Source organism: Myotis daubentonii, chromosome 1 (genome assembly GCF_963259705.1).
Source record: "Myotis daubentonii chromosome 1, mMyoDau2.1, whole genome shotgun sequence".
NCBI lineage: Eukaryota > Metazoa > Chordata > Mammalia > Chiroptera > Vespertilionidae > Myotis > Myotis daubentonii.
This window is the reverse complement of record NC_081840.1, coordinates 152,192,288-152,256,715: the sequence shown is the minus strand read 5'-3', so window position 1 is coordinate 152,256,715 and position 64,428 is coordinate 152,192,288. Positions and strand designations below refer to the sequence as shown.

The window sequence follows — 64,428 nt, the reverse complement described above, 5'->3', positions numbered from 1 at the left end:
TCACTTAAAAAAAAACCCAAAAAACTAAAATGAGGTAACACCTCACACCTGTCAGAATGGTTATTATAAGCAAGACAAGTAGTAAGTGTTGGAGAGATTGTGGAGAAAGAGGAACTCTCATTTACTGCTGGTGGGAATGTAGACTGATACAGCCACTCTGTAAAACAGTATGGAGCTTCCTCAAAAAATTAAGAATAGAGTTACCATATTATCCAGCAACCCTTCTTCTGGGTATCTGGCCAAAAAACTTGAAAACATTGATTCATAAAGATATATGTACCCCTCTGTTCACTGCAGCATTATTCATGGTGGCTAAACATGGAAACAATGAAGTGTCCTTCAATACATGATTGGATAAAGAAGAGGTACATATATACAACTAGAAGCTCAGTGCTCAGGTAGGGTCCCTAGGCCTGGCTGGCAATCAGGGCCGATCAGGTTCTCCGCTTCCATGCCTCCTCCTTTCCTCACTCCCTCAGCAACCCGCCACCAACGACCCGCCATCACCAGTGGTCACCTGCCATGATCTGTGCCACCCCCCTGGTGGTCAGTGCACGTCATAGCAAGTGACTGAACTTCCATTCTCCTGGTCAAAATCCTGAGGGGACACTGCTTATTAGACTTTTCTACACTAATAAAAGAGAAACATGGTAATTGGTGTACGACCGCTACCCTTTTCATCGGCTAATCAGCGAGATATGCAAATTAACTGTCAGCCAAGATGGCGGCCGGCAGCCAGGCAGCTTGAAACTAACCTGAGGCTTGGTTGCCTCAGTGACGGAGGAAACCAATGTTCCCTGCCTGCTCCCTGCCTGCAGCTGCAGGCCTCTGAGCCTGCAGTTTTAAACATTTTAACAAATACCGACTGACTTCAGCCAGCAGATTCGCAACATTGTATGCAAAGGCCAGAAACTACTTTCAGGAGCGGAGGCCTAAGAGCTGGAGCCAAGCCTCAAGCTAAAGCTGGCCCAGAATAAAAATAAAAAAAAGGAAAAAAGGAGCGTTTGGTAGTTCAGTCACCCCCAGCCTGAAAACAGCCCTCAGCCCCTCACCCAGACTTGCCAGGCACCTCAGTGGGGACCTCCACCCTGAAGGGTGTGTGACCAGCTGCAAACAGCCATCATCCCCTCATCCAGGCTGGCCAGGCACCCCAGTGGGGACCCCCACCCTGATACAGAACACCCTTCAGGGCAAATGAGCTGGCCCCCACCTGTGCACCAGGCCTCTATTCTATATAGTAAAAGGGTAATATGCCTCCCAGCACCAGGATCAGCGGAGCCGCGAGGCCTCCCGGCACCAGGATCAGCATGACAGGGGGTAGCGCCCAAACACCCTGATCGGCCCTGCTGTGTGTGTGACTGGGGGCGGCCCCCGCCCCCGGGCCCTGCTGTGTGTGTGACGGGGTAGAGCCATAACCTCCCCATTGGCCCTGCCCTGAGTGTGACAGTGGCGGCGCCCCAATCCCCTGATTGGCCCTGCTCTGTGGGTGATAGAGGGCGGCGCCCCAACCCACTGATCCGCCCTGCTCTGTGTGACAGGGGACGGTGCTCCAACTCCCCTATCGGACCTACTCTGTGAGTGACAGGGGGGAGCTCCTCAACCCCCTGATGGGCCCTGCTCTGTGTGTGACAGGGGGCAGTGCCCAACCCCCGGATTGGCCCTGCTCTGTGCGTGACAGGGGGTCGCGCCGCAACCTCCCCATCGACCCTGCCTTGAGTGTGACAGGGGGTGGTGCCCCAAACCCCCAATCAGCCCTTGCTCTGAGCCCGACCAGGGGCTGCACCTAGGGATTGGGCCTGCCCTCTGCCACCCGGGAGCAGGCCTAAGCCAGCAGGTCATTATCTCCCGAGGGGTCCCAGACTGCGAGAGGGCACAGGCCAGGCTGAGAGACCCCCCCTTCCCCCCGAGTGCACATATTTTTGTGCACCGGGCCTCTAATATATATATAAGATGGAATACTACTCAACCAAAGGATGAAATACTGCCATTGGAACAACATGGATGGATCTTGAGAATATCATGCTAAATTAAGTCAGTCAAGAACCTTATTTCACTCATGTGGAATATAAAACTGAAAGCAACAAATGAACAAGCAAACAAAACCCAAAATTCATACAGACAACAGTACGGTGATTATCTGAGGAAAAGGGGAGTGGAAGATAGTAAAGGGAGTCAAATACATGATAATGGAATGTTTGACTTTGGGTGGTAAAACACACAATGAAATATACAGGTGATGTATTATAGAATTGTATACTTGAAACTTACATAATTTTATTAACTATTGTCACCCAGTAAGTTTAAATAAGAAGGTAGCTTTTAAATTCTTTGTTTAGTAAGGGATCGTTTCTGTTTTGGCCATACTTTCCTCTTTATTTGTATACCTTCTTGTTTTTGTTGTTGTTGTTGAAAACTGGGGGCCCTGGCCAGGTAGCTCAGTTAGTTAGAGCTTTGTCCCGACACACCAAGGTTGTGGGTTTGATCCTCAGTCAGGGCACATACAAGCAACCAATGAATGATAAATAGTGGAACAGCAAATTGATGTCTCTCTCCCTTCCTCTCTCTAAAATCAATAAATAATAATTTAAAACAAAACAAAACCTGGGTATTTGACTCATATAATGTGCTAATTCTATAAATCAGATTATCTCCCTTTACCTGGGTGGCTGAATTTTTTGTTTTTGTTTTTTGTTGTAGGATATCTGTGCCAGCCTGAGGTAAAAAATTAAGATTGTGCCCTAGCTGGGTGGCTTAGGTGATTGGAGCATCACCCATACATTAAAAGGTTGTGGACTTGATTCCTGGTCAGGGCACATGCCTGAGTGGCAGGCTTGATCTGTCCGGGAGCATGTGGGAGGCAACCTATGGATTTTTCTCCCTCACATCAATGTTTTTCTCCCCCTCTAAAGTCAATAAACACAAAACAAACAAAAAATAAAATCAATAAACATGTCCTCGGGTGAAGATAAAAAAATAAATCAAAAAAACTTATCTTCTCACAACTATGTGTCTTTCCTTGGGCATGGGTGCTTTCTAAATGCCCCTGAACACGAAGTTGGTCTTTAAAATCTTAATTCTGCCAAGACCGGTTTGGCTCAGTGGATAGAGCGTCGGCCTGCGGACTGAGGGGTCCTGGGTTCGATTCCGGTCAAGGGCATGTACCTGGGTTGCGGGCACATCCCCAGTAGGAGATGTGCAGGAGGCAGCTGGTCGATGTTTCTCTCTCATCAATGTTTCTAGCTCTCTGTCCCTCTCCCTTCCTCTCTGTAAAAAATCAATAAAATATATATTTTTTTAAAAAAAATCTGAATTCTTTTTTTTTTTTTTTAATATATTTTATTGATTTTTTCACAGAGAGGAAGGGAGATAGATAGAAAGTTAGAAACATCGATGAGAGAGAAACATCGATCAGCTGCCTCCTGCACATCTCCCAATGGGGATGTGCCCGCAACCCAGGTACATGCCCTTGACCGGAATCGAACCTGGGACCTTTCAGTCCGCAGGCCGACGCTCTATCCATTGAGCCAAACCAGTTTCGGCATAAATCTGAATTCTTAAATCTCTGGTCCTCTGAAAAAAAAAGGGGGTGGGGGGGGGAGGAATAAAAGGCACTGAGCCTTTAAATTTCCTGAATCCAATTCAGCTTATGGGAACTGCAAGAATGAATGTCAACCTCTGCTATCAGAGCAGCAATCAGCAGTCAAAACATACAGGGCTGGGACTGGGTGGTATGAAAATACTAACCCGTAAAGGCTAAAACTGACCAAAATTAACTGACCTACTGGCCAAGACTTGCCCTAAAAGAGGTTAGGCATCAGAGAGACTCCAGAGTTCTAAGTTAGTTACATCGGACAAGTTCTGCTGGTGCCACTATAATTTAGAACAAAGGAATTCCTGGTGCTTCCTACTCGACCATCTTCCCTATCACTGGAGGATGAGTCTCTATCTCTTATTTTAAAAAAGATATTTAAAGTATATTTTTATTGATTTCAAAGAGAACAGGGAGAGGGAGAGATAGAAACAATAATGAGAACCATTGACTAGCCACTTCCTGCACACCCCCTACTGGGGATCGAGCCTACAACCCTGGCATGTGCCCTTGACCAGAATCAAACCTGGGACCCTTCAGTCCACAGGCAGACACTCTATACTAAGCAAAACTGAAAACAGATCCCTCCCCAGGAGGTGCTTTTGTGGTAGTATTGGGGTGTTTATGTTTTAATTAAAATGTGATTTTCAGTCAAGAACTACTGTAACAGGACATGCCTACATTTATTTGCACTTTACTCCACAAAAAAATATTTTGCTTAAAAAAAAAACAACCATGAACAAAATAATCAAAACTAAAAGAAGTTTATTTTGGATAAAATAATGAAGACAGACTACAATGGTACATTGTACAAAAAGACTAGAAAATAATTTAGTGCTGGCATCTGATAAACCCTCAACCTGTATCTGCTAAGCAGGACTGGCAGCCTTCTGCCCACTGCCACAAGTGGAGAGGTTTCCTTAGCAAGGAAGGACTATTTATATGCAGGGAACCAAACCAAAGTTCCATCTTGCTGAAGAGAATAAGACTTTTCTTCATCAAAAACAATAGTCACACCAATAAATCTTCCCAGTTCTGCAAATCTGATGCAATCAAAAGTCCATTAAAAGCAGAAACCAGTCTACTCAAAGTATTCGCAATATTAGGCAGTGATAAAAATTTCTCACACCTGTACTGTTAAGGGTTAACCATAATTTTGAGGAAAACAGGTGCTTTAGTTATTTCATTGTTATTTCCAGTTTACAGATCATGACTCCAATTCTGTGAGACCATACCGTATCAAACCAGAAACAAACAACAGTCCCGCCAAACTGCTCCGCTGAGAAGGACACTATCTCCTGTCCTTTTTACCAGCTTTCCTCTTCCCAGAGAGTAAGTGCTTGGGCTTCATATCAAACACATGCCTGTCTGCCTCCCCTTTCTTCCCCAAGCGATTCATCTTCTTCTGAGCATTCTTCATCATAGTCTTGGCTTTCTTCACCATCTAAAGAGGAGAAAACATAAAACACATGAGGTGCTTACTGAAGACCAAACACCCATGTGCATTTTCATGACCCGTTAATAGTCTGTCTTTACAATGTAGGTGTGCTCAGTACTGGAAAACCCAGGTAAGCCTCACTCAATGCTATTTTGAACCCACCGCAGTACCTGCAGGAACTCAACCAACACTTGCATGTGAAGGCAGGAGGAAAATTACAGCCAGACAAGTTTTGTGCCTACAAGGAGCAAATATATTTAGCGTGGAAGATTAGAGTGTATCTAGTCTAACTCCCTCTTGGACAAAGAAACTCAGATTAGGACCCATGAAATTGTACTATTCACACTTGACAAACAAGTGGCAAGACTGATATTAAAATCAGATTTCTAGATGGAGATGGCATGGTGGAATGGAAACCTCAGGTTTCCATGAAGTTGACTGCTTGCCCATTTATACAGACTTTCTACTTTACCTGAGTTTTCAAAATGCCGAAACTAACAATTCTGGGGTGTATTTAATAAAATCAAGTTTCATCAAGAGACAATGTACATCCAAAGTGTATTTCCCAAAAGACTGACCAAAAAGCTCGGTTGGTTCCCAGCATGACTCACTGTGGGTGAGGCCCCAGGCCTCTAGGGGCTCAGCAGGGGCCATTTCCTAGAACACCCTTAAACGGCTGGGGCATAGGCTCAGACCACCTGGTGCCCCATGACATCATACTTCTGTTCACGAGAGAATGGTGTTCTGTGGGCAACCCATTTTTTTAAAAAAATATATATTTTTATTGATTTTAGAGAGGAAAGGAGAAGGAGAGAGAGAAACGTCAATGATGAGAGAGAATCATTGATAGGCTGCCTCCTGCATGCCCCCCACTGGGGATCAAGCCTGCAACCCGGGCATGTGCCCTTTTCTGCTCCAAAGGACAGCTGAGGGACAGGGAGGGTTTACCCTGAACGTTCAGGTAGCCAAAAGCAGAGGCCATCGTGTTATTAATTGCACATGACAGAGACTAACCTTGACATCCCGAAGACCAGACACATCACGTGGAGTTCGAGAGCAACTGCGACTCCGGGCAAGAGATGTGGGCGGGACAGAGTCTTCCCGCTTCCTTTTCCTAGTGACACTCCGAGACCTTCTGGCTTGGGCTGCATAATGAGCCTGAAAAGCACAAAGAACACACTTCAGGATCCTAGCCTGGCTTTCAGGCTTAGTGACAAACATGAAATCACTCCAAGGGGAGAGGGCACTCAGGAGCTTTTACCAAAGCCATTACCAAATAAGCTAAAAAGAGGTCTTTAAAATACACAAAGTTAATTTCACATTAATTATTTGTCAAATATTCTTTTTCATTTAACACTGGATGGTTACAAAGCTAATTTTACTCCATTAAAAAAATTAGAGTTGCCCACCCAGCAATGTTTTCCCTTAACCCTACCAGACCGCTGTACCGATTTTTCGGTAATTTCCGAATCTGCTGCGATACCGCTGTACCTAATTTTTGGTACTTTGCCTAGACCTATTTTCTACAATGTCTCCAAGTTCCATCTTATTCTAACCACTTGTTTGCATGTAACTAACATTTTTCTGTATCATGTTGGTTTTTTCTCTTTAATGCTCAGGAGCCCAGGTATAGGGGACAGTTAGGTTCAGGGCCTCAGGTCTGGTAGGGTTAACCTAGATCCGTGGTGGGTAAACCGCGGCTCGGGAGCCACATGTGGTTCTTTGGCCCCTTCAGTGTGGCTCTTCCACAAAATACTACATGCGGGCGTGTACATACAGTGCGATTGAAACTTTGTGGCCCATGCGCAGAAGCCAGTATTTTGTGGAAGACCTGGTATTTTGTGGAAGAGCCACACTGAAGGGGCCAAAGAGCCACATGTGGCTCACGAGCCACGGTTTGCCGAGCCGCAGTTTGCCGACCACTGACCTAGATCATTAGCTCAACATCACAATTTGAATCTTAGATATAAGAGTTTTAACTTCTTTATTCCTCCATTTTGGGTTAAGCCTGTCAACACTGTGATGAACATCAGAAAGCTCGGCCTTGGGGTTCAGCAAAGCCATGCAGATGGCCACCGACAGGTTGTTTTTTAGCCCCCCACTTATCTGGATCGAAGGATAACTCAGCTCCCTCTAAAGGCAGGCAAGCAGTAAGTCCAACACTTAATAAGCCCCCAAAAGTCAGAAGCTACATCTGCATATTAGACTACAGCTCCATGTGAGCAGGGTGTTCTCACTTATTGCTGATGAAAATCCAAATCAGTCGAACCCTTTTGGAAAGGAACTTCAACAAACACTACCCTTTGATTTCATTATTCCACTTCTGGGAATGTGTTTTGAGAAAATAATCTCGAATACGGAAAAGTTCTTTTATACAAAGATGTATATATGCCGGGATAACTCACTAAGGAATAAACATTGGAATTCTAACAGGTACCTGAAATGCCCTCTAGTTGTTAAGATTTCAGAACACAGCTTTGGATGATTTGCAGCCTAAGTTTCCCTCTCATTGATAGACTCAATAGTACCTCATGGTTATTTGATAACTGAAGCTCATCAAAGCACCAGGTAAAGACTTTAGAAAACAAAATTAAAGTTCCAGTAAAAAAACTGTGTAGGACCGACAACCTTGTTTTGTTCTAACATTTCCAATTTATATATATATTTTTCACTGACACAAATCTTTTTATTGTGCATTTTTTACACACCAGCTTACATTCTTTAAGGCAACAGCAAATGCATTTTTAAACTGCAAGCAATCAAAAAGACTTAAAAATGAAAAGTCTATTACTCTAAAAGAAAGTGCCTGTTGCACAATGAAATATAGATGCAGCATGTGGGTATAAACAGATTTCAAAGAAAGAAACAGAGAGATTAAAGCTCTCTGCATAAACACTGAATAAAAAGACATGCACCACATGGTAGCCTAGTTCATTTTTGTGCACTGTAATCACAAGTAATTGTTTTCTTTCTAGTTTTAGGAACTTTCCAAATTTTTTTAATGAATACACAAATATAAGAAAACATTAATAAAAGAAAAAAAGTTAAATAAAAAGCCTCTAGGGTGGCTGCGCACACCTGACATTAACTAAACTGGACACCAGAATGACATCCAGGGAAACCTCCCACCCACAAGGATGAGTTCTAATTGAGGAGGATGGCATGGGCAAGTCTTCTTCCTAAATTCTTCTCAAATGGGAACAGCAAGAACTGACTGTTGCAACACCATCCTGTACCAACAGGATGAGCCAAATGCCCAACCTGTTCCCCAAAAGGGAATAGACAATATAGTGTGACTAACACTATCTGTCCTCAACCAACCACTTCCAACCAAACTGCCAGGCTAGTGAAGCTTCTCAACAGAAAATCTGCAGGTTCTAATTTCTTTTCAAAGTAGTAAGAAATTTTATTGTCAAAACAAGAGATACAAGCTTAACAGAAGAAACAAGTAAGTTAATTGTTCTCATCCTTTCAGACTCCAGGGCCTCTCTGTAAAAGGCTCAGCCCAGCTCCCTATGTAGACACGACCCCTCCAAAGCAAGAACAGCAGAGATCTGAGACAGTATTCAGGACAAGGATCAGACATGTCCATGGTGAGGAGATCTAATTTCTTTTCTTTTTTAAAAATATATTTTATTGATTTTTTACAGAGAAGAAGGGAGAGGGCTAGAGAGTTAGAAACATCGATGAGAGAGAACATCGATTAGCTGTCTTTTGCACACCCCCTACTGGGGATGTGCCGACAACCAAGGTACATGCCCTTGACTAGAATTGAGCCCGGGACCCTTCAGTCCCCAGGCCGACGCTCTATCCACTGAGCCAAACTGATCAGGGCCTAATTTCTTTTCTAGTGAACTCTGTGACCCTATAGGTTTCTGAGTCCCTGGTTTTAGAGTACAAAGCTGTAACCAACTATGAAGTATCTGAGACCATCTCGGCACACTCACGTTGTCATTATCATCCATGTCAACACCAAGACTGCGCATCTCATTCTCCAAGACTTTCCGCTGAACCTGAAAAGAGGGGAAAGTATATTTCTTTTAAGCAAAACCAGTTTGATGAAATGTTAAAAAAAAAAAAATTCAGGAGAAAACGTGGCTTTTGTAACGATCTGTGATACACCTCTTTTACAAATTATGTATCTTTTACTTGGGCTCATGCTGATGTTTGTAGACAGCTCATTAAATCCCATGAAAACTAACATTTCCTGGGCACTTGCCATGTGTAGAACAGTGTACACTTTATCCCTGGATTCTGCACAATTCTGCAGGGGATTCCTGTGTGCATATGAGGTCATTAAGGCAGGTCATGTGACACACCCCCAGCTAGTGTCCCTGCAGCACCACTGGTAGATACAGTGATGTCTGCGTCTGCCAAGAACCACTCACTTGCTATAACATGAAAACAGTGTCAAGCACAGGAATACCCATGAGGTGTGTGCACTGTTGTCATTTCCTTCCTGTCCCACTAAACTTTAACTGCCCTGCACATCTTCTTCTTTCTTTGGGGAGCTGCCTCCACCTTTTCGATCATGCCCTGCAGTTTGGGGGTGACCAGAGGATCTAACCTCACCTGCCACCCTGACGAGAACAGTAGAGAAAGATGCCTACAGAGATAGAGCTGAGAGTTGGAAAGAACCCCAACCTTACTGATCCACTCGAGCTTGAACTAATAGGTCACAGGAGCCAGTAAATCGCCCTGAGATTTATGTTAGATTGGGTTAGGTTTCTGTAAATTGCAAAAGAGTCCTGACTAAATTATGATCTTATGAACTTTGAAAATCACCAAGAAAGGCATAATAATCAGAAATAAAAAATCAAGATTCAACTAACCTTGAAAGTCAATACATACCAACAACAAAAAAAAAGCATGTTATTACTACACACAGGTGAGAATGTTTTATCTAGCAATGAATATACGAGAATCCAGTATGGAAAGAAATGGGTCACACCTCCTTGAGGGGACACAAAACTTGCCTTCTTAGCAGTTCGTGGCATTCTGGGTCCCTGTGTGTCCTTCTCTTTGGATTGCAGAATTTTCAACTTTCTTTTTTCTCTGATTTCTTTTGCCAGCTGTCGGATTTCCACCATTTCTTCATCTTCACTTTCTGATTCACTGTCATACTCTCCAGCAGCTGTTCTTAGCTCTTCTTCTTTTTCTAATTCTTCCAATTTCTTTAAAAAGGGTCATAAACACAATCAACATTGAAAAAATTAAGTGTAGGAACCTTTCCATGGGAACTAGGTTTCCTCTAAGCCATTCAGTGTGCAATGGATGCCAGGGTTGTCTCATGTGGGCCTCATACACATGTCAGAGCTGACCTACTAGCAAAGATTACGGGGGGAAAATGAAGACTACACAAATGCTGAGCTGACAACATATTAATTGCTCGGTGCCAGATCTTCTTCTCCTTTAAAAACAATGAGTGTACACAGCAAGGTTAAAAATGTGCAGACAGACAGCACCTCCCTCAATCCCCTCTCTCTCAGCAGGCACATGGAAGAACCTCCGTTCTTGAAGAACTTAAATCATTAGTCTGCACTGATCTTTTACTATTGTATCCATTTATCCATCTTAATGCCATCTCCAAACACAACCTCACAGGCTGTACTGTTAAAATTTTTAAATGCATGTAAGTATATCATAACCAAATAAGTAAACTCACAGGAATCCAGCAGTCAAATGTGCCTACATCACTATTTATGGACAGTGTGGGGGCAGAGACTAGAATGGCATGGCCAGACTATTCACAGGCCACCCAGAATCCACACTGAGGACACTGTGCAATGAGAGATGAAGGCAAGAGGCACAATGGAAGAGTTTAGAGGAGAGCAACATGGCTTCTCGTGTGTGTAAGTGTGGACAACATAATGTGAAGGGAAGAGCTGAGAAAACAGACTAGTTAAAGCCAAGGCAGCAAGGATGAACATCAGACAACAGACAACAGGACTATTTAGAAACGGAAAAAACAGAAAGTGTGAAGGGGGCTTATGTTAGGGTTCAATCCCTTGATATCTGAAGACTGAAAGTATAAATTAAGGGCACCATTATTTAAGGGAACTGAGGAGAAGAAAGTGGGGAAATGTAGATGGCAAATATTGATAAAGCTTTATTTTTCAAAAAGCCTGACAAAAGAAGGCTAGCAACTAAAGGAGGACGCAGGACTTTTGCTTTTTAAAGATGACAGAAATTTGCAGGCACTCATGTGCTAAGAAAAAGCAAACAGGGAGGGGAATGAAACAGGAGGCAGATACTGGTGATGGAGCAAACTCTGGAGAAGACACGGAACCAGGTCTGAGAACCAGGGGTGCTGCACCCAAAAGCACCCGCCAACGAGAAGCACCTGGGCACTCACACCCACGGCGGCTCTTCATTCTTCACAAAGACAGGCTACCTGCTATGAGGGGCCGAGGGAAGTAGAGCAGGAGCCGAGAAGCGAAAGGCCTCAGCGGGAAGAGGATGACTGGCCCTGCAAATGGGCAGAGCGCGGGAGTCTCCAGGACCCGGTAGGAGCAAGCTGTGGGTGACTGGGGACACGGAGGCTCGTGGGTGCAGAAGGAATGATGGCAGCAGAGGCAGGTGAGCCCACAGTTGTGCTTGAGTCATAGACCATTACACCATGAGACCAGCTAAAAGTTGTGTTTGTATCTTCTTGTAGTTGTATTAAAAAGGAATAAAAACCATGTAATTTAACAAGTGACACAAACCTGCATGATGTCAGGATCAATGTAATCAGCTACATTATGGCCTTCCCAGATCTCAGGTATCTTATCATACTTTTCAGATGAATTCATTATGTCCCAATACTCTAAAGTAAAAAATAAATAAATAAATTACATTTACAGTAGTTTTTAATATCTTCAGCTACCATGTGCCCAAAGTAAGCTATAACTTACGCAAGCCATTCCCCTATCTAAAGATAACAGTGTCTGTATTAGACACTATGTAAGCAAAGCCACCTGCTCATTAAAGATTCACCCCCAAACATTTCCCAAGGTCTATCAGTACCTCAGGATGAAATGACCATAAAGGAAAACAAAAATAAAACAAGTATGATATACTCAAAGGAAAAAGGCATGAATAACAGATAACTGACAATATCAACATGGCTCCACATTTACTTGCTATGAAAGTTACAAAAATAATCTCTCATCCTTAAATGACAGAAAACTACCAGAAAGGAAGAAATCTCAGAGCCCTGCCAGCATGCAACCTTTCATTTTTAAGAAATTAACGAAATGTTGGAAGATTTGTGCTCATTAAAGCTCTTTCACACTTTCCTGAAACACTTCACATGAAACTGGCATTTTAAAATAACTAGTACATGCAGGCCCTTACTTTGAAGATCCAAAATATAATCATCTCCCAGTTCCAGTTCAATATCTCGTTCCTGCAATTTTAAAAAACACACAATTATGATCAGTTCTATTTGACCCTTCAGGTCCAGAATAGCTGAGCCCCTCCTCCTCGTTCCTGTGAAATAACCTCCTCTCCAGCCTAAGGACTAATCCTTTCCACACCTGGCACTCAGCTCCTACATCCAGTAGGACAGCTGTTGTGCCACATACACGAGGGTGGGAACCTGTGCAGGGTTTCACAGCCATGTTCTCACAGAGTGTCATGGTGCTATTGGCCTGTTCATGCTCTAAGTCTCCATCCCTCATTGGAAAGCCTTTCTGCCCACCCTCACAAGTAAACCCAGTAAGGTCGACAGTGACCTACCCTCTTCCTTTGAGCCTCCCCAATCTCCATTCTCTTCCGGCGTGCCACCACTCCTTCTGGGATGAAAGGAGGTCTCTCCTAAAAAGATATTATGGGAAATATTTATGTCAACACCTTGCTGAATGGGAAAGAAACACACAAATGAAATGAAAATCTAAGAGTAAATTCTCCATCTGCAAAAATATATAAAACTACACCCAGGCCAATTAAAAACCAACAGATGAATCATGGGGAGAGGGGAGGGTGCAGGGCCGGTTTGGGCATGTTAGCCAGGAGGACTGAGAGCCGATTCTAAAGTTTATTTAGAAAAAATAAACATTGCCAAAACCGGTTTGGCTCAGTGGATAGAGCGTCGGCCTGCGGACTGAAAGGTCCCAGGTTCGGTTCCGGTCAAGGGCATGTACCTTGGTTGCGGGCATATCCCCAGTAGGAGATGTGCAGGAGGCAGCTGATCGATGTTTCTCTCTCATCGATGTTTCTGACTATCTATCTCTCTCCCTTCCTCTCTGTAAAAAATCAATAAAATATATTTTAAAAAAAAGGAAAAAAAAAAATAAAAAATAAACATTAAGGTTACCAAGAACAATTATAAACAAAGGAAGCAACATGAGAAATAAAGCACATCATGAACAAAAGGAATTTAGATATAAACATGAGATAAATGACTAGCCAGCTGAAAAGTAGAGCTGGATAACTACCTCCACCTGCTTCCTAACAAAATAAATTCAAAACTAAGTGAAGACTTTTATTCAAACCAGGTAAAATTAAAAATAAATTAAACCATCAAAGTATAAGAACTATTTTTGGAATGGGTGGTGGGCATTGATATGCAAGACACCAAACCAAGCAACCACAGAGAAAATATTAATATACGCTAATAGCATAAATATGTGTACTTTCTCTGAGATTAAAAAGGAAATCCTCCAGCCTACAGGTGTGGCTCAGTCACTGAGCATTAAACCATGAACCAGGTCAGGGTTCAGTTCCTGGCCAGGGCATATGCTTGGGGTTGTGGGCTCAATTCCCAGTAGGGGGCATGCAGGAGGCAGTCAGTCAATTATTTTTTCATCATTGATGTTTCTTTCTCTCCCTCTCCCTTCCTCTCTGAAATCAATAAAAATATATATATTTTTAAAAATCCTCCAATGACAAAAAAAAAAAAACCCAAAAATGTTTTATAGTACAAAACCCTTTTAAAGTATATAACTGTCTAACCACGAAGCTATACACCTGAAACTAATACCACATAATACTAAATGTTAACTGTAATTTAAAAAATTAAAAAATATATACCAGTCTAATTACCTTAATATAAAAATTACAAATCAATGAGTAAAATATAAATGACCTAAAGAACAAGCAGCCCATCAAAAATGCTGCTCACCTGCACTAATCATTAAAGAAATATATCATAATGGAACCATCTCTTAAAAACTGTATACAAGATTATATATATTTCAGGTGTACACCATCATAATTTGATACTTGTATACATGACATAGTCACATCACTGTTCACCCAGTTGGCAGCTATCTTTAACCAGTTGTAATCCACTAGACAAGTGGTCGGCAAACCACGGCTCACGAGCCACGTGCAGCTCTTTGGCCCCTTGAGTGTGGCTCTTCCACAAAATACCACGTCCAATTGAAACTTCGTGGCCCATGCGCAAAAGTCAGGTTTTGGCCTGGGCGAGTCTATTTTGAAGAAGTGGCGTTAGAAGAAGTGGGGGGTGTCGGTCGGTAGGTGGGGCGACGGGAGACGCAGCACGGGGTAGGCGTGCGATTCATGCACGAGTTGAGTGAGCCAGTCAGTCAGCAGTCTCACTGTGCAGTGGTTAGTGCTAGTCGCGTCCGCAAATCACGTGTGGGTGACAAAAGATAGACAAAACAAGTATACAAGACGAGTGTGGATGGGAGAGTTGGAAGGGGTTGACCTCAGCGAACGTACCTCAATCAGACTGAGGACGTTTTTAGCAAAGGCCAGCTTAGGAGTACCCGATTTAAGTTAATAACAATGTACCTACCTATATAGCTTAAGTTTAAAAAATTTGGCTCTCAAAAGAAATTTCAATCGTTGTACTGTTGATATTTGGTTCTGTTGACTAATGAGTTTGCCAACCACTGCACTAGACTAACAGATGTCAACACCAAAGGTGCAAGGAACCATCAGCACAATATATACACATAAGGCATTTTGTAGGACAATATTTTCAATGCCACACCTTAAAATCTCTACAGATAGATTTGAAAATTAAAAAACAACAACACTGCGTGTAAAGATGTGCACTTGAGCGCTGCCTACTAGCAATTAAATGAAAACTTAAAGAACACAAAATTTGTGTTTAAAATTTTTTTTTAAAAAATATGCTTTTATACCAAAAATATTTCTGGAAAGATAAACAAGACAGAGTTAACATTAATAGGCCTGGTGGAATGAGAAGCAGGTTTTAATTTGGCACCTCACACTCACTTTTTGCCTTTTTAAAAATATGTGGCAGGATTTAGCCTGAGTGAGAACTCAAGCCCGCTCATGACATCCATTTATGCACGTATGTGCAACTGCATCTGTGGCCCCTGGACGAAGCACGTGGCATATCCGCTGTGTCAGTAACACCATAATTCCATCTCTAAGTGTCTCTGGAAGAGCAACCTTACCTTATCATCTCTTTTGTTTGGCATAGCCAAATGCAATCTGTTCAGCACCTCATTGACTTTATTTCCTTTCATTTTGGTTTCAACTCGATGAGCCAAGAGCCTGTCACAAGCCTAAGAAAGTGTGAAAACAAGGCACGAAAGTCACAAAGCATCCTGCAGCAGCCTCCAGGGAGGAACCAGCAACCAGAGGCTATGTATGTTTTGACACCATAATCACACCATGTCACTTCCAAGGTGTTCTGCTCGGTAGTGACATCTAGTGGCTAAGTCCCCAGAACCACATCAAGGTCCAGTACCTCCCCTGGGGTAGACCCTACACTCCAGGATGGAGGCTGCCTCTTTCTCCCTTTCCAGCCCAGGCCCAATCTGAGGCAGAACCCGGAGGCAGCACCACCACACAGCTGGCCCAAGTAACCCCACAGCCCTTTCTGGGCCCTTCTTCCACTACCAGTGACTCCGCGCTAACCAGACAGCTCCCTAACTTGATCCACATCCCACCTCAGGACTCTAACTAGAGCAACTGAGCCTGAATAAAATCAACAGTATTAGAGTTGCCCTTTTTATTTCAGGTAAAAATAACAAAATAAGAATGTTAGAATCATGTGAAATCTAACAAGAAGTGCTTCCTGAAGCTGGTCCCACTTTTACTATTTTTTCCTTCTACTTCTGAACAGGTTCCATGGAAGTACTTTTCCATCCAGCTCCCATGGAAATATTGGCAGGTTGAGAGAAACAGCAGCAGTGGACAAAGTTAAAACTCCCCGAGCCGGGAGTGAAAGCATCGCCCAAAGCCCCCCTTTCAGTGGGGTGGGTGGGACCAGGGCTTCAGCCAGGCGCCTGCACTCATGCCTCCTGCCTAAGCCACAAGCACTCACCTGGAAAGAAAACTCCTTCCTCACGACTGACTTTTCTCAAACAAGCGAGACAGTAAAGTGCTCGGCCCCTGCCTACGAGGAAGCACTGACCTCTGTTTTCACTTTGATAACCCCTTCCTCCGTCAGGGTGCTGGTCTCTATCACAGGAAATCCTTCAGCCTGCAAATCTGTAAATATTTTCTGGGAATATAAAGGAAAAATGAGAGACATGTTATTTCCAAGTCCCCATGAACAAATCTTACTGTTCCTCAAGTGGGTGTTATAAATGCTGCTTAGCACAACATCTGTGGTTTGTTCTAACTCTTTTGAAGGACATCTCCCCCAAAACAGTTATTTATTTTTCCCTCTGTTATTCTGTAATTAAGAACATACAAATTACTAGGAGGATCAAACCAGACTACAGCAAGCACACCAGAGGCTTTCTAGAATATTCTGTGAGATCTTACCTTCCAAAAACAAACTTGGCAAGATCAAGATACAGATTTTTTTAGAATGTTTTCAAAGCTTTTAAAAAGAAATCCTCACCAGAGAATATGTTGATTATTCTAGAGAGCGAGGAAGAGAGAGATAAGATATAAACAGCCCTAGCCGGTGTGGCTCAGTGGATAGAGCATTGGTCTACGTACTGAAGGGTCCCAGGTTCGACTGCGGTCAAGGGCACATGCTTGGGTTATGGGCTCAGTCCCCGGCGGGCAGAAGGCAGCCAATCAATGATTCCCTCTCATCATTGATGTTTCTATCTCTCTCTTCCTCTCTGAAATATATATATATATATATGATAAAGATAAACATCGACTAGTTGTCTCCCATACACACCTAGATATATATATGCCCTGACTGGGTATCTAACCTGCAACCTTTTTTGGTGTACGATGCTCCAACCAAACGAGCCACCCAACTGAGGCTCAAGGCTTTTTTTATTTTTATTTTTAAATATATTTTATTGATTTTTTTTTTACAGAGAGGAAGGGAGAGGGATAGAGAGTTAGAAACATCGATCAGCTGTCTCCTGCACACCCCCTACTGGGGATGTGCCTGCAACCAAGGTACATGCCCTTGACCGGAATTGAACCTGGGACCTTTCAGTCCGCAGGCCGACGCTCCATCCACTGAGCCAAACCAGTTAGGGCTCAAAGCTATTTTTAGTAAAAATATTTAACCTCCACAGCCTAAGAGAATTCCTTAGAAAACAACAATGTTTATGCATCTAGCTCCTTATAAACCACTAAGACTCTTAAGTGAAAGGACCTCATTTGTGTGCCCTTTCCCCATACACAACTTCATTCAGACAGTCGACCAATCCAGCAATAGTTAGCTTCGTGTGAATAAGACCTGCTTCCCTACTGCAAAGAGCAGTGTCCTGAGGAATACCAGGGTCAGAGAGCCAGCCTCACTACTGACTAGCGTGTGACCCGAGTAAGACACTCTGCCTCTGCCTAAGTATGTGGAGACAGCGTCCATCACACAGTGACCTACCCTGCTGCTGCTGAGTCAGAGCACCGATGAATACAGGCTACAAGAGAGTGTTATCCAGACAGTTACCATCGCAATAGTGCCCGCTGTCACCTACTTCTCGATTTCACTAAATCTTCCCAACCATATCACTCGTATAAAACCAATGGTGTCACTGTTGGTGACCTCACTCGTCAGGGCTGCTAGGTTGTGAGGCTTAACTCAAGCATGTGTAACATCAGAGCCTGAGCATCCCAACCTTCTCCACCCTCCAGTGCTTTTAGACAGAAAAACTGAGATTATACAACAGGTATGTGGGCCTTTTTAAAAAATAAGTGGATTATCTGGTGGCGTGTTTATATATTCAGCAATTTAAAGACTATATCACAGTTCCACAAGGAAACCAGCATGGCTATTTGAAAAACTCTAATTCTCACCAAGCATGAAATGTCCACATGACACCAGGGGCACTGGGAAGAGAGCAGCATGCCCCTTCCTCGAGACCCACTCAATGGAGCACGCTCCAGGGCATGTGGCCAGGTACAGTCATCATTCTACTGCAGTAGCTCCCAAACCTCAAGTGCGCACCCATCACCAGGGGGCTGTTCAAGCCCACGCCTGCTAGGTGCCCCCCACCCATTTCTGACTTCAGAGGCCTTGCATTCAGAACATATTACCACTGGAAAGTGACGTTGGCTAATGGTCACGGGCACAACCTGAGAACCATTGTATTAGTGCAAAGCTTCTCACAGCGCCTGTCCTGAAAGATGCTACTGAAGAGGGCTGCAGGGTTCAGTTTGACAAACCAAGGCTCACATGCTGTCTCTTGGAAAACTTCAGCAGACACTACAGATTCCGGTCCTACAGTGTCAGATGCTCATTTTCCTTCATTCACTCAGTTTCCAAACTCACTTCATCACAGACTCCATGCAGCAGACACATAGGCAACTCTATGAAACCCCCGCTACCTAGAAACTCACTCTGCGAAGTGCTGCTCCTGTGCACCTGCTGCCGAGGCCTGAGCTACAGTCCCTTTAAGGCGCTGGTGTACAACAGTCCCTTCCTATGTAAGCAAATCTGCCAGAGGTTAAATGTACCGATCGGTTGCACACATGGATGCTTCCACAGCCTCTAACAGAGCAGGAAATTTCAGGTTTAGTTACCACTAAGAGGTTTTTATAATGTCATGTTGACCGAACTACCAAGGATACTATCTCAACTGTAAAACCAAAAGCCAGACCAGCATTGCTATAATTCTTTCTAAACTCTGGCAATCTGAGATGAGATTTAGAATTGTTAAGAAATATTGAGAACATAAAGTTGTCTTACCTGGTCCTCTTCTGGAAGCTCAGCTATTCTCTTCACATCACATTTGTTTGCTACAACTATAAGAGGCTACAATGAGAAGAGAAATAACAAGATGATCACCACCTTCATACTGCAGGTCATCAATGTGGTACTGGTCATACCACCTTGTTTATTTGCTCTTTATTTAAAAACATAACCAGATGCACCTTGGTAGTTTATATTCTCTGGTTGTCATTTAGTCTCAAAATAAACATTGGGAGCATATGCTTAGCAACAGTTTATTGAATCCATAACATTTACAGGATTCTCAAATGGGTATAATATACAATCTGTCATAACAATTATAAATGATGCAAGATAGAATACATTTTTAATACTGGTATAATGGCAATAGCAGCTTTACAAATATTTATCTATAGGATTTCTGTAACATTTTAAATAAACCGTCATTCCACAAGAACGATTAAATCATTTAGAACTTATATAGTACACAATGGTTTAATAGCAGCAACATAATGAGTGCCTCATAAAATATTTTGTACAAATGCTCAACTACTTTATTTTTAGTAATCATTTCCTTTATTCACACATAAGTGTAGCTAACATGTTAAAAAAAACCTTTTACTGGAAGCACATGTTTCTTAACTATTACATGTTGAATAAATGTGGATCTCATGAAAACAAAACAGTACCCCCAACACTATTTGGCACCTCAAAGCACTATTTATCTGTGGAAATACAAGCATTTTTGGAAAAATGCTAAAGTATCTTTTAAGCCTAAGGTAACCAGGGGGTATTTCAAGGATATCAGCTATGTAGCTGCTTCCTCTCAGGCTAAAAAGTAGTGAAGACGTAAACCCCTGGGTTCCTATCCATGCTCCAACCAAACGAGCCACCCAGCTGGGGCTCAAAGCTATTTTTAGTAAAAATATTTAACCTCCACAGCCTAAGAGAATTCCTTAGAAAACAACACAAAAATGTTGTGTTGCTCTCCTGATTTCTGGAACTGCAGTGGAGGTTACAGCATTTCAGCTAATCCTGCACCTCCAGTCACACTCACCAAATGAGAGTGCCCCTTCCTCCATGATACTTAGAACATTAGCGATGGGGATCCTTGACAAAGCTATAATAGTGTCCACTGTTAAGTAGATGTGTCTGACAAACTGGGGGCTACAAGAAATACCTGGCAACTTTGTAGGAGAATGACTGATAAGGTCACCAAATAAAAATAAAGAATGCCTAGTTAAATTTGAATTTCAGGTAAACAATGAAATTTGTTGTTGGTCCTCACCTGAGGATATTTTTCCCACTGATTTTTAGAGAGAGGGAGGGAGAGAGGGAGGGAGGGAGGGAGGGATTGGGGAGAGAAACATGGATGTGAGAGACACATCAATGGGTTGCCTCCAGTACACACCCTGACTGGGGCCAGAGATCAAACCTGCAACCCAGATACGTGCCCATGACCAGAAACTGAACCCGTCACCTTTCGGTACATGGGCCAACGGTCTAATCACTGACTCACACTGGCCAGGACTGAGTTTTTTAGTTTTATTTTTTACTATACATGTCACATGCAGTATTTGGGACGTAATTATACTGAAAAATTTGTTACTTATCTGAAATTCAAATTTGATTGGTATCATGTATTTATATTTACTAAATCTGGCAACCCTGGATTGGCAGGAAAGAACAAAAATCAAGTTAGGTGTGCATTTACTGTTACTGAATCAGGCTAGAGGACAGAGTATCAGGTGTCATAGTGAATCCTTTATGGACCTCAAAGAATACTTAGCAGGGCACTGTGGAAAATACAAGGTTCAGGTTGAAGTCTTCATGAAATTTACATTTAGCTGTATGAATGTGGACAACTGACATCAAAATAATGAATATGTCAGACTTTAGTAAGCCTGATATAACTACCTACCTAAGATGCTAGAAATGATACATTCTAATTTTTTAAATCACATTGGACCCTTTGCTTCCAAACCTTTTGAAAAATAGGTTTAGATGGAGGATGTCCTTACCTTTTAACTGTATATGATGAACATAAATCAAATCTAGAGGGTTTTTTATTGATCAAGTTTGTAGCACTTAATGAATGCATTAGCTTTACAGGCTGAAATACTTTTCATTACTCGAGAATACCCAAGATGAATGGGAACTAGGTTACTGTCTTAAGCTCATAAGTGCACCTACAGAGTACACATTAGAGTGATCTAGTTAAATGTGAACAACCTCTCCAACCTAAATTGGGTCATTCCAAGATAAACATCACTTTGGAGATTGTATTTTCTGTTGTGTTCTCTTATTGATCATGCAAACTAGAAAATATCCAAATACCCACCTACCTTGTTGACAAAGAGGGGTCTGATGTTCTGGAAGAGCTCCAGCTGCGCCTGCAGCCCGTGCCCACACTGCTCAGACAAGTCCATCACATACAGCACCGCAGCACGCAGATGGGCCAGGGCCGTGATGGCCTGCATTTCAATTGTGTTCCGATCCTCCAAAGGGTGGTCCAAAATCCCCGGGGTATCTACAACCTAACAGTCAAACTTGTCACTCCAAAGCACACTGCTCACAAACTTGCTGTCCAGCACATCCCAGAGGTCACTGACAGGACTAGTTAATAAAACGTAGGTCTCCCAGCTGAGCATGATAAAATAAAGCAGTAAGGGGAAGCGGGGGATGGAGGCACCTCCACAGCTCATTCAGGAACTAGCAATGACCTTGAGAGAATGCCTCTCTGCTATTAGTGACATCATGAAACAGAACTGGAATAACTGGCTAACATGCCCATGTGCGAGGAACTACTTCATCATTGATATTGATAAAGTCAAACTCAACTGTGGAAATACACGGCGTCATGCTTTTAAATTAGTAAATGCCATTTCTAACAACAGGGTCAGAAACAGTGACAAGACTTTCCTCAGCAGCACCGCTGCTAACATAATGCAGAAGCCTCCTGGTAGAGAAATGGGAACTGCTCTTAAGCAACCCCAAAGCTCAGAGTTTTCTTCATGAGGGCACTCCTGGCAACCCTAAGAGTCTACTTCCACCTCCTCATTCTCCCCACTCTAAAAAGTGCACTAAATAGTAAGACACTTTGATCCCCTGTGCTGTAGGGATCAAAGTCATTCCATTAACAAACCACCAGGACATCTGTTCCGTTTAAAGATAAGAGCTCTTACCTGCCAGCGCAGATACTTATAATCCATGTGTCCAACAAACAGAGACTTGGTGGTAAATGCGTAAGGCTGGACATCCACATCTGCTCTTGTCACCTGAAACCAATCACAGTGCTCTACACTTTATTTCCTCTCACACAGTGTAAAAGTACCCCAGGTATGTTATCAAGACTGTTACAGTAGGAGGAAAAAAGCTCAAGTGAGACTTCCATGGTTAACTGCTGAGGACAAGAGCTACTGTGCTTCAACAGGTAACGGTCTCCACTTCCTCATCACCGCCCATAGCAGAGAGGAGAGCCCGAATCAAGGATAAGGGAGGCGAGGCAGGCCCAGTCGGAGGAGGACACCCACCAGTTTTTCCTTGCCTGCCCCAGCCCCTGCCATGCCCAGAACAACTTTCTTTAACGAAAAAAACACTCTACATCTGTGAAGTCCATTTGGGGCCTGCTAGCCACACACTGTCCATGAACTCCTGAAATGTAGTCAAGCGCAACTGAGAAACTAAAATTTTTTTTACTAATTAAAAAAATATATTTTAATTGATCTGAGGGGGCGGGGGGGGGGGGAGAAGAGAAACATCTATCGGCTGCCTCCAGCACTCACCCCAACTGGGGAGAGAACCCTCAACCCGGTATGCGCCATAATCGGGAATCAAACCTGCCACCTTTTATTGTACAAGACAACGTTCCAATCGAGCCAAACTGGTCAAGGCTATTGTTTAATTTTAATTATTTAAGTGGTTCTGTCTTTGCCCCACAAACTGGCCTTCGAGTGTTGGAGACATAGCTAGGACACTGAAGAGAAACGGCTTGTCACTATGTTAGCACAACTAGTGGACAAAATCCATAAATCTTAAAGGCAAAGGTATTCTTGGAAACAAACAGCCACATGGATGTATATGAATGTAACAATTGTTTATTGGTATATGAGCTGTTTATGAAATGACATTTTAATAGTTGTTGCTGCTCTGCTCAGGTCCCTCAAAGTCAGGTAAATTACCCTGAAGCACCAAGTTACTTACATAAATAGTGCCCTTGAGCCTCAAATAATAAACTCACTCAAGTAAGAATGACTCAGTATTCCCCATTACATGGACCAAATAGTTTATGTGAAAGCTGACATGGCAACTAAGGGGACAGTACCCGAGAAATACTTTCAGAGAGTGAAGTCCCATTCAGCAAGTGCAGCCTGCCACAGTGAACAGCAGACCCACTGGCACCACTATTCGCAGAACATGCCAAGACAACATGTCCTGTGAGAGGCTCTTGTATGTTAACAAAAATGTACTGTAACATCTCAAATCTCTTAAAAATTTATAAGAAGCACACAAGAATCAAAAAATTGTTTCTGTAACAGCAATATATATATCTAGGATCAGATAAACTCAATCCTCCCTTCGAGGACACAATGTTTTGAACCCAGGGCAGTACCAACTCAAGGACTAATTAGCCGTCCTCCATCCCATACAGTCAGAACATGGCAGACCCTTGGCCTCAGGACCTCAGTATTCTGAGTTATTATCAGAGACAAACCAACCTTATTGATGAAGCTGGACTTGCCGACATTCGGGTACCCACATAGAAGCAGGGTCCTCGTGTTCGGATCAATAGTTGGCAGACGAGACAGGTGCTGACGCACTGTGAGAAGTTCAAATTAAATGTGCTTAATTTCACAAGAAAAATTAAGAAACTCAGTTTAAGATCTGTTTCACTTACACTCCAATATTGTGATATATTAACATCATTCCAACATTTATAATGTGATGAAGAAAAAACAAATGAGCCCTAGCCAGTTTGGCTCAGTGGAGTGTCAGCCGGCGGACTGAGGGGCCTGGGTTTGATTCCGGTCAAGGGTATGTACCTAGGTTGCAGGCTTGATCCCAGGCCCTAGTCAGGGCTCGTATACTAGGCAACCAATTAATGTGTCTCTCCCATATCAATGTTTCTCTCTCTCCTCCCCCTTTCCACTCTCTCTAAAAACCAATGGAAAAATATCCTCAGGTGGAGATTAACAAAAAAACAAAATACAAACGAATGAAAAAAGGACCATCTATCTGCTCCAAGAATCCCATTCCTAGGCTGTACCAGCTTGGTACTCCTATCTAACAGGTTCAAGGTGAGGCCAAAAGCCGTCTAAGTGTCCAGGTGACTCTTAACTGAAAAATATTTGGAAAAGCGCTTTTGAAGTGAGTGTGCGATCCATCATTTCTGGCTAGACAGAGGGCTGCTTCCAGGTAATGGCTACCACACAGGGGCCTGGTCTGCAGTGCTCATAGCACCAGTGACACCACTAGGCTACCTTGAAGGTTAAAGCAGCCCAAGTACTGCAATCTTATCGCAAATTATTTGCTAGATGCTGGGAGAGGGGGAACAAAACCACCTGAAAATTATATGAACGTAACAAAGGAAAGAACTGTTTTAATAAAAACCATACCATGTTAATTCAGATGTTGTCCTAGTACATGAAACTATCAGGTAACAAAACAAGTAGCAGTTTGATGCTATCATGTTACAAAGAAAAGCATTTAAAAAAAATACGTAAAACTAGGAATCAGGGGACACTTTCCCCCTCCCCACCTGGAAGTCTGTGCTGTAAGATTCTTTCCCCTCCCCCTGTGGGAGTCTGTACTTGTTCTTTAATAAATCTCCACCTTTGCTATACCAACAAACAAACACACACACACAAACTAGGAATCATTTTATTTTCCTACACAGTTTTGGTATTTTCCGTGATTTATAATGTATATGTCTAATCTACTAAATATGAAACATAAGTTTTCTTAAGAGTACTATTAACTTGTAAGTATTGTAAGTGCTAGTTACTTTTTCAATAACTGGCCTGTCAGAATTTCTTATAGGATAGACTAGGAAAAATAATTTGGCCCTGTCATCTCTAAAATAAAATAAACATTTCAAAGATAAGTTTTTGACAAGGACCAAGTACCTTAATAGAATGCACTCAAGGCCATTTTTGCTTATGTATGACAAATACCTTGTTCCAAATACTCCAAACTCTGTTTCTGTCTTTTGATAATAGTGCACATTCGCCCCAGGGCGGCACGCTTCAGCTGCTTGCAACGGTAGAGGGAGTCTCCATATTTCATAAGCCGCACATAATCTTTGGCAACACTTAAATAAATAAAAAGCACGTAAGTTATTTTCACTTTTGACAATTTAAAAGATAATATATTAGGAAAATACCTTACTTGTCCACTAAATTCTTGGCAATATTTATTTGTCCCAGAGCCAACTTGTAATGATCTTTATCATAGAGAATGTTCATCAAATCAGCATAAAATGGATGGATATCCTGTAACAAAAAAAGCAAAGCAGTTTGGCCCAAGTTTCTCATCCCTATTGTACATAATACTTGAAGAATAATTTCCTAGGGAAATACATCGCACCTTTCCCTCTCTTCCCACACCCGTAGCATCTCTCCCCAGATCTCTCTCCTGGCTAACGTCTGTCTGGTTCTCTGAGACAGCGGGAGTTACAGGGAAGTAAGCCTGGCAGTCACCTCTGCCCACCCACAGACCATCATCCCCACTCCTGTAGAACTGTTCTCCGATCCAACCAAGGCCTGGTCCATCCATGCACTGGACCCTGCCCCTTACAATTCAAGAACTGAGCTCCAGATAGTATTCCCTCTCCACCTGGCCATTCCCATCAGCCTGTAAACCTATTATTTCTCCCCCAAAATTTTAAGTTTTAAAACTCCCTTGTCCCCCCCACCCCCATCCTTCCTTTCCTCTGCTCCCCTTCTTGGCAAATGTCAAGAAGAAGGGTACCAAGTCTTTTCTTTCTCCCCATTCCCACAACCCAAACTAGTCAGGACTGTCTCTACCAGGCCGTCTAAACAGCTCATCACCACCAGTGACATCCGGTCCTCCCTTTTTCTCACCAGATCCTTTCCCACACTTCCTGATGCGTTTATTCACCTGGTCTCTAGGGTCTTCTCTTTCACTGGCTACTTCTCCAACCCCCTTGCTGGCTCGAGCTCCAATGCTAACCACTCACACTCCCCAAAGCACTCTTCCCACACTCATTTCCTAGGTGACCGTCCATAGGTTCTCACACATCTACATTTTTACAAGTCATATCTTCCCATCTCCAGGCCAGACTACTCACAAGCTTCAGACTGCTCGGCATTTCTGCTTGAACACCTCACCCACATCTCACAATTAACATGTACAAACTGTTCTCCACCTCCTCAAACCAGTGTCCCTCCCCGTCTCGGTGAAGGGCAACACCATTGTGGGCTATGGCCCACACCTACTCCATGAGCAAATCCATTAGCTCTTCCTTCGAAGGATACCCTGAAGCCAAACACTTCTCAACTCCTTCACCACCATGTCCTTTAAGTCACTGCGCTGACCTGAGTGGCCTCCTACCTGTAAAGGCCAGTCATCCTCTAAGAGCGAAGCCAGAACATGGCCAGTCGCAGGCTCAGCTCCAAAGGCTTTCCTCCTCAACAGAATTCAAGCCCCACACAAGTCTCCTCGCCCCACCCATTACCTCTGACCCACGTCCCAGTGCTCTCCTCCATCTCCTGGGTCCACCTGTTCTGGGAAGACACCACACTCTGAACCTCAGGGCCTTGGCGCTTGCTTTCCCCAGGGAGCCAGCTTACCACCTCACTTCCTTCAGGTCTCTTACAACCTCCCTACTCTCCGTATTTATTTGACACACCATGTATTTTCACATTTACTGTCTTTCCCCACACGAGATGACGTTAGGGACCTCTTTTATTACGGCTGTATTCCTAGTGTCTAGACAGTGATGGCGAACCTTTTGAGCTCAGCGTGTCAGCATTTTGAAAAACCCTAACTTAACTCTGGTGCCGTGTCACATATGGAAATTTTTTGATATTTGCAACCATAGTAAAACAAAGATTTATATTTTTGATATTTATTTTATATATTTAAATGCCATTTAACAAAGAAAAATCAACCAAAAAAATGAGTTCGCATGTCACCTCTGACATGCGTGTCATAGGTTTGCCATCATTGGTCTAGAACAATACCCGAGACCCAGCAATCATTCGATGAATGGTAATTTACTCTGACCCTCTACCCTGAAACTGTTCTCAGATAACTAACTCTAGCTTTAAACACACACACAAATACAATGTTCATAAATTTGAACCTCTAATGTATAAAAAATGATGCCATAGAAGATAAAACTTACAAAGAACCACAGAAATCTGGTACTAATTAGACCAAAGTATTTTGTTCGTTCAAACCAGATATTTCCTAATATCAAATTAGTTTAGAATAATCTCATCCTGTTTGTTTTTCAATTTTGAGAGCACTTTTTTAAAGCTGGGGACAGTAAAACAGGAAATACTTAGGGCAGGAGAGAGCCTAGGAGAGGCTTCTTGGGCTCACTGAGAAATCAGAGAAAAGGGGGCCTTGGAGACAGGTTCAGGGGGTGAGCATGGGACAAGCTGCCACTGCCCACTGCTCCCCTGGCTGCAAGTCTTGTGGGGTTCCTTAGAGGTTAGGCTGCACACCTGAGAGGGTAGAAGGGGAAGCCTCTCTTTCCCAAAAAATACTTATTCAAAAGCATCTATTGAAAGACATGTAAGTGTCACTCCTCTAGCAGAAACCTTTAAATTTTATTTTAAACATTTCTGTATTTTTAAAAACAAACCATCATCTTCTGTTTTTGTTAATCCTCAACAAAGGATAGGGTGATTTTTAGAGTAGAAGGGAGGAGTAGAGACAGAGAGAAACACTGATGTGAGAAAGACACAGAAATTGGTTGCCTCCCGCATGCGCCCTGACTGGGGCCTGGGATGGGGCCTGCAACCAAGGTACATGCCCTTGACAGGAATCGAACCCGTGACTCTTCAGTCTGCAGGCCAATGCTCTTATCACTGAGCCAAACTGACTAGGACCATCAATATCTTTTTATTTCATTTTTTATATCATTATCTTTTTAAATATAAAGACTATTTTAGGACAGTGGCAAGTTTACACTCTCACATCCTTCACCATCTCACATAACCTCGCTACCATGTGATCCTACACGAGGACTTCATAAGCAGTGCTGCTCCACCTCTCTACAACTAAACAAACATGCAAACTGCACTATGCAGAAGAGTGAAGAGTTCAACTTTTGTGACTGAATGGAAAATCACAGTTTCCCCCGAGCAATTTCTTACCACTAGTGAAAAAAAGCAGTCAGAGCTGAACTGGCCATCACCGGCTGATGAACCAACAGGATCACAAACAGTGGTAGACCTCAGGGCACGGACCCAACTTGAGGCCAGGAAAAAGAGCCTTGGAAACAGGCAGGAGAGGAAACCAGACCAGGTGGCGAGCTGCGAGAACTTCCAGATCCAGTCACAGCTTTCAGAGACCCTGGGTTGGACCCTGTGAGCCTCGAAGTTACAAAACCTGGAAATAGCGCTGGGCCCTCTTAGACAGGGTTTGGTTGGCAGAAAGTAAAATTATTAAGAAATTTAAAAACAAAAACAAATAACAAACCATGTTCTGTTCCCAACTTTGCCACTAACTCACTGAGTAAACTTAGACAACTCCATTATTTTCTGCTTCCTTCGTAATCTGTGAGGTGAGTAGACCAAACTGGTTAAAACCCATTACCCAACAGCTAACATTTACATAAGCATCTGTGGACTCTAGAGTCACTTACATCCAATTTGGGGAAGTCCATTAAAATCTGTGACAGTCTGTCATGGTAATTCTGTTGAGTAAATTTGACTTTTCTCATGTAAAAATGTCTAATGCGATGAATTTGGTAATGTTTATGAATGACCGTTGGAGTCTTCCGTTGCGTCTTCGATAATGTCAGGTCAATAAAGTCCTGCAGTTAAGTAAAATAAGAAAGAGTTATGCCAAATGTACCTACTTTTCATCCACTTTATTGAAACCTTCCTGAAAGACTAATATCTAGCAATAGTACTTTTTTTTTTTAAAACGACACCTTTTCTAACTAAATCTTTTATATACAACCTTGTTCATCTTTATAGTTTCTGGCCTTTAAAAAACACTTAGCAAATGGCTGCTGAAATAAATCTTTCTTTTAATTCCCAAACACCTAAAAACCTTTGAAAACGTAAGTAGACAACTCAAGCGTAAATCAGGAAAACGAAACACTCCACAGTACTAAAAAAAAGATAAAAACAATCCTACAACGTTAAAAGCACATAAAACAATGAGTAAAACGAAAACCCACTGGTGATAACTTCCTAGGACTTGTTAAGGAGACAAGGACATGAAAGGTTTTTGCGCGAGTTCCCCAGCTGGCAGGTGCCTGCAGCACCAGCTGGCGTACAGATGTCGGATTGCAGGTCGCTACTCCCTCCTGCGTCTGCCGCCTTTGTGAACCCTCGAGGGGCCAGTTCCAAAGCTACCGCTTCATAAAGCTTTCCGCCTCGCCCCTCCTCCTGGTGGAGGACCCTAACGTCTGAGGAAGGACCCCCCTCACCTCTGGGGGGGGCGGGGGGGAAAGACCCTAATGTCGGAGAGTTCTATCGCAAACCAGCGAGCTGGACAAGACGCCTAATGGGCCAATTAGTGAGGAGTCATCTTTATTGCGCGCAGGTTCAGAGCAGATCACCTCTGTCAAATTCTGAACAAACACAGGAGGGAATATTTCCTTTTTATCTCCTTCTAGTTCTTTTAAGTTATGTCTGTAGACAGCGTGTAACCTTGAGTACATGTCGATCTACACAGGCGCCTGGCATCAGTATCAGCGTATCAGTTAGATGGCTAGCTCGCAAGGTCAGACAATTGAGTTTATCTTTCCTATTCAGGCAAAAAACAAAGTTATTTTACAGCCTAAAAATAACAGAGTTGACCTACGGAATAAGAGAGGAGGAACAACAGAGTAGTTCAAACAGGAGTTTTTCCAAAGGAGAGACCACTCTGCGTCATGAGGACCGACCCCAACCTCTGGGGAGGAGCCCTCCTCTCTGGAGAGGACCCTGACGGCTGAGGAAGGACCCCCTCACCTCTGGGGGTGGGGGGACCCTAATGTCTGAGGAAAGACCCCAACTCCTGGGGAAGGGCCTCTCGCCTCCGTAGAGGACTCAGACGTCCGAAGAGAAACCCTGCTCTCTGGGAAAAGACTCCAATCACTGAGGAAGGAATCCTAGTCTCTGTAGAGGACTCGAAGGTCTGAGAAAGGAACCCACCCTTTGCGGGGGGGGCCTAGCCCGGGGGACCCCTAATTTAGAGGATGTGGCCTGGGTAGCGGGCCGGCAGGGGAGCTTTGCAGGAAAAAGGCGAGAGCGGAAGGTCCCCGGACGCTCACCTTGGCGGACGGCACCACCGTGATCTTCTTGAAGTTGTAGTGCGCCATGTCTGCGGGTCGGCCACGAGGGAAGCAGGCCGACACACGGGACTCCGGCGGAGGAAGGGGGCGGGACTTCCGTGGGTGACAGAGGCGGGACTTCCGCCTACCGCGCGTCACGTCCGGGCGTTCCCTGCATCTTCCTCGCACAGCCCTCGGGTCACACAGCGCCCCCGCCCGGCCGGAGGTCCCTGGCAGGGGAGTCGCAGGCCCGGGTGGGCTAGGGGCGCCCGGGGGACGGAGGATCCCGGGAGTGGAGCGGCCCGGAGGTTCTGATCCTGCGGAGTAAAGGAAGGGAACTGACGGGCTGCCCTTGGGATCCTGTGTCTCCGCCATCCAGGGGTCTCCGGAAACTCAGGGATCTTGGCGTCCGGAGGGTCTCGGGTGGGCCTTGGGATCCGGGAGTCTTGGGGTCTCGGGGTTCCTGGTGTCTCCCAGGTCTCGGCGATGAGGGGATCGTGGGGACTCAAGAGTCCCCAGTTCTCAGGGGTTGCGGCGGTCCCGGGTTCTCTGGCGATATCGGGGGTCTTGGGGACCCGGGGTTTGGGGATCTCAGGGGGTTCCGGGGACTCAGGGGTCCAAGGATTCTGGGGACCTTCGGGGCGGGGTATATGTCTCCAGGGACTCTTCGCCTGCACGGGTTTGGTTGTAACCCTCAAGTGTTTGAGGTCCCCAGGACGCCTTGATGTTCTCTCTGCCACCTCCTAGGAGAGCAACCCTCATTCCTCACCTGGAACGACTGCTGTGAACCAAGCAAACAGGCAAGGTGCCTACCCGGCCATTCTTGCCTTTGATTGGCTTCCATCAGTTTTGAGAAGGCTTTCGGTCACCCCCAGAGTCCAGGCACATGACATTACAGTCAAAGTCTTGGTTAATAAAACCACAATTAGAGAAGCATAAGGGGAATAGAATCTTATTGGATTTATGCAAATAAATAGGGGTCGTGGGCGAGGGCCTTGTGCTCCCAAGAAGGTGGGCGCGCAGGCCCTGGAGCGTAATTTTCCAGGGATTGATAAAGAATACAGGGTATCCAAAAGAATGTATACACACCACGACCAATTATTAAGGCAGTGTTTATTAAAATGCATTTCATTTTCAAAATGTAATACAATCTACAGACATTGTGTGTATACATGTTTTGGGGACACCTATGTAATGAAATGCCACCAATCAGTTTACATGCCTGGGAAACTACTATGTTCAAGGTTTTATTACATGTAAGTTGTTGAGTGGAACATAATGTAGCATAAAAGACACCTTCTATGTGCTCAATAAATGTTTTGTTTTAGCCAGAAAGACAAAATTGAACATATAACAGTCTTAGCCAGCACCATCCTATACAATAAAACCCTAATATGCAAATTGACCAAAGGCAGAACAACTGCTCTCTAGGGTGCACACTGACCATGAGGGGGCAGATGCTCAATGTAAGAGCTGCCCCCTGGTGGTCAGTGCACTCCCACTGGCCAGAGCAGTGGTGGTGGTGGGAGAGGCTCCCGCCTCTGCTGCAGGTGGGCAGTAAGGAACAAGGGGTCCTGGACTGCGAGAGCCCCAGCCTGCGAGAGGGATGTCTGCCTGCCGACTTAGGCCAGATTCCCAGGGGAATCAGGCATAAGCCGGCAGGCGGACATCCCCCAAGGGGTTCCAGACTGCAAGAGGGCACAAGCCGGCCTGAGGGACCCCCTCCCCCAGTGCACAAATCTCGTGCACTGGGCCTCTAGTTTACAATATAGTCGTAAGTTGGTCATCCCCACCCTCTTCCTTCAGAGATACAGGGGCTCCTGTCCCTCAAACATCACAGCTCCACCTGCACCCACCTTTCTCCTATCCGATGGCTTTCCCCTCCCTGACGTCTCTCTCTCTCCTCCTTAGTTACTTCATACCTTCATACACAGTGACTTCTTTCTTCTCCACACTCCCATGTGAACCAGGCAGTGACATTGTGGACTTCAGTAGCCTGAGTTAAGTCCAGACTCTCCACACAGATGGCCTGTCTGTGGCGGGATATCCTGAGAACCTCTGTTTTTCATTGCACTGCTTGTGGGAAAACCAGCTTTAAAGTACAAAATGCCAATTGACAAACTAACTTTTAAACCTATTATAACACATTCGGTGAGAACTGCCTGTACACTGAAGATCAAATTGGAACTAGAGACCAGCGGTTCTCAAATTCAGTGTCATGACATCACTGTCATTTTGAGACTTTTGTTACAAGCAACTTGTTACTACTTATAACGTTCTCAAGTTTTTAGTGATTTCCTTTTTATTAATGAAAAATGCAAACTGAAAACTCTCCTTGTGATGCCATTTATTGAGATTTCTTCTCGAGCAGGAGAGAAAGGAATGTGCTCCAAGAATTACTATAAGCCACAGACTACTTAATTTGTCTGAAAAATGGAATTTCCGCATGCTCACAATTTTGAACAGAAGTGCAGCACAGCAAAAGAGTGTTGACAAGTACTGTGTAGACAACCTATCAAAGTTACAGGAAAGATAGAAGGAGGGCTGGAGGGTGGTGGCTATTGGAACCAGGAAGGTGTCTCTACGAAGATGAATTCAGAATTTGTGGGTATTATTTCAAACAGGAGAGAGGACAAGCCAGGTGAGGGGAGTGGCTTCTTCTAAAGGGTGAACAGATGGCACCATGGTTCACTGAAGTTGGCTTGGTTCTGTTTTCTTCCGTGTGCGGGTTAATGGATAAGGCGTTTGACTCATGCTGGGCGGGTGACTAAATGATGGTTAAATGGTTTTTCAAGCACTGTATACAAAATGCATCGAAAGTAAGGTCATTGCTGTGGCCTCAACAATATTCTCACTCCCTGAGCACCAGCTGTGTCCTCTAATAGAATCCTCACAAAGGCCTGGAGGTAGGTCCATGTCCTGGGGAGAGGGGTACAACCTGGGGGGGGAGAGGCCACGACCTGGGGGTGGGAATTATTGTTATGTCTGTTTTGCACATAAAGAAATGAAGCATAAAGACCTTGTCTCCCACCCCAAGCCTGACAGTGGAGGCAGAGCTGAACCTAGCCTGTCTGAGGGCAGGGCTTCCTCCTTCACTCCCCACTGCACTGAGGACCTTTTGGGATGGGACCCGTCTCCTCATGTCACTCCCAGTGGAGGCAGAAAGGACCTCACCAGCACTGGGTGGCTGCATCGCACATACGCACGAAAGGCATATAGGCGCCTAAGAAGGAGGGCATTAAATCACCCGGGGAATGATGGCAAACATAATTTTTATGCTGTTCTTTTATCAATGACACTTGCTTGGCTCCTGCAGCTTCTGCCCGCTGAAGGCTATTGATAGAGCGTTGAACTCTGAGCATTTCTTTGGTCCAATGGAGACTCACAGCCTTCGTAAATACTCTATTTGGAAAGCATTCAATGATTGACAAATGACCATCATGCTGAAATATGACGTCATTTGGACTCACACTTGGAGAAGCCATAGAGAAAATTGTTTCAGCAAATATTGACAAGCCTATGGAGCTGATTTAAAAGATATGGTAGCTCTAGCCAGTTTGAGCAGTGGTTAGAGCATCGGCCCGTGGACTGAAAGGTCCTGGGTTCAATTCCAGTCAAGGGCCCATACCTTGGTTGCAAGCTCTATCCCTGGCCCTGGTCTGGGCTCATGCAGGAGGCAACCAATTGATGTGTCTCTCTCACATCGATGTTTCTCTCTTTCTCTCCCCCTCTCCCTTCTACTCTCTCTCTAAAAAAAAAAAAAAATCAACGAAAAATACCCTCTGGTGAAATTAACGAAATAAGTAAATAAATTTATTTTTTAAAGATAATGGTAGCCGAAACCGGTTTGGCTCAGTGGATAGAGCGTCGGCCTGCGGACCGAAAGGTCCCGGGTTCGATTCCGGTCAAGGGCATGTACCTGGGTTGCGGGCACATCCCTAGTAGGAGATGTGCAGGAGGCAGCTGATCGATGTTTCTCTCTCATCGATGTTTCTATCTATCTCTCTCCCTTCCTCTCTGTAAAAAATCAATAAAATATGTTTAAAAAAAATAAAGATATGGTAAAATATTTAGTAAACTTCCATGGAAAATTCTTCTTTAAAAAAATTTATCTTTATTGTTGAAAGTATTACAGATGTCCCCTTTTTCTTCCCCCACTAACCCCCTCCACCCTGCCCCCGCCCCCTCCCCGGGCCTTCACTGCACTGTGGTCTGTCCATGAGCTATGCATATGTGCATGTAAGCTCTTTGGTTAATCTCTCCCCAAAGATGTCCATGTCCTAGTCCCTGGAACCTTTGACTGTGTCACCCACCATGGCGAGGGGATCAAGAGACAGATGACGTTTACTCCCAGCTGACCTGAAGGCGGGGAGATGACCCTGCATCCGCGGGGTGGGCCCAAGGAATCACCAGAGTCCTTTTAGGTGGCGGGGTATCAGCAACAATGCCTTTCGGTGTGACAAGGACTTCACCACCACTGCTGGCTTTGAAGATGGTAGGAGGTGCCTCGAGCCCAGGGATGAGGGTGCCTCTAGAAGCTGGAAAAGTCCAGGAAAGAGCTCCTTCCCTTGACCCTCAGAAAGAACGCGGCTCTACCAACGTGTTCACGTCAGCCAGGGAAACCCTTTTGCAGATTTCCAGCCTGAAGAACTGTAAGGTAATTAATGTGTGCTGTTTTAAACCACATTTGTGCTCATTTGTTGCAGCAGCAAGAGAAAACAAAGGCACCCACTCATCTATCAATTCGTCCGACTGTTGTTGTTTTTTTAAACATTTAATCACCTTTAATTATTTATTTTTTGTTTGTTTGTTTTTGTTAATCCTCACCCATGGATATTTTTCCATTGATTTTTAGAGAGAATGGAAGAGAAAGGGAAAGACAGAGAGAAACATCGATGTGAGAGAAACACATCGATTGGTTGCCTCCTGCAGGAGCCCTGACTAGGCCCAGGCCGAGGCAGAGCTTGCAACCAAGGTACATGCCCTTGACCAGAATCGAACCCGGGACCCTTTGATCCGCAGGCTCATGCTCTATCCACTGAGCCAAACCAGCCAGGGCCCGACTGTTCTCTTGCTAAAGAAAAAAATAGATAAGACATGACTCTGACCTGCATGGACAAACATATTCACAACCAATTGCAGTTGTCCAGTAGAAGTCTGTACATGTTTACATGTGGGTAGTTTTAGATGTGTTGTCTGAGCAGAAGAGAAACATTAAACATAAAGGCAGTGAAAGGCACCGTCTGCACGCGTGTTTTCTTTTTCTTCATTGTGAATCCTGTTGGGACCCAAAATAGCTGCTGTAGAGACAGAGTAGGTAGGAGCTGCTCTCAGCCAGGGGCTGGGCCCGGTTTCCTCTGCATCTCTCCATCGTTCCCCCTGTGGTGGGAGGGCTGCCCTGCTCTCCTCTGCCCAGAAGAAGAGTATTTACTAGTACATTCTCGCTGATGATTTCGACGACGAGGGGACAGAATTCTCGTTGCAGGAGCAAGGAACAGAAAGTCTCCTCGGGCTTAGTTGTTCCTGGGGCCATAGAGGAATTCCATTCTTCACCACACTTTTAAAAAAATATATTTTATTGATTTTTCACAGAGAGAAAGGGAGAGGAATAGTCAGAAACATCGATGAGAGAGAAACATTGATCAGCTGCCTCTTGCACACCCCCCACTGGGTATGTGCTCGCAATCAAGGAACATGCCCTTGACCAGAATTGAACCCGGGACCCTTGAGTCGGCAGGCCGATGCTCTATCCACTGAGCCAAACCGGCTAGGGCCACCACATTTTTAACTGCTTCCACGTCTTCGCTAGACAAGGCAATGCCCGGCTGGGGCATTGTGGAAAACACCAAAGTTGTCACCATGAAAATGTGCCCATTATGTTTTGTGGGTTTTATTTTTTTTAATCTTTATTGTTGAAAGTATTACATATGTCCCTCTTCTCCCCCCTCCTCTGCCTGCCCCATACAATTACATTTTTTTAAAATATATTTTTTATTGATTAAGATATTACATGTGTCCTTATCCCCACGTTACCCCCTACCCCACCCCCCCCCCCCCGCTCATGCCCTCACACCCCCCCCCCCCCCGTTGTCTGTGTCCATTGGTTAGGCCTATATGCTTGCATATAAGTCCTTTGGTTGATCTTTCCCCCTTACCCCCACCCTCCCCTACCTTCCCTCCAAGGCCCGACAGTCCAATCAATGCCTCTCCGTCTCTGGATCAGTCCTTGTTCATCAGTTTATGTTGTTCATTATATTCCACAAATGAGTGAGATCATGTGGTATTTATCCGCTCTCCAGTTCCATCCATGCTGTGGCAAATGGTAAGAGTTCCTTTTTCTTCTTCCTCTTCTTCAAGAATACCTTTCAGCATTTCATATAATGCTGGTTTGGTGGTAATGAACTCCTTTAGCTTTTTCTTATCTGTGAAGCTCTTTAACTGACCTTCTATTCTGAATGATAGCTTTGCTGGATAAAGTAATCTTGGTTGTAGGTTCTTGCTATTCATCACTTTGAATATTTCTTGCCACTCCCTTCTGGCCTGCATGGTTTCTGTTGAGAAATCAGCTGACAGTCGTATGGGTACTCCCTTGTAGGTAACTGACTTTCTTTCTCTTGCTGCTTTTAAGATTCTCCCTTTGTCTTTTGCTCTTGGCATTTTAATTATGATGTGTCTTGGTGTGGTCCTCTTTGGGTTCCTTTTGTTTGGGGTTCTCTGTGCTTCCTGGACTTGTAAGTCTATTTCTTTCACCAGGCAGGGGAAGTTTTCTGTCATTATTTCTTCAAGTAGGTTTTCAATATCTTGCCCTCTCTCTTCTTCTGGTATCCCTATAATTCTGATGTTGGTATGCTTGAAGTTGTCCCAGAGGCTCCTTACACTATCTTCATATTTTTGGAATCTTTTTTCTTTTTCAGTTGGGTATTTTTGTTTCTTTGTATTTCAAATCTTTGACTTGATTCTTGGGATCCTCTTGTCTGCTGTTGGATCTCTGTATATTATTCTTTATTTCAGTCAGTGTATGCTTAATTTCTAGTTGGTCCTTTTTCATATCCTCGAGGGTCTCACTAGATTTCTTGAGGGTTTCACTAAATTTATCGGCGCTTTCCATAAAATTCTTGAAAAACCTTATAAACGTGGTTTTGAACTCTATATCCAGTCATTTGCTTTCCTCCATTTCTGTCATTTGTGACCTGTTTCTTTGTCTCCGCATTTTTTATGCTTTCCTGTGTTGGTAGAGTGGTTTTTTTTTTTAATTAAATCTTTATTGTTCAGATTATTACATTTGTTCCCTTTTTTCCCCCCCCATAACTCCCCTCCTCCCAGTTCCCGCCCCACCCTCCGCCCTCACTCCCCACCCACTGTCCTCATCCATAGGTGCACGATTTTTGTCCAGTCTCTTCCCACATCTCCCACACCCCTTTCCCCCGCAAGAATAGTCAGTCCATTCCCTTTCTATGTCCCAGATTCTATTATAATCAACAGTTCATTCTGTTCATCAGATTATTTATTCACTTGATTCTTAGATTCACTTGTTGATAGATGCATATTTGTTGTTCATAGTTTGTATCTTTACCTTTTTCTTCTTCTTCCTCTTCTTAAAGGATACCTTTCAGCATTTCATATAATACTGGTTTGGTGGTGATGAACTCCTTTAGCTTTTCCTTATCTGTGAAGCTCTTTATCTGACCTTCAATTCTGAATGATAGCTTTGCTGGATAAAGTAATCTTGGTTGTAGGTTCTTGGTATTCATCACTTTGAATATTTCTTGCCACTCCCTTCTGGCCTGCAAAGTTTCTGTTGAGAAATCAGCTGACAGTCGTATGGGTATTCCCTTGTAGGTAACTGAGTTTCTTTCTCTTGCTGTTTTTAAGATTCTCTCTTTATCTTTTGCTCTTGGCATTTTAATTATGATGTGTCTTGGTGTGGTCCTCTTTGGATTCCTTTTGTTTGGGGTTCTCCGAGCTTCTTGGACCTGTAAGTCCATTTCTTTCACCAGGTGGGGGAAGTTTTCTGTCATTATTTCTTCAAATAGGTTTTCAATATCTTGCTCTCTCTCATCTTCTGGCACCCCTATAATTCTGATGTTGGTACGCTTGAAGCTGTCCCAGAGGCTCCTTACACTATCCTCGCATTTTTGGATTCTTTTTTCATTTTGCTTTTCCGGTTGGATGTTTTTTGCTTCCTCGCATTTCAAATCATTGACTTGATTCTTGCGCTCCTCTGGTCTGCTGTCGGGCGTCTGTATAATATTCGTTATTTCAGTCCATGTGTGCTTAATTTCTAGTTGGTTCCCCAATATAAGATCGAGGGTCTTATTAGTTTTCGTGTAGATCTCATTAAGTTTATCGGCAGCTTCTAAACAGTTCTTGAGAGACCTTAAAAGTGTGGTTCTGAACTCTATTTCTTCCATTGACAATTTTGTCCTGTTTCTTTGTCTCCGCATTTTGTTATGCTTCCTTGGTGCACCCCCTAGTGGTCTTTGTTCGCAGTCTTATAGATAAATCTTGATTGTTGTAGCTAATTCCAGGGAGGGTTTGACCTCCAGGCCAAGTGGCTATGAGAATCAGCTGTGTCAGCAGTGAGAGAACTTCTGTCCTCTAGGGAGGTGCTAATCTAGCCTTTGCCTGAGGCTATCCGGCAAATGCCTCTGTGCAGGGCTTGGGCGGGGCGGGTCGCACAGGATCAACAGGGTGGGTCGGAGAGAGCAGTTATGGCGGCTCTCAGTCCTGTCCCCAGGGGCTCTGCCTCTCTGAGTCCCAGCACCCGCTGCAAAGCTCGGAGAGAAAGCTGCACTCGCTCTGACCGAAGCCAGACAGTCCCGCTTCTCCCGTTTGAGTCTGGGTCCCTAAAGACTCGCCTGGATCTGGTGCTCAGAGTCTGCGACTCCCTCCCGATTGAAAACAACAACCGCGCCCTCCGCCGCCAGCCTGCTCCGCGCACTCCGCACCTCAGAATTTGACTTCAGCACTGCGCCTCCTCTGAGTGTCCGTATGCGTTTCTCTTTCCTCCTATTTGTAGGACTTCCACTCAGCCAGCGTTCCTGTGGTTCTGCGTGATGTCCCTTCCGTTTTTTGGTTTCACTTTTGAAGTAGTTGTTCAAAGCAGCAAACTCCGGCGTTAACCTATGCCGCCATCTTGGTTCTCCGGTAGAGTGGTTTTGTGTGCTAGGTGTCCTGTAGGGCCCAGTGGCTCAGCCTCCCCCCTTACCTGAGGTGGACACTCTTGGTGCACCCCCTTGTGGGCTTTGTGCACAGTCTTGTTGTAGTTATGCCTTTATTGTTGTAGGATCACTGGGAGGAATTGACCTCCAGGCCAATTGGCAGTGAGAATCGGCTATGTCTGCAGTGGGAGAGCTTCTGTGCTGAAAACACCCTTCTGGGGCAAGACTTGCTTCAGTGGGGTTTTGGTGCTCACTGAGTCTGCCCCCTGGGTGTGTCCCTTATGGATCTGAGGAGTTGTATTCCGGATGGTCCCACTCTGACCACTGGGTACACTGGCTCTTGGAGGTTACCCAGCAGGAGCCATGAAGAGAACTGCAGATTCCTCTTCCTTTTTTGGAGTTTGGAGGTGCCCTGATGAGGCCCAGCTGTGAAGCAATGCAAGCTGCTGTGGGGCCTTGGGCCTTCTCTTGGAAGTTCTGGGTCTGTGGCCCAGCTGCAGTTTGTTAGGTAATTTTCAGGTTGCAAAGGGCCAGGGCATTCATATGCATAAGCCTCTGCCCCAGCCTGGGTGGGGCGGGGTCTCAGGGAATCAAAGGGCGGAGCAAGGAACTATGGCAGATTCTCAGCCCTGCCCTAAGGGGCCGCGCGCATCTCAGTGTCCTGATAATTTAATTGCTGCAAGCACCTCTGAGGGAAAGCCGCCCTCGAGTTCCGAGTTCTGCCCACTGCCAGACAGTCCAGTTTCTCCCCGTATGAGTCCTGGGTCCCCAGAGACTTCCCGGAACCGGAGTTCAGAGCAGTCGGGAGCTTGTGACTCCCTCCCGATTCAAAAAGACAGCCGCGTCCTCAGGTACCAGCTCCTTTCCGCGCACTCTCGAGCCTCCGTACCTTTGCACTTTACTTCCGCAGCTCCTGACCCTCAATGTGCTTTTCTCTTTCCTTCTAGTTGTAGAATTTCCACTCCGCCAGCCTTCCTGTAAGTTCTGGATGATGTCCGTTTTGTCTATTTATTGTGTTTTGAAGTTGTTGTAGGAGGTAGCAATTTTGGTGTTTCCCTATGCCGCCATCTTAGTTTCTTCTACAATTACATTTTTAAACAACCCCATTTTCAAATCTAATTTAAAGTATGAATGAATGTGGGTGGACCCTTCTTCAGGACTCGCAGCGGACAGGTCCGTGTTGATTCTAGCCAGTTGCAGGCGTGGTTAGCAACCGTCCAAATTCCACTGGTGCCCGGAAATTTCCTCTGCACTCTTGTCAGGACCTCCCCTGGCCACCTAGACTCTGGCTGACAGGGTTTCCGGAGATCCTTGGACTGGCCCAGGACCTGCTCCCTGGGGATGCTGGCACACATCCTGGCCCTGAGAAAGATGGGGACTCTTCAGCATGCTAGCCTCTCGGGAACCTGAGGACTAGTCATCACAGGGCCCATTCTCGGAAATCCGCTAGCACCTGCTCCACCAGCTCCCTCGACTCTGAGTCCTCTTGGGGCCCAGGACTCTGACCCTCCCACTGGCTTTTCAGAGGTGCTCAGAGCTGGGTTCCCTATTCTGCAGCCCTCCTCTGCCCCCCTCATGCCCCCTGTGGTCAGGGGAGGGGACCTCAGAGAGCCGCAGCTCTCACACCCAGAGCCGCAGCTCTCACACCCAGAGCAACCTTCTCCACACTCCAGGGCTCCCCCTTCCGCTCCTTCCTGCAGTGAGAGGTGCGGTTAGAGGGATACACCTCTTGTGGGTGTGGAATGCCCACTGATCAGAAAGAAGGAAGGCAGTGCCAGTGTTTAGGATGCTCCTCCCAGGAAGGTGCAAGAAATTTTTCTGCGACACCAGAAGCCTCTTCGTGACCTGCAGGAGCGGACGCCAGAGCAGAGGACGGGAAACTCACGCTCTGCTAGTGTGCCTCATCTTTTCTGCTTGTTGGCTTAGAGGCAAAGCCGTCAATACATAGCCCAGAGGATTGGGGGGTGGGTGTGGGTGTGGGGTGCCCAGCCCACCCAACCCAGTGGTGGTGAAGCATCTACTAAGCACTCACTTCTCTAACATGCCGCAGGTTTAAATGTCCCCAACTAGATCACATAGAGCGGAAGCCCTCAGCAATGGGACTTGTCATTTCACACACCTGATACCTGTTAGTAATTTATATTTTAAAAATAAGAGATAGGCCCTAGCTGGTTTGCCTCAGTGGATTGAGCCTACGAACTGGAAGGTCCCAGGTTCGATTCTGGTCAAGGGCACATGCCTGTGTTGTGAGCTCGATCCCCAGTAGGGATCAATGATTCTCATCATTGATGTTTCTCTCCCTCTCCCTTCCTCTCTGAAATCAATAAAAATATATTTTAAAAAGATAAGAGATAGTAGTTTTTTTTTTAAAAAAATAAAAGTGTATCATGAGGGAAGATATATACCTAAGTCCAAAAATCGATAGAAAACATGATACATTAAACAGGGAAGTTACAGGCAAAGCGCAAAAGGTGGTCTCCAGAGGAGGAGGTGCGGCTGGGAGTTGAGAGACACTCCCAGGACTGCTGGTGATCAGCACCTGAGCATTTTACACCCAGATGCACCCCCCGCCCTCCTCCCCTGCCCCTGCAAATCGGATCAGTTGATCTGGGGGTGGATCTAGGCAGTTTTGTGAAGCTTCTTATGCTGTGAGCAGAACAGTGGCTACCTGGCAGGCCAGACAAACTGAAAGTAACCACACAGGATGTTTCAGTCATAAAATTCCTAACCGAGCAGGTTGCAGTGGGAAGTCCCTGAGGCCTATATGATAAATTAATCTCTGCCTTGAGCAGACCTGTCCATTGTTTTTGTGCATCTGGAATAACATACTTAAAATGTCAGAACAATCTCTTCTCCAGGCCTGCCAGGGTAAGGGCGGACAGCCGCAGCAGTCCCCGTCACTCTCCCCGCACATCCCTAGAAACTGTGCTGGGAAATGTTAACCGCCCTGTGCCCACCAGTGCAAAAGAAGTGTGTCTCTCCACTTTGCTTTCTGCCCAATTCTACAGACTGACCTGCTTCACTCTCTCCTTCCTCCTTAACCTGCCACCAACGATTTCATGTACCTTCCTTACATCTTCTCCTTTGATTCTAAATGCATGAAAGGAACCACATAACTGCCATTCTCTGGAGCATTTTCTCAGTCCTTTAGTATTTTGCTTCTGGGATTGACCCCTAAACCTTAGCTCAAAAAAACTCTTATTTTTTTTTTTACATTTTAATCGCGCTTTTTTATTTAAATTATAAATATACTCCTTTTCCATACTATTAAACATGAGTTACAAGTGTTATTTTCAATGGCTGCAAAATATTTCATTAAAGGGATATATTATAATTGACGTAGTAACCATTCAAGCATTTTTGAACATTTAGTTTTTTTCTCATTTTTTTACTACTATGAATACTACATTTGGTATTTCAAGTTATTTCCTTTAAAAATATCACCAGAAGTGTAATTACCTGGTATTGTTTCAAAAGGGTTAGCACATTTTTGAGGCTTTTATTACTTTTTAAAGAATGGAATAAGAGACGCTACCATCAGCAGGAAATGACAGTCCTTGCCTCATCAGACCCTCAGCAACACTGTGTATTGTCACTTTTAGATCTTTATTAATAATTCAAGTATTTTTAATGATAGTATTTTAAATGTCTATTTATTTTGCTACAAATAACATTTAGCATTATTATACATCTTTAGGATTGTTTTTAACTTAAAATTGTTTTTTCCTTTCCTGTCTCATTATCATTCACCTATTCATTTATTTTTTTTAAAATCTCTTTAAGCCCTAGCTGGTTTGGCTCAGTGGACAGAGCGTTGGCCTGTAGACTAAAGGGTCCCAGGTTCGATTTCAGCCAAGAACACATGCCTGGGTTGCGGGCCCGATCCCCCCCAGTAGGGGGCGTGCAGGAGGCAGCCAACCAATGATTCTCTCTCATCATTGATGTTTCTATCTCTCTATCCCTCTCCCTTCCTCTCTGAAATCAATAAAAATATTTAAAAAAACTCTTTAAAACCTTTCTTCAGGTTTGGAATTTCTTTCATCAACCAGGGCCCCATGCAGCCCAGGGTGGGAACTGCCGAGGTCGAGGAGTGTGCACCCAAGGCAGGGTGGGAGGTCAGGGCCTGCCGCCTGCACTAAAGGACCATCACTGTCTCTCAAAGTGGGATCACACCGTTCCTCCCCTTCCGTCACCCCTGCCTCCACCCAATCAGTCCTCAGTAGGGGAAGGTGCCTTTCCTTCCTCTGAGCCCTGGGCTCCCACCTTGTCTGGACTGTCTGCCCTGGGGACTCGAGGCCTGGTGCCAAGGTACAAACCCACCTCACACAGTGTGCAGGGTATACAAGTCCTTTTTAAAAGAACATATGGTTTTTATTGATTTCAGAGAGAAAGGACGAGGGAGAGAGAGATAGAAACATCAGTGATGAGAGAGAATCACTGATCGGCTGCCTCCTGCACGCCCCACACTGGGGATCAAGCCCCAACCCCGGCATGTGCCCTGACCGGGAATCGAACCATGACCTCCTGGTTCGTAGATCAATGGCTCAAGCACTGAGCCACGCCGGCTGGGCATATTCACAGTTTTTATGTTGCTCACACACTGAACATTTTAGTTATGTGGGGTTATTAAAATTAATTTGCACCTGTCTCTCTCTGCTGTTTGAAAAAGTGGTTACCAGCTCACTAAAATTGCAGCCGTCGCTCTTGTTGCATTCCTATGCGACCGTGAGACCCAGATGGGCTGGCATGACGTTCTCCGTGGGTCTCCGCCTCCCTGTCACCTCGCCTAGGCTGCTCCTCTGGGCAGGGGCAGTTGTGTTGGTGACTGCGCCTGCCTGCCTTCCACCTCCCCGGCCCAGCAGTGAGCAACCTGCTGCGTTGCAGAGGGAGTGCCGGCTCCTGTTTGTTGGTTGGGGCTCCAATTGATTTTTTATTGCCACTCCCCTGTCCTGGCCATGTCCTGCCCTTGCCCCAGGAGCCAGGTGTCTGTCTGCCTGGCCTGCTCTGATCACACACATGATTGGGATGGTGTGTCGTCTTCCCCCACGCACATTTGCTCCTTGGAGGCAGGGATAGCGCCTGACTCACAACATCCAGCTTTGTGGTTCATATCAATCAAAACCGTTCATTAACAGGAGGAGCAAGGGAATGAATGATGACACAACTAAGAAGGCAGCGTGTCAAGAGTTGACGTATTCTGATACTCATGCCAGCATCAATCAGCTGTTGTTGTGCTGGATGACGATTATGCGTAGATGGTACCAGTCTCATCAGCTGTCTTTCCCAGCTTCATTTATCATGCAGGTGCCCATCACCCAGAGACGCAAGTGCTGTTCCTCACCACACAGGGCCCCCACTCGGTCCCAGAGCAGAAACTGGGAATCAGGCTGTGGGCCGCACACTTGCTGGGGTGGGACAGGAAGCTCAGTGTGTTTGTTCAGTGGGAAGAAAAGGAGCCGGAGGTCCTAGTATCTCTGTCAGCAAGTAGGGGGAGGGCTGAGGGTACCGAGGAGAGTCTGCACTCTTCTAACCCTGCAGCTGCCCTAGAAATCGTGCTCTAATCCTGTCTACAGGAGGTCGAACTTCAGGCCCATCAGGCCATCGCCTCCCACCACACCATTCCCATATACATAGGCCACGGTGTTTCTCCTTATGTAAGTAACACATGTGCCGTGATCACTTCTGTTAAAGAGTAAACATGAATCTCAGGACACTGGAACCTTCAGGACGGGCGAGGTGGAGGGGAGCAGCCCCGAGGCAGAAAGGCAGGCTGGAGACATTAGGGCAAACTTTGAAACTGGTTGTGAATCACTCAGCCCCCATTCCTTCTCCTCTCCTTCTGCCTACCTGTGACTGGTTACCTTTTTACTGGCGTTTCTATCTAGGAAGTGCTCGAGAAGACTCAGGGTAAGTGCAACTCCAGCGTTCCCTTTGTTTTGTCTGTCCATCTGTTCATCTGACGCTGTGACTTAGGGTCAGGAGCCCCTCTGGAGCCAAAGGGCTGGATTTGGACCCAGGTCCCCACTCCGTAGAGCAGCCGTGGGGAAACTACGGCCCGCGGGCTGGATCCGGCCCGTTTGAAATGAATAAAACTAAAAAAAAAAAAAGACCATACCCTTTTATGTAATGATGTTTACTTTGAATTTATATTAGTTCACACAAACACTCCGTCCATGCTTTTGTTCTGGCCCTCCGGTCCAGTTTAAGAACACATTGTGGCCCTCGAGTCAAAAAGTTTGCCCACCCCTGCTGTAGAGCCTTAGATGAGTTGTTTGCGTCTCTGTCCCTCAATTTTTCTCTTCATAAAATTGGACATAATAGTAGCATCTATGATGGAAAGAAGCATAATGGTGTCCAAAGATGTCCACATCCTAAATCTCGGAACCTGGGAATGTTCTCTTCTATGGCAAAAAGGGCTTTGCAGATGTGATTAAAACTATACAGAATTTTGAGATAGGTAGATTACTCCCGATTATCTGTGCTCTGTCTAATTACATGAGTCCTTAAAAATGGGGAATCATCCCCGGCTGTTCAGAGAGAGAAAAGTGACCAGGAAAATAGGGTCTGAGAGAGGAGATGTTGCTAGTGTGAGGATGGAGGGAGAGGCCACCGTCCAAGTAATAGGGATGGTTCTAGAAGCTGGAAAGGGCAAGGAACAAATCTTCCCTAGAGCCTGTAGAAGGAACCAGCCCTGCCAACACCTGGATTTTAGCCCAGTGATACTCACTCCAGTCTGCTAATCTGCAGAACTATAATATACTAGTAAGACATTCGAGTCCTTTTAAGTTAGTAAGTTCATGGTTATGCGTTGTAGCAGCCACAGGAAATGTGTACACCTTCCTCATAGGACTGTTGTGTTGGATGAGGTCACATGTGCCAAGTAAAAGTAAGTACACCCACTTGCACTTGTGGACACACATGGGCTTCTCAGTCTTGGCCCTGTGACATTCTGGGCCGACACCTCCTTGCCGGGGGCTGTCCTGTGCACTGCAGGGTGCTCAGCAGCGTCCATGGCCCTACCCACTAGATACCGAGAGCACTAGCCTCTCCACTCAGGTGTGGCAACCAAAACTGTCCCCTGGCAGGCAAAGTCACCCACAGCTGAGAACCACTAATGTATATGTCAGCTATTGTTGTTGTCTATAATACCAACAACGTGCCAGGCACTATGCTTGGTAATGTAATTTCCTTTGCTAGTTATCATGATTTAAATAAGAAAGTGTTGGAGCATGTCCACAATTATAAATGCACTAGTGCATTTACTGAATTCAGTAATGTGAACCATTGTCTGGCTGCAAACTAGACAATGTGACTTCCAAGTCCAATTATAAACCCAGGGACACTACCCATGATTTGTATTCCTGTATACCTCACAGTACCTAGAACAGTGCTGGGTCTATCAAATAATAAAATGCTGGAGCTAGAAAGGATCTTTCTGATGATAGAAAGATCTACTGTGATAAACAATCACCAGGTACTGGATGAAAGGGTGAGGATGGACAGACGAATATATGGATGATAAATGGGCAGGTGGGTGAATGTAAGGATGGATAGATTGGCAGGTGGGTGGATAAATGGATGGTTGATGAATGGATGGGCAGGTGAATGGGTGGATATATGGGTGGGTGTGTTGGTAAGATGGATGGACAGACTAATGGATAAATGGATGAATAAGATATCTAAGAGACCAAAATGAGGTTTAGAAATATTTGTGTGATTTCTTAATCTATAATTTCAGTTCTTTTATCAGAGTTCAGTCTCTCTCTCTCTATCTGTCTCTCTTTCTTCTCCTCCTCTTTGTGTACAAGCCATAGATAATAGAAAAGTTTGCTATAATTCTAAACTTAACAGAGGTCCCACCTGAGTCAAACATTGATGTTTGAGATCTCCATGTGGTATGAGGCCAGGACATCTAAGGGGTCAATACATAAAACTCCGTGATATTGTGTATCCTTTGAGCTGATTAAGTATCTCATCAGCACAGCCTGGGATTGCACAAGTCTATTCAGACCCCCAGAGGGGAGTGTGGTGGGAATTCCGCAGCATTCCCGGTGCAGCACAGATTCACTTATTCTCTTCTGTTGAACAGAATGATGGTGACAACAGGATGGGGGATTGAGAAACTTTGGGTGGTTCAGGACTAATTCTCAGCCTTAATATACTGAAGGGAACAATGATAGAAATATTGTCCTTAAAATACAAAGTGGCGAGGATTCTCAAAAGAGTGGAAATGGAATTGTTAATACAGAAGTAGAAGAGAAGCAAACAATCTGACTCTCCCAATTTCTGTTACTTTTGTGTTGTTGTCACCAGTCCTCTGGTCCCACTCCTCCCTATCCCTAAATTGGATCTATAATAACTCTCAGGTTGAGAGATGTATTGCTATAATTCCCCTGGAGCATCACTGTAAATAGAGCCCTTCTCAGAAAGCACAATTTTAAAAAAGAGTTCTATGTCTAGGCCATGGGCCTCCCACAAGGCCATCACCACCCCCATAGACAGGGACCACCTGTAGCCTGCTGTAGGCTTGTATCATCTGTGTGGATGTAGCTACTCCCAATAAATATTTGCCAAGTTAATGAACTAATTAATTAGTATTTTCACTGTGGGAATAGGAATTCAGCTACGTCTACTCTAGAAGTGAGTAGGAATTCAGCTATGTCTACTCTAGAAGTGAGTAGGAATTCAGCTACGTCTACTCTAGAAGTGGAGGAAACAATATAGGTTTGAATGTGAGGAATCAGCAAACATTTCTATTGAACACTTGTATTACATGCAAGGACATAGAGTAGACATTTGAACCCCTGTATTACATGTGAAGTCACACAGTAAACATTTGCAAGGAAAGTAAATGGAGTCACTAAATAAAGGCACCAAAACCAAGTAAAAATAAATGCACAATGATCTTCTCTTTTAGCCTTTTATTTAAACAACAGAGGTCTGGTGCACAAAAATTCATGCACTTGTGGGGAGTGGTCCCTCAGCCTGGCCTGCGCCCTCTCACAGTCTGGGACCCCTCGGGGGATGTCCACCTGCCAGCTTAGGCCCATTCCCTGGGGGATTGGGCCTAAGCTGGCAGTCAGACATCCCTCTGGCATCCAGGGAGCCTTCAGGGGATGTCACATCCAACTAATGGGGTGGGAGCGGGCCTAAGCCATTAGGCCATGGCTTAGGCCCGCTCCCACCCCATTAGTCAGACATCCTTAGAGCTGCTGTGGAGGCAACAGAGGCTCCCGCCACCACCGCTGTGCTGGCCAGCCATGATCTGGCTTCTGGCTGAGCAGCGCTCCCCCTGTGGAAGCGCACTTACCACTAGGGGGCAGCTCATGCATCAATTGTCTGCTGCCTGGTGGTCAGTGCACGTCATGTTGTTCCGCTGTTAGGGTCAATTTGCATATTACCCTTTTATTATATAGGATTATTTAAAAGCAGGTATTGTATTTGATCAGTGTCCATGTTTGTGATGGAGAAACCTGAACCCCAGAGTTGACATGGAATGTGCCACATAAGCTAGTTAGAGACAAACTGCAACTGGAACCCATGTCTCTTCATAGCCAGGCTAGCTCTCTTTCAACTTAAGATACTCCAGAGTGGGTGCTTATCCTCTCCTGGTGCAGGGGAGCCTGAGGAATGAGGCCAGAGGGCAGTGGTGACTCACTGGGCCGCATGGCTTCCTGTCCCTGGGTATCTGAAGAGTCTCCTTCTGGTTCATTGGCATCATCGGAGTGATTCAAGCTTCCTGTTCCATTTATAGTCCAGCCACTGGATGAGCTTGCTGTGGCCGTATTTCTTGCCTAGGCTCTGGTGTCAGGACTGGCTCCTCTGGGGTCATGAAACAGGATTTCCATTCCTGACTTGTCACGGAGCCCAATGATGGGGGCAGGTGGTTCAGAGCTAAAGCTCCCAACTGAGCTTCATTCAACACATTCATTTAACCCCAACATACCAGGCACCAGTGCAGGCTCTGGGGATATAAAAGTGAGCAAAACAGACAGAACCCTCACCTCACAGAGCCACGTTCCAGTGGAGGGCATGTCAGACAGTCATCCCTGCTGTGGCGAGGAAAGACAGAGCAGGAAGGGGAATAGGGTCCTAGGTCAAGGAGGGCACCATGGACAAGGATATATATATATTTTAAAAATATATTTTATTGATTTTTTTTTACAGAGAGGAAGGGAGAGGGATAGAGAGTTAGAAACATCGATCAGCTGCCTCCTGCACACTCCCTACTGGGGTTGTGCCCGCAACCAAGGTGCATGCCCTTGACCGGAATCGAACCTGGGACCCTTGAGTCTGCAGGCTGACACTCTATCCACTGAGCCAAACCGGTTAGGGCGACAAGTGATATTTGAGCAAAGACCTGATGGGAAGGAGGGAGCGAAACTACATGGATACCAGGGGCTGGTTTTGACCAATAGTGTGAGTGAGGCACATGCCTGTGACCTGGGCAGCCCTGCAGCTGGAACAACGGGCAGCCACAGTGAGATGGGAAACCCTGCAGGGGTCAGGAAAAGTGACCCCACCTGGCCCCTATTTCACAGGGAGACCTCTGGTTGCCATGTTGAGAGGAGAGGTAGGTGGAAGCCCAGAGCTCAACTAGACACCATGACCCATGCGGGGTATCATGTCTGTCCCACCTAAGAACCACAGCTCCACAGACGTGCAGCAAAGGGAGCAGGTGTGGATGATGAGCCGGTCGCTGTGGCAGGAAGGGAGGGTGTTTACTTCTCAGAGTGGATGGCGAGTCCACCGGTATTGATTCTATTTTAAAATGCTCAAAATCCCTTCTGAAAGTGAAAGGGAAAATAAGGAACTGAAGCCCACGGAGGTGGGATGATTTTGTCCTGAGCCTCATCCCCGAGAGTTTGCCAGCGTCTCCAACCCCATGGCAAGTCGTTAATCCCTAAAATTCTTGTATTCCAGGGAAATCGGAACAGTTTGCCTTTTTCAGTCCAAGGAAATCAAGTGTGAAATGCATGCCACAGACGATGAGCCAGCGCTGTGGGGAGGGGGAGTCTAGGTGATGGGAACGGCGGGGCAAGGAGGCCAATGCCTCTTTCCCTAGAGACGGGTCCTCTAGGCCTCCTTCCGCCGCCCGAAGGCAAAGTTTCTCATGCTCACGGGTCCCATCAGAAAGGCACCCTACTGTCTTGTTGGCACGACGCAGCACCATAAAACGTGAGGAGCCGTCGGCACTTCTTAAAAACCCGGCTGGACTTCTCTCCCAGGATCCTCTTCTGCTCACCAGCTAACTGGCCTCCAGTGCTGACTCCCCTTAGAGAGCCCTGGCAGAGCCTCGACCCCCACTCGGCTCCAGGGGGAGCTCTGTGGCCAGCCTGCCAAATGCCCACAGGCTGCTGGTCCTACCTGCTTAGCTCCCACCACCTGTCCATGGTCAGGGAGGCCGATGTGAGTTCAGATTCCTTGCAGGAACTGCCCACACTGCAGGCACTAAGCAGACCCTGCGGTGCACCCACCATATTCCAGGGCCTCCTTGGCATCAGGAATACAAATAGGTGTAAAAAAATCACTGTGTGTTTGAAGATAGACAATTTAATAACATCATTTCCTTTTTCTGAAAATGAAATACATGCATTTATTATAGAAACACAGAGAACAATTAAGAAAACTAAAATCATTCATAATGTCAACACCTACAGGCAACCATTGCTAAAATCTTATATCTTACTCTCCATGGCTTGACAATACCTGTCATTTTTCCCCCCTTGTTCACCAGTTACCATTTTGTTCAGCAGTTTCCCTGGTTCTCAATTGAGTTAATAGGATCGGTGGTCAGGGGTCTTACCCTCCCCTGCCCACCAGTTTGTTGGTGTGGTTTATTTTCTTCTGCACAAGACTGTGAGTGAGAATTTACCAGCTGTGACATGTTCACAACCTCTCAGTGTATGCCAAGTTCACACAAGAGCCTTCCATCGGGCTCGACATCCTAGAGAGGAGGCACTGGGGCACAGTCACAGGAGTCTGCCCAGGACAAATGGAGTCTAAAAAATGCCGGCCTTCCGCCGTGAAGTAAATTGGCCACTGTCACCACCAGCCAGCATGGCCTGTGCCTTCAGGCCTCGGGAGGATTGGACCATGCCCTCCCCTGAAGGATGGCACCAGGCAGCAGGGACATCTACTTGGGAGAAGTGCCCCCTTCTAAGGAGTTAGATTGACAAATGTAAATGTTCATTATTTTGCGAGAAGAATTTATATCTTAAATAGAATGTAAATTCTATTTACATTTAACTTGTCTAACTCATCTCCATATTTCCTTGTCAAGAAACTCTAAAGTGTTGCTATTTTATGACAACAACATTGAGCCTAAAGCACCTTAAAGTTTGTTCCTTCTTTCTCTCTAATCAGTCAATTGTGTAATTAAGTCCCCTGGTTTTTGGCAAAAATGCTCAAACAGGTCTTATGATCACCAAGCTTTGGGACATGCTTCTCCTTCCTTATTCTTCTATGTCAAAGGCTGCTTCTTCCTTATTTGGAATATTAGTGCCAGATCTCAATTTATAATCCAAAGTCAACACCCAGTCCATTGAGCGACACTCACGCTCCAGGACGGAGAACATCGCCCCATGCCAGGGTGGATAAGCGTCCTTATCCTGTGAGCTGCAAGGAACAGGGATGTTACTGAATCCATGGCCAACGTTACAGAGAGAAGACGAGCTGAGAGAATTTAGCACTTTTCAGTAAAATTATATAAAACAAGCACATATATGTGATTATATATATATATAAAATTATATAAAGCAAGGCTGGCCGCAGAGCTCCCACTGTGTGGGGGGTCAAGGCTCTGTTGGGGCTCTAAAAATTATATAAAATAACCCTAAATCAAGCCTGTGCTATTTATTGGTGTCTGAGTGGACAGTGTGGTACTGACTGAGGCACTGTCTTGATTTAGTCCATGTCAGCCTGGACTTGATGTGGGACTCCTCCTGTCCTGGTGGTGGTGGTGGTGGGGGGTGTGGAGGAGAGGGCGCAGGCTGCCTGGGCCTCCTCTTCCCTCACTGCTTTCCAGGAGATTGGAGCCCCTTTATCCACCTAGCCCACCCTAACAAAGGCAGGAATTGAGTGTCACCAAGAGTCCTGGCAACTTTGTTCAATTGGTGCTGGAGACACTGGTTTGGATTAAATTCCCTCCTTAAAGGGTTGATGGGCATTTAACCATTAGCTAGTTGGCTAGCCAGTCACTTACACTCGGACTCCTTCAATAGCAGAAATGTGATACAGCATTCTTGGTCTTCTATGCCTGGAGCATCTACTCACAGCCTGTATCACATGACTCTTCTAATTAATGTTGTCATTGTGATTGAGCATCCACAAAGCTCTGAATGACAGCGGGGTTTCACCTGCATCACTGTGTGGTCTCCTCACTGGCAAGGTCTATAGGCAGGAGGAGGATGACCATGTGTGATGACCCTTGAGGAACCAATGAGCATTTCTAGCCATTCTTACTTTTCCTGCCTCCTGAAACAGGGAACTAACTCACTGTCCACAGGCTGGGGTGTGAGGTTAGAGAGACCAGTGGCTCTTAAACCAGGTCCACACCACCGGCATCCCCTGGCAAATATTACAAATAAAGAAGCTTAGATCCACCCAGACACATTGCTTCACTCGGCCCATGAGGGCCAAGGGTGACCCCTGGCCTGGTGTTTACAGCTCCTTCCCGAGTCCACCCCCAGCTCTGACTGGCCAGGGGGTGCAGCTGGCTAGCCCTTAGCAGTCCTGCTCCTCCTGAGGTTTTTGCCTGAACTCTGTTCTCAGGTGTCCTGACAGAACAGGAAATGTTCTCGAAGGGGAAAAGTCAGATGGACATGGCTAAGCTACACTCACTAGTTTGCTTACTCTACTTCCAGAATTGTGTTCCCAGTTTCCGTCTGCTTTTGTTCATCTCTGGTGCCTTCAAACTACTGCTCTTAATATTTAATACAGACTTTATTATCAGGAGAGTTAGTACAATAAAAGCAACTTGCTGTGGCCTAACACAGACTTTCCCAAGTATTTTCCTGATGGCCAGGTGTGTTCAGATCGTCAAATAATGTGGAATTGAATCAGGAATCTGATAAATTGAGACAAAAGTATTTTCCCACTGTATTACAAAATAACTTTGGTCACTTCAACTTTTTAGTATCCTTAAATCATGTAATACAAACAGCCATAAATTTAGTTGACACATTCTATATTTAAAGAGCAATAAATTAGAGTAGTTTCTTCCTCATTTACAGCCTCCCTTTGCCCCTGTTTAATGTACGTGGCATTTACATAGAACGTGCTGATAGTTCACTTGAGAGGGACAAAAATAATTGTCATAACCTTGTCAAAAATGGGAAGGAAAGGCATTTTTCCATACTTTGCTACTTGAACCAATATTTGTACTAATGGAATTCTTGAATAAAATGAAAAGTAATTAAAATTAAAGAAGAAATTTCCGTTTCAAAAGTTTATCCAAAGAACTCTTTTCTAAAGTGATATCTTGGCCTGAACAACTGCCAAGGATCTGGGCGTGAACAGTGCGCGGGCAGCTTAGCGCGCGCGTGCGTGTGTGTGTGTGTGTGTGTGTGTGTGTGTGCGCGAGCGCGCGCGCTAATGCCACTTTAATTGGTTTTGCAAACACCAACAACTTCATCTGACACACAGCAGAGAGATCTCCAGAGGACAGTGGAGCCAAGCCCAACACTGGGAGCGCCAGCACACCCCGTCATAAACCTTTCATGTGGCTTGGAAACGGCATTTGCAATGTCTCCATTCTTCCTTCTCAATCTGTCATCTTTTTGCCCCTAATTCTCCCAGTTGTACTTCCAGCCTTTACTTCACGCTCTTCTCTCTGCATGTCTTATCGTTGTCACAGTAGCCATCAAGGAAGAAAAAATACACCCCCAACTTTGAGAAAGGTCAGAGCTGACGTAGCTGTCTTTTATCTCTTTGAAAAGGAGTTCCATCACTCATTCTAGGAGCCAGAGTAAAATAAACACCCCAGTTGTTTGCAGTGCAGAGTCCCTGACCGTGCTACACACAGGCTGTGATCACTGCTTTCGCAGGCCTCCTGTGTAAACGGATACACACTGCTTAGACTCTCAGTCCTACTCTCACTTTTGAGCCAAGGATTCCAAGGACTCAGAACCCAGGAAATCCCAGATTTGGAAGGGCTGGACCAGTTAACCCAATTTGTACCACCTGCCATGAGATTTTCCTGTAAAACACTCCTGAGGGATAAGACACTAGCTTTCACCTGTGACCAGAGCTTATGGTTTCTCCTGTCAGTCCATCCCATTGCTTGGCAGTGCCAATGCTTATCAAGTTCTTTCTTGTGTTAAGTAAAATATCCTTCCAGAACCCTCTACACTTAATCCTTTCTCTGTCACGGAGCTATGCAAATGTATAGTTATCTATATATATAAAAGGCTAAGTGACTGTCTGACCCTCCGATTGCCTGACCCGCCGGTGAGTATGATGTGCACTGATCACCAGAGGGCAGATGCTCAACGCAGGAGCTGCCGAGCTGCGGTGACTTGGCAGTGGTGGTTCTTGGGCGATGCACCCCAGAACCAGAGAGGAGGGAGCCTGATTCCTTGTGGGGCCATGCGATTCCACCTTCGCCTGTGGGTTATGTTGTTGCTGGGGAACTGTCACCCTGAATCTGGTGTACGGCACACTTACATTTGCCTTCCATACCCTGTACCACAGCAACTTTGCAGAGTGCCTTCTCGCACTCAGGGACCCCTGGGGTTGTCACCTGGGGGAGCTGGTTTCCCTGCTCACTCCACAGATGCCCTTTGAGCTGCAGCGCCACCCCAGGTGTGGCTGGCCAGGGAGGGACCACGGGAGGTTGGTTCCAGGGTGTGTCTGGCCCTGTCTCACCCAGTCCCGCCCCGTCAGCCACCTTCTAATTAATTTCCTTTCAATGAGCATGAACCCGTGCACTAGGCCATTAGTCAATCCATAAAAACAGAGGTACAGAAAATTACCATTTCTTTACATCAACTTTCATTCACAACTGGGCCTCTGGCGGTAGTGATGGCAGTATTTCATCTGAGTGTTGATAAAGTTCCCAGTCACTAATCAATAACCGGGGCCCACGCAGAGCCAAATATCAGGGGCATTGCAGTGGTAACGAGCATGGACTGATCATGCTGAAACGCTCATAGCCACTTTACTTCCTGTCCTGTCGGGGCTGTTGTGGGGTGTGCAGCCCCTTGACACACCTTCCAGGGGCACCTTCATTGGAAGGGGATCAGGTTGCCTCTAATCATGGAGCAAGTCACCCCACTTCCATTCCCTAACTCCCAGAATATATCTTTTTCTATTAATAAAAGTACCACTCCTGTCTCTAGCCTACCACTGGAAATCCTTAATTTCTCACAAGCTTTTGTAAGTCAGGAGGAGCCCTTGTCACCAAACTTCCCTGCAAAGACCCCAGGCAATGCAATTTAGTCTGAACTCTCACCTGCAATGGGTGGGGTGGCAGGAAAGACAAACAGGGAAGGTAAATATGGGAAGACCAACTGCAAGTTTTAACAGCCACACCTAGTGAAAATGAATCATTTTCTTAATTTCCTTCCAAATATTTGAAAATATCTATGATGTTTGCTCAAAACCCTATTCAATTCAGAAACTATCCCCATTTCACTGAATAATTGACCGTAAAACATAGTTTCCAGGGTTTTAAAAAAATCCTCACCCCTAACCTGCTGCTGTTTGCCCAAGTCTTTCTAAAAGAGCTGACACCTGAACACGGTGTCCAGGTGTGGTCTGACCTCAGTAGAGGATCATAGTGCCAGAACTGCCCTCGGTCCAGACAATGCACAAACATCTTAAGGTAATGTCCGTTTTCTCCCCAAACACCACACTGTGGACCGACATTGAACTGCAGCCAAGATAGAATCTCGGTCTCTTTTGAGCACCTTCTCCAGAGCACACTGCTGACCCAGGAACAGCTGTGCGGACAGGGGCTCACCTCTACTGCCATGGTTTCTGAGAGAAGAAGTCTCTTCCTCCTAGTGCTTTTGGTTCGTGGCCAAGCTCTTCTTTGTGGTTCAAGGAACTTCAGCTTGTGGAGAGAGCACCAACAAAGCAAAGGAAACAGGTGCCAAGCCTTCAGGAGAGTCCTTCACACCAGCCAGCTGGGAGGTGGAAGTGACCGTCCCGAGTGTCCTCTCTGTTGCGTTCACTAGATTAGAGGAACAGCATTAAAACCTTCCTTTGGCGTGTGCAGTTTAGAGGCCCACCTGGAGCAAAACCCTAACAATGTAGGCTGATTGGAGGAAAGACCGATGGGATTAATGAAAAGTCAAGTACGTTTGAAAATTCTTTGGGACCTATCTCTAAAAATTCTTTTAATTAACATATAAATTGTGTGGCACAATTTTCTCAAGTAGCATGACTTGCTTTAAAAGGCCCTTTTATTAGCTCAAAGGTATACTATAGCTTGAGCCCTGGATGATTATTGCAAATTACCAGGTTTCAACTTAATGAGGGTTTCATGCCGTAACGATTATAGAGTCTTGGAGACAGAACCTCAGTGGATATTGACTCTAAATTTCCATCCATTGCTGAAAACCTCCACTTGAGGATGTCTCCTGAGCATGGGTTATGTAATATATAATTATATAATTAATATATTAGTAATATTGTACAATATCTGGAGAGAGAATTTGCTTTAGTTTTGTTTTTTAAAAAATATTTTTATTGGTTTCAGAGAGGAAGAGAGAGGGAGAGAGAGAAACGTCAATGATGAGAATCATTGATCAGCTTCCTCCTGCATGCCCCCTACTGGGCATCGAGCCTGAAACCTGGGCATGTGCCCTGATTGGGAATTGAATATGACCTCCTGGTTCATAGGTCAACACTCAACCACTGAGCCACATTGGCTGGGCAGAGAGAATTTTTTCTAATTGAACCAAAATCCTCTGGTTAATTTCCACCTCCCCTGTTTTAGATTTGCTTCCTAAAACAAACCATCTCTTTTGATGATATTTTGTTTCAGGCTAAATAACACTAGTAACCTGAACAGGGATAGGGCTCCAGATCTGCCTGCTCACTCCCTCTCCCTCGCCCACTCTATAGTGGCACCTCATGCACATGGCGCACAACGCGCACAGAGCACTGTGGCAAGGTGAGCACCACTGAGTGTTGGCCTTGAATCCGTCTCTAGGCAGCCCCATCCCTTACTTCTCTTATCTGTATGTCTCTTAAGTGTCCAAAATACCTAACACGATGCTTGGCACAATAAAGGAGGTTAAAAATCATTGGTTTTCTCTGCCCCTTCCTTTCCCAGCCCACACCCAAGATCCTGATGTTCTGCTTCTCTATGAAGGAGTTTAAGGGAGAAGCAGGTGCATCCCAGAAACAATGGCCCAGACTGAGCGCAGCCAACTCATGGGCATCGTGGGCCCCCCAGAAATCTCTGCTCACAGGATCTTAATCTTAGCTGCACACTAAATCATGTGATGCCAGGCCACACCAGGACCAATAAGCTCACAGATTTATCTCTGAAAGTGTGCCTAATGCTGTCTCCTACTCCTTTTATTCTAGGATCATCCATTCACTCCCATCTTGTGTGGCAAGGTGTTAGCTATTCACTGCTGGCTGCTGCTCACCACCAAGCACACACGTGCACACACACGTGCACACATGCACACCTCTCCCAGCCTTCATATTCTTAACATGCTCTATCGTAACACTGGGTTATTTGACTTGTATCCATGTAAACACTGTTCCCATAAAAAACTCTGATTCCATTTCCTTTCTTCTACACTTTCCCCCCCTAAAGTGAATAACTTGGTCTTTCTACTGGTCACCTTTCTATGCACTTATAATAAATCCCCCCCACCCTCTTGGCTCTGGACATACACCTCTTCCCGACATGCACATCACATCCGTGTCCAGTCTGTCCCATCTCCGGGTGCTGAGCTCTGAGGCCTTGGTCTTCCTCTCCAGTCTGTGCCGGGTTTGCTCAGGGTCCACCAAGGGACTCTGGGGACTTTCCTCCTCTCTCCTGTGTTGGAGTTTCTTTCTGGACCCTGTGTTCTTGTGTTTCTGTCTACTCCCTCATTTGATAGGAACACATCTCCACTCACTTCCCGAGATTCCTGAATGCCTGAGAATCTCGGCTATCCCATGGCCAGGTCCAATAATTGGGCTGGATAAGGACTCTCCTGAGAGGCGATCTGCCCTTAGAGTGGTGGGGGGAGGGGGTTCTTGTCCCATCACCTCCTGCAGTCCCAACGTTGCCTTCCAGGCATCAGTGGCATTTGTTTCCAGTTCTGTGCATGGAAGTGCTCTCCCCTTGTGGCTCTCAGGACCATCCCTTACCCCCTTGTTCTGGAATACTGTGACAGGTCTGGGTCACCCCTCATTCCACAACTGCACCTTCAAATGTTTCATCAACCCACCAAACCAAAGATAAATCTTGGTTCTTGTTTCTTGGGTGCAGTATCTCCTCTCTCTGAGGGTGCAAATCCCTAGCATTATTCTGTCCATTTCCTCTGAATGGCTTTCTGTTTGTTAACTGGTGTGAATTCAACACTGGCCGCTTTCCTCCAGAGTCAGGTGGGTTGGAGCCATCCACCCGTATGAGCGGGTCTCTAACGGTGATGGTGGCTGTGTATGTGCCTCATAGAGTGGTAGGCTGGAAGGTGTCATGGGGTGCATCCTATGGCTTCCTATGTGAGAACATCTAAGGGGCTTTTCTCAAAGACTAATGAGAGTCTATAAAAAAAAAAAAGGGTGTCCACACCTTGCCTGGAAGATGCTGCCCTGCAGCTGCCAGTGGTACAAGACTCACCGCAGAAAGAAAGGGCGTGTGGGGTGGCCTAACCCCTCAATGTGTGGTCGCTCACTTAAACCACTCAGCAGAGATCTTCCCTCTGACTCGGTCCAGGGACCAACCCTTTCCAAGTTGCCTTATTGTGAGTGGTGGAGGGAGGGGCTTCTTTTCAAGTTTCCAACAAGCCTTTCATTTTCAGGCCCATCTTTTCTGTCATTCACAGGTCCCTTCTACTTCCTGTCTCTGTGCCTCTGAGGTGCTTTAAGCATAGGGCTGCCAGGAGGCTTCCCTCTGGGCTGGGCTGTCGCCTGGGCTCCATGTCCTCAGCAGGCTGATGCCACATCCACCCTTTCCAGCTCCCACAGTCTTCTCACTCTTCTCTCCTCTTCCTGCCCCATGTCCTCTTCCTTTTTCTTCTCTTCCTTCTCCACCGCTATGGGAATTTCAGAGAGATTTCAGGTGGGAATGAAGGAAAAACTGTATATTCAATTCACTAAGCACCCTAAGCTCCTTTCTACTTTTAAAATTATTATTATTACTATTTTAAATCTTTATTGTTTATAGTATGTCATAGGTCCTCCTTCCCCCCGCCCCGCCCCCCCCCCCCCCCCCGCCTGTCCCCTTTAACCTCTTCCAGCACACTCCAATCCTCCCCACCTCCAGGCCCTCAGCACTCCATTGTCTGTGTTCACAGGTTATGCTTATATGCATACAAGTTCATTGGTTGATCTCTTTCCACCCACTTTCCCTTGTCTTCCCTCTGAGGTTCAACAGTCTGTTCATGCTTCTATGACTCTGGGTCTATTTTTGATCATCAGTTTATTTGGTTCATTAGATTCCACATATGAGTGAGATCATGTGATATTTATCTTTCTCTGACTGGCTCATTTCACTCAGCATAACATTCTCCAGGTCCATCTATGCTGTTGCAAATGGTAAGCATTCTTTTTTATTGCTGCATAGTATTCCATTGTGTAAATGTACCATAGTTTTTTTTTATCCACTCATCTGCTGGTGGGCACTTAAGCAGTTCACTGCTATGAACATAGGGGTGTATATATCCTTTCTGATGAGTGTTTCAGGTTTCTTGGGACATAGTCCTAGAAGTGGGATTACTGGATCAAATGGGAGTTCCATTTTTAATTTTTTGAGGAAACACCATACTGTTTTCCACAGTGGCTGCACCAGTCTGCATTCCCCCTAGAAGTGCACGAGGTCCTTTTCCTCCGCATCCTCGCCAGCACTTGTCATTTGTTGATTTGTTGATGATAGCGATTCTGACAGGTATGAGGTGATATCTCATTGTCATTTTGATTTGCATCTCTCAGATGATTGTGATTACTTTTTTAAAAATAATCATCATTGGTGAAAGTATTACATATGTTCCCCTTTCCTCCCCATTAACCCCTTCTAGCCCCCCCACCCCCACTCCAGGCCTTCACCACCCTATTGTCTGTGTCCATGGGTTATGCATATATGCATACAAGTTCTTTGGTTGATCTCTTCCCACCCAACCCATCCACCTGCCTACCCTCTGAGGTTCAAAAGTGTGTTCCATGCTGAACTGATTTGGCTCAGTGGATACAGCATCGGCCTGCGGACTGAAGGGTCCCAGGTTCGATTCCGGTCAAGGGCATGTACCTTGGTTGCAGGCACATCCCCAGTAGGGGGCATGCAGGAGCAGCTGGTCCATCTCTCTCATCGATGTTTCTAGCTCTCTATCCCTCTCCCTTCTTCTCTGTAAAAAATCAATAAAATATATTTAAAAAAAAAAGTGTGTTCCATGCTTATATGTCTCTGGATCTATTTTGTTCACTGGTTTATTTTGTTCATTAGATTCCACATATGAGTGAGATCATGTGATACTTGTCTTTCTCTGACTGGCTTATTTCACTTAGCATGATACTCTCCAGGTCCCTCCATGCTGTTACAAATAGTAAGAGTTCTTCCTTTCCTTAAGCAACATCACGCCCCAAACTTAGGGACAAATGAAAATAACAAATGGACCCACCAGCAAGCCTTTTTTCTCAACAGGTGGGAGGGGCTGGAGTGTCTGATGAATTCCTTCTGTTGGTGAGATGGCATAAGGTAATGGGTAGTTCTGAAAGACTGAGCTGAAATTTCACCCGTCACACTCCTGTAACACTTTATTACATTAATAGTGGACATAAATCTCTCTTCCAAAGCAGAGTCATGCCTCAACACAGTAACATTTCCATATTTCCTTTTTATCTTTAGGGTTCAGCCACTGGCGGGTGCTTGACAAACGTCTGCTGAACAACTTGGTGAATGAACAATGGCCTCATCAGTTATTGACTATTCAATAACTGATTCATGTGGAAAAGACTCAAAAGGACATATTTCTTCCTTTTTCTTGTTTAGCTTGTTTTACTTACATACAAATATCTGTACTTTGCTAGCTCCCTCATATCTTCTGTTGCATTTTTGGGCTCTGGCTGGATCATCAGGTGTTTGAAGATACGGACTGTCTCAGGATTACATAATTTGAAGTGGGAGGAGCACTCAGAGCATCTCTGAGGTCATCCTGGAGGCCCATGTAGCATGAGCCACATGAAGAAGATGGAGGTTGTAGAAAAGGAGGTCAGAGAAAAGACAGAGCCCAGACCATCCGGCTCAGAGTCCAGACGAGACATGGCCTTTCATCCGCCACAGAAATTCCTCGGCACCACTGTCTTCTGTCCCTGAGAGATTCCCACTGAGTCCGAGAGGCAGCGAGCGTGGGTCTCCCGTGCTCCTGGGTCACAGCGTCTGCACTGCCCTGGCACTCACCAAGACCAGACCAGGAGGAAGTGATTCTCCCACGGAAGCCAGTGGGTGCAGAGTGGGGGGCTGGGGGTACACAGTCACACAAACGTCCACTCCACATGCCTGGCGCCCTCTTCACTTCAGACACTCCAGCAGCAGCTATCTTAGAGGCTCGGCGTGGAAGGCAGGGACCAGGGGTGGAAGGTCTGCTTGGTGTCTTTTCCTGGTCAGGACGTCCGCCCCAGGTACGAGCCCATCTTCCACAACCCTCATTTCCAGCGCTCCCTCTCCTACTATAGTCATTCCTCCTTCCCATTCCCCTCCAGGATCTGAACTTTCTGAGCTCTTACTCTGGCTCAGCCTTAGGCCAAAGGAAGCTGCTCTCTCCCCAGCTGCCCAGCCTCGGTCAGGTGGCCAACATCACCTGTGCATGGAAACGCCGTTGTTATCCAGTACTGCCTCAGCCGGGCCTGGAAACGGAGTCACCTGTGCTTGGACCTTGATTCCTGCATTTTGTGGCCTGTGACCTTTAACCCTGACTTGGCTTTTGACTTCTGTCATATCTGCTGAGCCAGGCCTCTGGTTCACTTTAGTGATGGTCAGTTTTTCTTTAGCCCAAATTGATGATTTGCTGCAGAAATATTTGACATCCTGGTTTCTGGTTGTTTCACAGTCCTTGGCCTAATCTATAGATTTCTGGGGCTTGCGACTTAGCCTATGACAAAAACACAGCATGTCATGAATGTTACTGAGATTGTATTTTAAAAAAACTAATCAAGACCCTCTCAGCTTGTGGACAAGTTTATAAAAGTGGGTACAGCTCTGGCCAGTTTTGCTCAGTGGATAGAGCATAGGCCTGTGGACTAAAAGGTCCTGGGTTTGATTCTGGTCAAGGGCACATGCCTGGGTTGTGGGCTTGATCCCCAGTGAAGCATGAAGGAGGCAGCTGATCAATGACTCTCATTGTTGATGTTTCTCTCTTTCCCTCTCAACTTCCCCTCTGAAATCAATAAAAATATATTTTAAAAAAGAAACAAAAAAGCCCCCCAACTTTGTTTAAAAAATGTGGGTACCTACATTTTTGTTTCCTTAGAGCTCCTTTTATGGGATGCACTCTGTTCTCCACACGTTGCCACTCTGAACATTGTCAGGGTGGACTTGTGGACTCCCGGAGCACGGGACCATGACTCATCATCTTTATTCTCCTACATTTCCGTTCAGATACAGGAGAAACCACTGAATTCTCACACATCCAAGAGACTCCTGGAGAACCTATAAAAACGGGGATGGGGAACCTTTTTTTCTGCCAAGAGCCATTTGTATATTTATAACATCATTCGAGGGCCATACAAAATTATCAACTTAAAAAATATGTTGCTATGAAAAAAGCTCCTGGATTTATTGAACTTGAGTGCCGCCTGCGATTGATTGCCTTGGCAGGGCCAGACCAAATTATACTGTATGCAGCTGGACATTCCCCGCCCCTGTTTTATGGTATAAAACATGCAACCCTTTGCAGGCAATTCTGTCTGTATGCCTGAGGCAAGTCTAGAAACATGAATTTCAAGCTCATGGTTTTTTAAAAATATATTTTATTGATTTTCAGAGAGGAAGGGAGAGGAAGAGAGAGATAGAAACATCAACGATGAGAGAGAATTATTGAACGGATGCCTCCTGCACACCCTCCACTGGGGATAACCAGAATCAAACCTGGGACCCTTCAGTTTGATGCTCTATCCACTGAGCCAATCCAGTTAGAGCAGGGTTTGTGGGTGTGTGTGTGTGTGCGTGTGTGTGTGTGTTTTACTCATTGTTTATCTGACATCACTCCACCAATCAATCAGCAGCACCAAGAACCCATGGTTGCTAAATCCAGAGCATGTTTCCTGTCTCTGTCTTCCTCGTTGATTCGTACACAACACCTCGGACCATACCCTCCTTATTGAACCTCACCAGGCACAGTTTGGCACATTATAGATGTTCAGAAAGTACTTGTTGAATGATTGAAGTTTGAGGATTTATTTATTTATTTTTAAAATATATTTTATTGATTTTTTACAGAGAGGAAGGGAGAGAGATAGAGAGTTAGAAACATTGCTGAAACCGGTTTGGCTCAGTGGATAGAGCGTCGGCCTGCGGACTGAAAGGTCCTAGGTTCGATTCCGGTCAAGAGCATGTACCTGGGTTGCGGGCATATCCCCAGTAGGAGATGTGCAGGAGGCAGC

At 45.3% G+C, this 64,428-nt stretch overlaps 1 protein-coding gene across 1 annotated transcript; it reads right to left on the bottom strand.

Moving 5' to 3' along the window:
• Nucleotides 1–4,337: 4,337 nt before the first annotated feature.
• GTPBP4 (GTP binding protein 4) lies at nt 4,338–30,633 on the bottom strand. Its single transcript, XM_059662937.1, has 17 exons — nt 30,503–30,633; nt 28,880–29,050; nt 25,429–25,532; nt 25,215–25,351; nt 23,760–23,860; nt 22,227–22,319; nt 21,387–21,578; nt 19,060–19,125; nt 16,369–16,458; nt 15,404–15,514; nt 12,750–12,827; nt 12,366–12,417; nt 11,735–11,835; nt 10,004–10,201; nt 8,975–9,040; nt 6,042–6,185; nt 4,338–5,033 (listed from the first exon to the last, which is right to left on the bottom strand). The coding sequence occupies exons 1-17, from the start codon at nt 30,548–30,550 to the stop codon at nt 4,881–4,883; spliced, it is 1,905 nt and encodes a 634-aa protein (XP_059518920.1). The 5' UTR covers nt 30,551–30,633; the 3' UTR covers nt 4,338–4,880.
• Between the last annotated feature and the right edge of the window lie 33,795 nt (nt 30,634–64,428).

Excerpts from the sequence above, each read along its gene's own strand:
- GTPBP4 (XM_059662937.1), bottom strand. The coding sequence starts at position 30,550 with ATGGCGCACTACAACTTCAAGAAGATCACGGTGGTGCCGTCCGCCAAG. Across the intron at positions 16,459-19,059 it reads AGCTTCCAGAAGAGGACCAG|AAAATATTTACAGATTTGCA; the intron begins GTAAGACAACTT and ends TTATATTCCCAG. Across the intron at positions 12,828-15,403 it reads CAAACAAAAGAGATGATAAG|GAGAGACCTCCTTTCATCCC; the intron begins GTAAGGTTGCTC and ends ATATCTTTTTAG.